Below are 72,089 nucleotides of genomic sequence, written 5' to 3' on the forward strand. Positions count from 1 at the left end.
TAAAAAATCTCATCAAAACAATTTCGACCTCCCGTCCTACAATTATGTTTTGTCCGTTTCTCTGCATTTTAGCTACGTTGCATGTGAGTGTATGTCTTTTACGTTGCGAATTTTTTCAAATTTTGGCTTCATTTAATAGCTGAATCTGGGTAATGCAGGTTTAGAGAGCTCTGACGCCACATTTCTGAGTTTTGTATATTGCAGTCTTCCCTAGACGTTGCTCTTGTCGACTAGGTCCAATCAGATGTAATAAAAAGTAATTAATATAAATCCAATATCACCGACTATATTGTCTGCTGAACAACATGAATCACAAAGCCCATCCTCTAATGGTTTGATTAGCTCAAACCTTACTGAAAAGCTTTCGAAACTAACATGTGATTACCGCTCTATGAACCTTAGATTGAAATGAGAACAGTCTTAACGTTTTTTGGATGTAAAAATACTACAGAAATGCTCGCCAACTACAACAGAAATAGTGATATGTGGAAGTACTTAATACGCAGGTGCACTGTATCATTCAGCAAGAGTAAGCCAAAGTAACGGATTTATTCACCTTCTTCCAGTGGCTGATCTTATTTGAGACTGCTTTTTGTGCTTTTCTGCTTAGGGTAGTATTTTACCTATCAATGGTTTCCTGCGTTATTAGTTAGGCCTAACTTCAAATGTCTGCTCTCTGTTTAGCATGTTATTATTTCCACTCGTGTTTGGGCACGGAAATAAGGTTGAGGCTCCTACTTAGAGAGCCCAAAATGATGTTTTATACATCAGTTTGATAGGTAAGTGTGTGTGTGTGTGTGTGTGTGTGTATGTCTGTGTGTGTAAAATAACACTATGACATTTGACCTAATCATCGCGTTTTTTGCATGTAGACGTATTTTTTCAGAGTTATAGGTGTGGAAAGTAGCATTGTGACGCCTCACAAGCTTCATAAAACATTTTAGATATGGAAAATATTTGATCTGAGGGCAATAATATTGTACGTTTGACATAAACACTGAATTATTTGTACTTCTGACGTATCTCTTCGAGATTTATAAATTTTGAGAGACCAATGTGACCCTATGTAAGCATGAAAGAAGCATTTAGTTGTGGAACGTAGCTTGAGGCTCTGTTGCCCATTGTACCATCTATAAATCATACTTAACGTTCGCTAAATTCATGGTGTAACATTGTGTGTGTGTGTGTGTGTGTGTGTGTGTGTGTGTGTGTGTGTGTGCGTGCGTGTGTGGTATGCATTGTTGCCACATTTTAGATGTGGGAATACTGCAAGATCCACCCTTCATAAAATTTTTGACTTAAAACCTTTCGAACATTCTGCAAAAATTGAGATCTGTCAGATGCTTCTAAGCGCGACCAAGATGCGTACTCTTGCGGTTTCATCTGAGTGCCTACTAAAAATCTATATTGTGATTGTTTCATTTTTATACTACATTCGTAATGGGGAGGAAGATAAAGCAGAAGACATAAAATCAAAAGCGGGATTGTTTAGCAATACAAGGTGTTACAAAAAGGTACGGCCAAACTTTCAGGAAACATTCCTCACACACAAATAAAGAAAACATGTTATGTGGACATGTGTCCGGAAACGATTAATTCCCATGTTAGAGATCATTTTAGTTTCGTCAGTATGTACTGTACTTCCTCGATTCACCGCCAGTTGGCCCAATTGAAGGAAGATAATGTTGACTTCAGTGCTTGTGTTGACATGCGACTCATTGCTCTACAGTACATCAGTACGTAGCATCAACAGGTTAGTGTTCATCACGAACGTGGTTTTGCAGTCAGTGCAATAATTACAAATGCGGAGTTGGCAGATGCCCATTTGATGTATGGATTAGCACGGGGCAATAGCCGTGGCGCGGTACGTTTGTATCGAGACAGATTTCCAGAACCAAGGTGTGGGTGGGTGGGGGTGGGTGGTTTTGGGGAAGGAGACCAGACAGCTAGGTCATCGGTCTCATCGGATTAGGGAAGGAAGGGGAAGGAAATCGGCCGTGCCCTTTGAAAGGAACGATCCCGGTATTTGCCTGGAGCGATTTAGGGAAATCACGGAAAACCTAAATCAGGATGGCCGGACGCGGGATTGAACCATCGTCCTCCCGAATGCGAGTCCAGTGTTTAACCACTGCGCCACCTCGCTCGGTCCGAACCAAGGTGTCCCGACAGGAAGACGTTCGAAGCAATTGATCGGCGTCTTAGGGAGCACGGAACATTCCAGCCTATGACTCGCGACTGGGGAAGACCTAGAACGACGAGGACACCTGCAATGGACGAGGCAATTCTTCGTGCAGTTGACGATAACCCTAATGTCAGTGCCAGAGAAGTTGCTGCTGTACAAGGTAACGTTGACCACGTCACTGTATGGAGAGTGCTACGGGAGAACCAGTTCTTTCCGTGCCATGTACAGCGTGTGCAGGCACTATCAGCAGCTGATTGGGCCGGCCGCGGTGGTCTAGCGGTTCTGGCGCTGCAGTCCGGAACCGCAGGACTGCTACGGTCGCAGGTTCGAATCCTGCCTCGGGCATGGGTGTGTGTGGTGTCCTTAGGTTAGTTAGGTTTAAGTAGTTCTAAGTTCTAGGGGACTTATGACCTAAGATGTTGAGTCCCATAGTGCTCAGAGCCATTTTTTGAAGCAGCTGATTGGCCTCCACGGGTACACTTCTGGGAATGGTTCATCCAACACTGTGTCAATCCTCATTTCAGTGCAAATGTTCTCTTTACGGATGAGGTTTCATTCTAACGTGATCAAATTGTAAATTTTCACAATCAACATATGTGGGCTGACGAGAATCCGCACGCTATTGTGCAACAACCTCATCAATACAGATTTTCTGTGAACGTTTGGGCAGGCATTGTTGGTGATGTCTTGATTGGGCCCCATGTTCTTCCACCTACGCTCAATGGAGCACGTTATCGTGATTTCATACGGGATACTCTACCTGTGCTGCTAGAACATGTGCCTTTACAAGTACGACACAAAATGTGGTTCATGCACGATGGAGCTCCTGCACATTTCAGTCGAAGTGTTCGTACGCTTCTCAACAACAGATTCGGTGACCGATGGATTGGTAGAGGCGGACCAATTCCATGGCCTGCACGCTCTCCTGACCTCAACCCTCTTTACTTTAATTTATGGGGGCATTTGAAAGCTCTTGTCTACACAACCTCGGTACCAAATGTAGAGACTCTTCGTGCTCGTATTGTGGACGGCTGTGATACAATACGCCATTCTTCAGGGCTGCATCAGCGCTTCAGGGATTCCATGCGACGGAGGCTGGATGCATGTATCCTCGCTAACGGAGGACATTTTGAACATTTCCTGTACCAAAGTGTTTGAAGTCACGCTGGTACGTTCTGTTGCTGTGTGTTTCCATTCCATGATTAATGTGATTTGAAGAGAAGTAATAAAATGAGCTCTAACATGGAAAGTGAGCGTTTTGTTTCTTTGTGTGAGAGGAATGTTTCCTGAAAGTTTGGCCGTACCTTTTTGTAACACCCTGTATATCATTTTTTAATTTTTACACAATCGCCATTTTCAGTTTTCATTTTCCTGACACCACTCATTGCACGTTGCAAGGCATCCCAGATACGCTAAGTAATGTTCACCTCCGGGGAGTTTGATGGCCAGTGGATGGCCAGAGTTGGATGGCCAGGAGTTTGATGGCCAGTTTAAACTTAGAAGAGTGTTCCTCGAGCCACTATATAGCTTTCCTAGACGTGCACGTTGTCGCATTGTCCTGCTGGAATTGCCAAAGTTCGTCGGAATGCACAATGGACTTGAAAGGCTGCAGGTGATCAGACAGGATGCTTATACATGTGCCACCTGTGTAAGTCGTGTCTAGACGTTTCAGCTGTCCCATACTACTCAAACCGCACACTCCTCACGCTATTGTAGAGTCTCCACCAGCTTGAACAGCCTCCTGCAGACATGCAGGGTCCATGGATTCATGAGGTTGTCTCCATACCCGTACACGTCCATTCGCTCTATACAATTTGAAACGAGACTCGTCCGACCACGCAGCGTGTTTCCAGTCATCAACAAGCCAATGTCGGTGTCGACGGGCTCAGGCGAGGCGTAAAACTTTGTGTCATGCAGTGATCAAGGGTGCACGAGTGGGTCTTCGGCTCCGACCGAAAGCGCATATCGATGAATGGTTCGCAAGCTGACACTTAATGATGGCCCAGCTCTTAATCTGTAACAGTTTGGGGAAGTGTTGCACTTCCGTCACGTTGACCGATTCTCTTCAGTTGTCGTTAATCCCGTTGTGCAGGGTATTTTTCCGGTCACAGCGATGTCGAAGATTTGATGCTTTGCCGGATACCTGACATTCACGGTACACTCGTGAAATGGTCCATCCGGAAAATTCCCACTTAATTGCTACATCGGAGATGCTGTGTCCCATCGCTCGTGCACCCACTATAACACCATGTTCAGACTCACTTATATCTTGGTAACCTGGCATTGTAGCAGCAGTAACTGAAATAACAACTGCGCCAGACACTCGTTGTCTTATATAGGCGCTGCCGCCCGCAGCGCCGTATTCTGCCTGTTTACATCTCTCTGTATTTAAATACGCACACCTACACCAGTTTCTTTGGCGATTCAGTGTAAGTACACATTTTTACTCATTTGCGTGACTTTGTTACTTATTTGTTGGAGTGTTATAGACCCTTCGTCTTCATAATATGTTATGTGATCCTGGGGCTTAGCTGTGTAATAGTGGCAGGAAGAGATTGTCTGATGTGTGTACTGCACCAGAAGCCGTTTCACGAACTCACAAACTCGGCTTCCACAGCAGCAGCTACTAGGCCTTTAGAAATCTGGCGAAGAGGCCTTTACAAAAACATATGTGTGACCAACTCGAGCGTCACGTTATTCTCTGTGTCAGCACACAGGACATCAAGTACCAGGTACAGAAGCTGTGGGCAGAGTTGCCACAGTTGAGTATTCAACGGCTTCATGACACATTTCCAAGAACAGTAGTGCCGTTATCCAGGAGAGAAGATGTGTAAAGTCAACTGAAAAGTGGTATAGTACCAGAAAGTTCTTTCTAAATTTAACTCGACTACGTAATCTCTGAAATAACACCAGAGACTCTCTGATCCAGTGAAGTTTCATTGCGTTTTCGGTCCATTTCTGAGGCTTCTCTGATCTGAGCATCAAAGTAACTGATGATGGCCGAAGTCGGGACAGTTTAAAATGTAGACTGACAGCAACAGGAATCTAATTTCTGAAAAAAGATGAATTTGAATGTCACGAAGTTTATTCCGAAGGTACTCGTCTGTGGTACAGCTGTGTACGGAAATGAAATCTTCGCGATGTTTTGGTTAGTCGAAATGAGAATTGAAGGTCTTGAGGTTTGTGCTACAGAACAATGTCGTAAATTAGTTGAGAAGATCAAGTAACGAAGAAGACGTACTGACACGAACTGGGTACAAATAAATTTGCAGCGTAACTTGAGTAAAAGTATTGTAGACTAAGACCAAGACTTGAATGCATATGGATGGAGAAGATGTTAATTATGTTGACATGAAAAGGTTCGCACAGGCTAGACTAGCATCCAGTCAGTCTTGGACTGAAGACAACAACAACCTCTTTTCCACGACTTCACGAGTCGTGTCCACACGGTAAGCAGACTTCACTGCTATAGGAACGCGTGTCAAATGACACTGGCCTGAAAGTGAGCTTAACCGTTTATAATAACATAAATATCGAGGTTTACGTGAATCTAGATGTGGGAAGTCAGTAAACCACCGATCGAAAATAACAGGATTTCCATTTCTTTGCACCTTATAAGAGTCAGGCGCCCTGCAAGACTACCTTTCCATCATGTTCTTTAGTTTCGTTAGACGTGTATTTTGAGTCTCTTTTCTTGTAATTCAAAATATTGGTTTTAGGGCTGACATTCATATCTCCTAATACGTAATAGAAAATTGTTGCCGATGCATCTGGCACCAGATACTATCTGGTTAAAATTTTATGGCACCAATAAGTAATTTGTGACTCAGTGAGTTTTACAAAATAAATCAGTCTGGCTTTCCATACGTCCTTATGTTATATAAAAACCCCAATTAAAACCAGGTCACTCTAGTTCAACTTTGAAATATTAGTTTTCGACTGTAGGCATGTCACCACGAAGTACTGACTTGCAATTCTCTTGTCTGAATAGTTTAGATTTCGAAAATTTTCTTCATCTACATTAAAATTGTATTGATCATCCTCAGAATAATTAGATGGAAATATGGTAATAGCGGTATTATCCAGAATAAATATTTTTTTGCAGAATACTGGTTCAAAATTATCGGGTCAGCTGAAAGATGGGATACAACGCGTCGGCTTTGACCAATGAAGTCATATTTTACTCATAGGTATTAATGTCTTATTTTCGAGCTGTAGATAATAAATCGGTTATCTTTTGTGGCGTAGCGTCATCATTGTAAACTGAAATAAATGAACGAGTTTTTAAAAGGCAGATTTTCATTCTTTTTGTGTTTGACATATTTTGATAGATTTTGTTTTGTTTCTGGACGATTTTCGTTGTTTGATTTCTGTTTGTAGGTTTGGATTTTTCTGTTTCTTTGAATATGAAAGACTTGAAGCAGGGATCGTCAACTGCAGTACGCAATAAAAATTTTACAGTCGCTTTTCTTTGTCTTCGCTATGACTATTATTTCTACGATATTTTTCAGTCGTGTATCCCGTACTTCAGTTGACCTATATAGGTCAACTGAATAGTGAATAATAGGATGTCATTAGTAGCGGAGGTGGAAAATCAACACCTGTAAAATTTATATCCCGTACTTCAGTCGACCTATAATTATGGATCAACTGAAGAATAGGATTAGCCGAGCGGTCTAGGCGCTGCAGTCATGGACTGTGCGGTTGGTCCCGGCGGAGGTTCGAGTCCTCCCTCGGGCATGGGTGTGTGTGTTTGTCCTTAGGATACTTTAGGTTAAGTAGTGTGTAAGCTCAGGGACTGATGACCTTAGCAGTTAAGTCCCATAAGACTTCACACACATTTTAACATTTCTGAAGGTGAAAAAGTCGACATACTTAAAAATATGTATGCCGTACTGCAGTCAACCTATAAAGATCAGCTAAAGTTCAGGATAGAACTAATATATGGCAACTGCGGTGCACCATGCTAACGTTACTTCTTTCTTTTTTCTTTTTGCCCTAGTATCCCATTCTTCAGTTGAGCTATATAGGTCAACTTAAGAATAGGATACTTGGACTCGAAGAAGCGATATACTTAACATTATGTTCGCAATATGAATGTACAAGATAGATGTCTACGATATTTCTCTGTCCTGCATTCTTTTGTTTCTCAACATTCTTCCCTGCTGTTAAATCTGTGTAATACATTATCAGTGGTAACTTCTGAAACCATTGTTCAAAGACGACGGGTAGTAACCCATTCTTCAGTATTGCCAAATTATCCGTTACCTGTTTCAAACCATTCAGCGTAAGTTAATATGTTAGAAGCTAGAACAGTTCCCATGAATAGTTCGTGTTCGTGTTGGTTTGTAACTACACATTTCTCAGGGGGCGGGGGTGGGGGAATTGGATGGTATGTGGTGCTACGATGTGTTGGTAGATAACTCCACTGAAAGAACTAGGTAGTTTACTTGAGTTCTGGTTCAAATTAACTTCTGTAAACTATCAAGAAGCACTATTCAGTATGGAAAACCATCGCTGCTGTTAGTATATTCATTTCGTATAATGTGCGTTCCTGTTCCACAATTTCTGCTACACGTACCCCTTGAATCTTATCGAATCTGATCATCAAGCAACATACATACCAGTTACAGCGATGTGTAACCAATGCCATACTCAGGTCTACTACAGAGTGGCTGCCTACATTACGCTTGTTCGTCTTCGTCTCGAGTGTTGCTGTGCGGTATGGGCTCCGTATCGGATGAGATTGAAGGAGAACGTACGGAACGTTCAAAGAAGTGTGGCGGTAGGGAGTGTCACGGATATCACACACGGATTAAAACATAGGCGTTATTCGGTGAGGCAGGATCTCTTCATGAAATTTCAATCACCAACTTCCTTCCGTGAATTCGAATACATTTTATTGGTACCCTGCTACACAGGGAGAAGTAATTTTTATGATAAAATTAGAGAAATTAGAGCTCGCACGAAAAGACTTAGCTATTCGTGTTTCCTGCATGCTATTCCAGAGCAGACTGGAGCAATGGAGAAATACCTTGATGGTGGTTCGATGAAACCCCTGCTAGGCACTTAACTGAGAACAGCAGAGTAATAATGTAGCTGAAGGTGTACCTGTATTATACTTCTGCAATAAATGTGAAACATTAATTTAATTATTTATTTACCCGTAGCGATTCTTCACGTTTGTTTTGACATGAAGTAAAGATATCTTGTATCGTTCCACAATTTTAGTGTGATGCCTTCTTCCTATACCTTTATATGGTTCGTGACAAATGTAAAACTCACCGACAGTTTTGACAATAAAGTAAACGGTTTTCGGATAGTGAACTCATACTGGTTCATGAATTTCTACATATCTTGTTTTAGGGGTTAAGCATCAGCAATTAACTAACTGGTCCTGTCTCTAAATATATTTTCAGCTATTACTTATAATGACCTATTAATGTTTCCTCCGTTTTCTTAGCTTTGGTAAATATCTTTAAAGTATTGTACACTAAGCAATTAATAACCAAGAAAGGGGTCTTATCGGTGAAAGGAGTCCATACTGTTTCCAAACGAGAGTTCTAATTTATATCTTTGAGGTGATTATCATTTGCCTATCTTCCTTCTTATGTCAGTTCCCTCGATATCTTTCCTCCACCTGGCACTGATGTGTTAGGATGTTACATATCTTTAAAAATGTATTGGTGTGAATAATTATCTGTACCGTATCAGGAATGACTGGTATTTTATCTGTCTTAAAATTAATCTCTCTGTTAAGTCATTAAGCGATTACCAAGTGATAAGTGGTTTGGTGCTGTTTTATAAATCGCAATAACCGGCTTGGACGAAATTTGTATAGGCACCATTGTGGCCATTTCACCGAGATAAATACGTATTTCAGTAATTGTTTAGAAGATTCTCTTCATTTAATTGGACGTAATGCCGACAGCCGATTGCAGATTAAACTATGACACTTGAAACATTCCAAATTCATATAGGCTCGAAAAGACGAAGCCAAGCCAGTTATTCCGAGAGAGTGATATTTTGTGTCTTAGCATCTTTAAATCCGTAGGCTTTTCGTCAGTTTAACTCACCTACTCCTTATGAAGGAGAGTTAAATACTAACTCACAGAATATTCAATAGCAACACATTGTCATAAACAACCAATGCTATAAGACTACTAATATTTTTACAAAAAACAAGAATAAACTTTGATGTTATATCACCATAAAAATTTTATTGAGTGTTTAGCAAATGGTTTGTTAATATAGAAAACACTGTCTTTAGTAACATCAATTTACATCACTCTCCCGAAAGCGGCAAAAAAACAAAAATACTTTGACTTATTTTCAGTAACACCGCACGCTCCACTACGCCAATTTCCTTCGTTCAACTGCTTGCTGCACACGCGATGTTGTTTGGATTTAATGTCTTCCATCAGTGGTTGCCAATAACCTCATCAAAGACAAACAACGAACCGGTGAGAAATAGTTCAGAAAATCACCCTTTGTTTCGTCAATATTTTTTCAATTTGCGCCATAAGTCGAATCTGAACAGCGAAAAAGTTCGTCTCTTCTTCGACAGCGCATGATCCTAACAGTTAGTCGTTTTTGACCTCGACATGCTGCTGCTGTTCCAGTCTTCCGGTCTCCCACTCATTCCTGTCTGTATTCTTCCCATTTTATTGCTCGTCTCCATTCCTTCGTGCGCGCGGCTGCCTGTTTAAAACCTTCCTCGGTGACAAATTTAGATTAATCTTCGGACGAACAGTATCAGTGAAAGTTGTTTTCTTGAAAGATTTTGCTTCAAGCACGCTATCTCCATTAGCCTCCACATTTCATTTCGTAATTTTTATTGTCACGTTACCTGCAGACGTCTTCTCATATAGATCTTTTCCAATGTTCTAATTATCTCCCTAACATTCCTCGTTTCATGCCACATCTCTTCTCCTTTCAGAACTATGTTCTCCACCACACTTTAAAAATTTCTTCCTTAGCGCCCTGCCGAACAAAATTATTCCATACTATCTCATGGAAAGATCTAGAAGCCCTCATCCCCGTTTTTGCTGTGAACCGTATCATTTTCACATGACCATAAATTTGCAGTTTCTGCAGGGTTTCAGTTCTCCTTCCCCATGACAAAGTTTTATCTCCTATGCAGGCGGTAGCCCTGGCGACCGTGTGGCAGAACGACCACCTTGGCGCCCAATCTTTCCGCCCAGCAGCGGCGGCAGCCGCGTCTGCGGCGAGCTGGAGGCGACCCCTCCTCTTCACTGGAAGCGCCATCGCCTGGGGCGGAGTGCACCACGGCGACGGTAGAGACGGTAGTCGCATCGCTCAACTGCACAGAAAACGAGTACTCACATTAAAATGCTTACAACTTCACTGTCCCTAAGTGAGAAATTTTATTTGGTTACAGCATTACAAACGTTCTGGAAAAACTTAATAGTGTTTGAACATTGACAGTAAGACACTGCCGAAGATCTACTTCAGAGTAGCAGTGAGAGTTCCTCCAAGAACTAAAGTTTGAATTTAGGATAAAATACGCAACTCTTGTGTTATTACTATCAGTTGAATACACACTATTCAAGTCTCCCGATGTTGCCAAATGTCTCGTAGTTCGCGACTGTTGTGTGGATTATCATACATTTCACTACACTCGTAGATGGTGGCCATTTAGTTCCCGAAAGGAAACAGTGATGAAATATTTCTGCATTTCCGTGCAAGACATTGCTTCGCGGCTCAGAACGGAATCGGAGGAGGAGGGGTAACAGGAGATTAGTGTTTTACCTCCCGTCGAGAACAAGCTCATTAGAGGCCGAGCACAAGCTCTGATTAGGGAAGGATGGAGGACGAATGCGGCAGTGCCCTTTCGAAGGAACCACTCCAGAATTTCCTTAAGCGATTTAGAGAAATCACAAAAAACCTAAGTCACGATGGCCGGAAACGTGTTTGAAGTGCCGTCCTCCCGAAACCCGAGTACGGTGTGCTAACCACTGCTCTACTCTGAACGGTACAACGGAATCGTAAACGGTCATCTGCTGCTGGCTCTGTGTGAGTAATCAGTGATCAACATTGAGCACAGTCTGTTACGACGGACGCGAAAAGCGTAAGGTCTGTTTCAAACTAGTGCAGTTTCTGAAAAAGGAGTGTAATATCGCTCGGCCTTTGATCTCCTTTAAACACTTGTAAGTAGTCGACCTCATTACTTTTTCTCTTTTATTTTAATTTGTTACCTTCCATGGCACACTGTCGTCGAAAACTACTTGAGGTACTTTCAAAATAGCTTAAAATAAAAGAAAAAAATACTGTAGAAGCTTTTGAAATATAATGTCATAGAAAAACTTTGAAGAGTAGATGTGTAGATCTCGTACCTAATCAGGAGGAACTGAATAGAATTGCGGAGAAAACCAATTCCGTACAATTGTAAAAAGAAGCATTGAGTAAGTGGAAGAATTCCCTCCGTTATGCATTGCCAGAATCCGTCACTGAATTAATTACTCCGTCCTATTAACCGTAAATTTCATGAGCGTGTAGATGTGCATTCTGATGGTATCTGCTCTTTACATGAACACGATATATGGAAAAATGTCATCCATAAAAGTCCGAGAACAGCAAGGGTAAATAAATGCGAGAGCTATCGCACATTCTACTCAACAGCTTGTGAATCCAAGCTGCTGACGAGAATAATATACAGAAAAGTGGAGAGGAATAACCGGCATTGTGTTGACAACGGAAGGAGGGCTGAAGTAATATCAAGATACGGTTGTAGAGTAAGTAAACGTGGAAAAATCCTCCAACTATGGGAGACTAGGAATAAACAATAAACCAAAATTGAAAGACAAAGTTCAAAGCTCTCGGATTAGAAAGAGTGTAAGAAAGGACGCAGTCTTTCAATCATACTTTTCAGTCATTACAGCAGAGAAGCAATAATGGAAATAAAAGAAAGTTTAAAAAGTTGGTCTAAAATTGAAGGTTAGAGGATATGAATAATAGTATTCACTGATGACAATGCTATCCTCAGTGAAAGTGAAGAAGAAGAACAGATTTGTTGCATGGAGTGAACAGTCTAATGAGCACAGAACGTGGATTGAGAGTAAAAGAGAGTAAACCGAAAAATGAGAAAAATAATGAGAAATGGAGGAATGAAAATACCAAGAAACTTGTCGTCAAAATTAGGGATCACGACCTAGCCGAATTTTAGGGGTTCTGATACCTTGGAAGGGAAATAACCCATGGTGGAAGACTCCTGGAGGATATAGAAACCAAAGTAGCACAGCCAAAGATGGCATATCTGGATAAGAGAAGTCTACTAGTATAAAACAAGAAGAATGTGTGTTTGGAGGACAGCATTGTCATGGTAGTGAATCATACACTGTACGAAAACCGGAACGGAAAAGAATCGAAGCGTTTTACATGGAATAACAAATAAGCTTGCACACAGAATACGCGAAGAAAGGAGCATATCGAAAACGGGAAAAAGAAGGGACAGGATGACAGGACATGGGTTAAGGGGCTCCGGAAAGGCTCAAAATCATGAAAAGTTCAAATTTTACTTTTTTGCGTTTTCTGAATCTGCAGACTATTACCTTTTAATAGATATATAATTTATTCAATTCCGAAGACTACAACTATTTTTAAATTTTTTTTGAAATGTGTTCTACATGGGCGTGACCCACTGTGGCGCTGTTAAACTGCTGTCAAATGGTGTTATTATTAACGTCCGTGTTCATCAGGTACATTTTAGTGATGTGAGATAAAGTATGTGTTGTGGCTAACCTATTTTCAGAGACTTAGCAGCACCAGAACTGTTGAAAAAGTGTATTCACGGAAAAACTCAAAACCCCAATGAAAGTGTAAATAGTGTTATATGGTCGAGAATCCCCAAGACTGTATTTGTTGGAATAGAAACACTTCACTTTGGTGTGTATGATGCTGTTGCGACTTTCAATGATGGCAACATTGTAAGGTGCAAGGTATTTAGAAATATGGGAATGAAGATAGGTTCTAACATGGTACGAGTGATGCTTGCTTTAGACAAGGAACGCCTTCGGGCTGCAGACAGGGCTGTAAAGAGTCTAGAAATACAAGCAAGAGTAAACAGGAGGAGGAACAAGAGGAAGCTGGAGGAGGAGTTTGCAGAGGATGAAGATAATCCATCCTATGGACCTGGAATGCACTAAAAAGTTAATCCAATCTTTGTCGCTCGATTCCCAAAACTTTTATTTTCTCATACTAATTACATGTTTTCTAAGGATCTTCCAAACATATTTGTTTCAAACTTTCAGTAAATGTTACACAGTACCTTCTGCATAATTTAACACAGCCTTTTTCCAAAAAACTGTATATTTTTGAATAAATAAATAAAAAATTGCAAAAAAATATTGTGAATTTTCATTACAATTGAAAAAAAATCATCTTTAATAACTGAACACAAATTTTGTAAAATCCCTGTGTTAAGTTGTAGCCCATATTCCAATAAATAATCTGTAAAAAGTTCAACTTCCTACCTCAAATACTTTGTGAGGAAAGATGTAATTTATAAGCATTATTTTAACATTGCAAGTATAGGGCGTTCCGGAGCCCCTTAAGATACCAGAGAATAGCCTCTGTGGTACTAGAGGGAAGTGTAGAGGGTAAAAACGTTTGGGGAATACAGAAAATAGGGCACATTCAGCAAAAAACTGAGGGTGTAGGGCGCATATCCTGCTCTTTCATGAAGAGGTTGTAGCAAGTTGAGGAATTCGTGGCGCGTGGCAGCACAGCAGTCAGAAGGCAGTTAAGTCAACGCATTAGAGCACGCTTGGGACGCTTGCAACGTGCAGTTATTCGTTTGGAGGCACTTTCATGAAACACTGTATGGCGTTTGGACTACCAGTGTTGAAGACTATCATCGGTTTGGGCAGGTATATTACGACTATCTTCTGCACAGCATACCTAGTGTTTTCCTAGCAAGTTAGAATAGACAGGGTTCAGCTAGGCAATGGAGACTTTTCTTCAGCAGCACATTTTGATTTCAGTGATGTTCACTTTCAAACATAGAAACTTGGCTTTGGTTCTCTTCTAGTTTTTATCTCACGTCAAATCAATACGTTTTAGATTTAGAAGAAACTGTATTCCTTTATGTTTTATGCCCTTATCGAGTAATTTCTATTCATCAGTTGTGAAACTGATATCTGTTAGGATCGTAGTTTGCAGTTCCACGCAAGAACTACAAACCAAACAGATATGTAATCCTTTAGCCCTCGTAATCCTTCAGCACAAGACTATACACATTCAGAAATAAAAAAAACTGTACGAAGTTACTCTCTTATATTTTTACCCTGTCCTAAAAGAAACTTCCATAATTGTCTCATGACTTTGCTACATTAAGCTGTTGGGTCGCCAAGATGGTCCTGACAGTGACATTGAACTGTATTTCCCAGAATGTCTTATAAAGTTATCATGTTTACGAGGGCTACCAACGCTCTTTTCGAATAATGTGGTCGTGACCCAAGCGAAAGACACTCATAGTAAATACGAGATAGAAGAACAGCTTACTCGCAAACGTGCACAAATTCAGAATTGGAATTTGACTGCCCTAACTTTCGGTGTACCTTCAATATTTTTGCCCTCCCTAGTAATCATAATGTCGTCTTACCAGTCTCATGGTGCGCTCCTCCTGCTGTGTGTCCTGTAGCAAACGACTGACGTCTCCAGCATCAGCTGACATCAGCGTTTTCTGCGGCTCTTCTGACCTCGAAGGAACACCTTCCTCTTGACCGGGGCCCAAACGGAACCGCATCCACACCACGTTGAAATCCTGTGAGAGTTTTTCTTCGTCGTCATTTTTTCATTTATTGTTTTTACTTTATTTCTTTCCCAATATTTAACCATAATCAAAATGGCTCTGAGCACTATGGGACTTAACAGCTATGGTCATCAGTCCCCTAGAACTTAGAACTACTTAAACCTAACTAACCTAAGGACATCACACAACACCCAGTCATCACGAGGCAGAGAAAATCCCTGACCCCGCCGGGAATCGAACCCGGGAACCCGGGCGCGGGAAGCGAGAACGCTACCGCACGACCACGAGCTGCGGACTAACCATAATCTAAGACACTCTTCGTTTCCAATAAAATATACTATGATTTTATCATTATGTAACAAGAGTCATGTAATTTTCTCAGTGGGTACCATAAAAGTGCGACTGCCTGATTGAGACATATTTCAAGTTAATACGGCATGCTTACGCATTTATATGGCAATGCGGACGAGAGCATCCTCTCGTTGACTCCGTGAAGTACTTAACGGCAACCTAGCCTACACGATGTATTACACGCAGGGTATGTTGACCTCCTAATATTAACTGTGGACTCAGTACTCATGTCACTCTCCGGTTAAGTACAATCGAGTCTACTTATACGTTGTTGCTTAGCGAGGAAACCGTAACACGAATCATCCATTTCTAGATATTCAGTTTAATTTGAACAGGGAGTCAATCGCCTGACACGCCGGAGGTCACACGACATGATGTGCTGCTGTGCAGAAGACACTAATCAGCAAGGGAACGTGCATTCATTTGTCCATGAAGCAACAAGAACCCTCATTCTCACGGAAATGGGTCCATTGCCTATAATTATCTCATTCAAAGATTACTACACTTGCCTGACGTATATTCTGTCCACAGAGCAAAGTGGTAACAAAAATAAATGGTAATTTTGTTTACCTATTTAACGTGCCTTACCCTATCCCCCCCACCCCCTCACCACAGGACGTACCAATTATCCGGCAACAAATTCTGATCATGTGGATGTAATAACTGCTCTGTTGCATCAGAATTGAGACAATGAATAGTCGACTTCAAGTTAGACCTGGGTGGTTAGCTGGCAATTAAGTGCGTAAACAGTTAGTCTTCATTCACGCATTCAATGTAGAGTCCATCTGGAGCTAAGATGAAACACACTCCTGGAAATTGAAATAAGAACACCGTGAATTCATTGTCCCAGGAAGGGGAAACTTTATTGACAGATTCCTGGGGTCAGATACATCACATGATCACACTGACAGAACCACAGGCACATAGACACAGGCAACAGAGCATGCACAATGTCGGCACTAGTACAGTGTATATCTACCTTTCGCAGCAATGCAGGCTGCTATTCTCCCATGGAGACGATCGAAGAGATGCTGGATGTAGTCCTGTGGAACGGCTTGCCATGCCATTTCCACCTGGCGCCTCAGTTGGACCAGCGTTCGTGCTGGACGTGCAGACCGCGTGAGACGACGCTTCATCCAGTCCCAAACATGCTCAATGGGGGACAGATCCGGAGATCTTGCTGGCCAGGGTAGTTGACATACACCTTCTAGAGCACGTTGGGTGGCACGGGATACATGCGGACGTGCATTGTCCTGTTGGAACAGCAAGTTCCCTTGCCGGTCTAGGAATGGTAGAACGATGGGTTCGATGACGGTTTGGATGTACTGTGCACTATTCAGTGTCCCCTCGACGATCACCAGTGGTGTACGGCCAGTGTAGGAGATCGCTCCCCACACCATGATGCCGGGTGTTGGCCCTGTGTGCCTCGGTCGTATGCAGTCCTGATTGTGGCGCTCACCTGCACGGCGCCAAACACGCATACGACCATCATTGGCACCAAGGCAGAAGCGACTCTCATCACTGAAGACGACACGTCTCCATTCGTCCCTCCATTCACGCCTGTCGCGACACCACTGGAGGCGGGCTGCACGATGTTGGGGCGTGAGCGGAAGACGGCCTAACGGTGTGCGGGACCGTAGCCCAGCTTCATGGAGACGGTTGCGAATGGTCCTCGCTGATACCCCAGGAGCAACAGTGTCCCTAATTTGCTGGGAAGTGGCGGTGCGGTCCCCTACGGCACTGCGTAGGATCCTACGGTCTTGGCGTGCATCCGTGCGTCGCTGCGGTCCGGTCCCAGGTCGACGGGCACGTGCACCTTCCGCCGACCACTGGCGACAACATCGATGTACTGTGGAGACCTCACGCCCCACGTGTTGAGCAATTTGATGGTACGTCCACCCGGCCTCCCGCATGCCCACTATACGCCCTCGCTCAAAGTCCGTCAACTGCACATACGGTTCACGTCCACGCTGTCGCGGCATGCTACCAGTGTTAAAGACTGCGATGGAGCTCCGTATGCCACGGCAAACTGGCTGACACTGACGGCGGCGGTGCACAAATGCTGCGCAGCTAGCGCCATTCGACGGCCAACACCGCGGTTCCTGGTGTGTCCGCTGCGCCGTGCGTGTGATCATTGCTTGTACAGCCCTCTCGCAGTGTCCGGAGCAAGTATGGTGGGTCTGACACACCGGTGTCAATGTGTTCTCTTTTCCATTTCCAGGAGTGTATAACAGGAGTGGGAGAATTTTGTAGGAATGCTAAAATCGAGGATGGGAGAGTAATACCAACCCAAGAGGTGATAAATGACTGTATAAAATAAAAAAATGTACGGATGGGTCATATAGTACACGGAGGTTCGCCAGAGTTCACCTGCGACGAGATGCACCTCCATCACGTCCGACACCCCTCCGAACCGACAGAGTGGGAATACAGCAAAAAAGCTGACTCCGCCCACAGAGCACTGATACCGTCCAATCGCCGAGCTATCCTCTCCCATTGGCGTTAGTGAATGCTGTATGTAGGGGTGTGGGAACAGCACGCCGTTTTCCAGGTCGTTGTCAGTTTTCATATCCTGGAGCCGCCACTTCTCAGTCTCAGTAGTTCCTCGACTCTTCTCAGGAGGCTGAGTAACCCGTTCCCGTCATCCCATCAAAGAAAATTCCCTAGAATTACCGGAAACTGAACCTAGGTTTTCCGTATGGTACTCAGATCTACTGACCAATAGCAGCGGTGACAGTAACCCCGCAAAACTAAGTTCTAGCCCGCTACAGAAGATAACCTTAGAGCTATCAGTAAGAGATGGCTCACTTTTAGCTACCAGTACCTGTGCCAACTTTAGAAAATACAGAAGTTCCCCTGGTAATCTGTAATGTGATGTGTTAATTAATGATCACTAAGATTATGTAGAATCTGTGTTCCCCTAATCCTCATATTTATATTCTTCACACTCCTCGACGCTCCTCACCTGTGGGTCCAATGGTACAGGGTCTGCGTCGTCGTCGCAGACCGCTACGACACGAAGATCTTCGGTGTCTGTCTCCCGCCCACAAGGGAGACAGAAAAAGGCGAGAGCTCTGCGGAACATCTGCGAAGACAAAAGAAGTGTATACATATATGAAGGTTTACCTCGATTCATAAATTAGCCCAGCAGAATGGCTGCAGCAAAGATGTGGATTGTGAGCCAACCTCAAAGTTTGGAGTGGGTGCTGCGACTGCGTTTTACGAGAAAATCCACGCCTCATCAACATGCTACCGAAAGCTCTGGAAATTAAGGGAATTTCTGGTATTCTGTGATGTTCGTCGACATTAAATATATTCTTACAAAAACCACGCCTTGAGCTCAGAGCAAATCAACAGCTCCCACTAGCAAAGTTACACGTATTTACTGAATATGGAAACCAGAGCTTCAAGCAGAGTGAGTTGTTGTAGCCCTATACTAATGAAATGGGAAAACAAACTATTTCCACGTAAAGAGAGATTGGTTCCATCCTCCGTTTAGAAATTTTGTATGAACGATATATTTACCGTGAAACACATCGGAGTGTAGAAGCCATCGCAATACCATATTTTTCAGAAAGTAGGTATTCTCCAATTTAAATTGTAGCTCAGGGCGATGGACACTGTAACGTATCGATTGTCGCGATTGTTGTAATTAACTACAAAGATAAAAAGGTCAGTTGTTAGATCGATAGGGAAACCATTTTTGGTTCTCTTTACCGGTTTCGACAGTTTTTTACTGTCGTCTAAGGGAGTGAAATAGGCTCAGATCAATGGTGCGTCAACGCAAAATTAGATTCACACGATAGTGTCGTTTGCAACAGAGTCAATAAAACAGAGTGACATCTCATGTCATACTTGTCATGAGTGGCAAACAAATAACTTGCAAATTTCACATCTTACATACAAAGTATGCGCGAGAAAATTCAAGCACCAAACTGACGTAATTTACTCGTACATTTTAAGCCAGCCCTGCGACTTGCCCGATTGGAGATGATGGTTGATAAAGGGACATTTGAGAGCGCAGCCAAGGTCAAAAATGTGGGAAGTTTTATGTTTAATGAATGCAAAATGTACGTTGCAGAACGCACAGTTTGTATCAGTAAGCACCGCTGTCAGTCTTAGGACCGGGAACTGCCCTCCATCCGCGGTCAGTCCACGGGCGAGCGAGAATGTGGCGAACGTTTAAGAGCAAATAATGGCGAATGCCGAGGATTGGACTTCACAATATGTTAGAAAAATAAAATTCAGTGCTGTGTTGCATTAGGTCATGTTCGAATCCGTACAGAACCAAACTATAAATATGGGTTTCTTCCTGAATGGCGCACTGAAATATAGTTGGGAATTTCAATTCCACGTTAATGTATTCATGGTCAGAAAATAAAGGAATGTTGATTTTTAATTCTGCTGGAAGTGATTAATAGCTTGGACCTATGTGATTTCTTCTGATGAATGATTACGAGCTTAACTAAAAATATTGCTCCTTGACTTTGGTAAATTTTGGGTAACATGTTACAAGACGTTCTGCAAATACACCACGCGCAGTATCGGCAACCGCAAATACAGATATCGCCTTTGTCACAAGGGAGAATATAAATGTCAATGCTCCTCGTTTCACTCCCAGCAATTTTGGTTGTTTTCTTCGGTTCCTGCCTAACCACGCACTCGGAAATCGCCAAATATTTACTTCGTCTTTCGTTCTACAATCAGATGGAAACGTTAATATAGCCGACTACTGCAGAACATACTTGTATAAAATATCAAAAAATGAGTTGACAACAGTAAGAGGAAAGAAATATATAGCATACATTTCCATGTAGTGGGATGCGTACCTACATCCTTCGACTCCATATACCATCACAGTTACGCTCGCAGTTTGTCATGGAGTATCAGTTTCCTTTCTTGGTTATCTTACTATGTCTTGAAGGCTTATATCGTTGATGCATTATTAACTGCCATTTAATAATAAAAGTGACATGTTTGTGATGAATTAAGAATGGACCGTTTCTTTAAATGAAATACTGCAATTTATAATAAAAGTTTGTCTCATTTGTAAATTATTAATAATAACAGCTTACTCCTGATAGAAAATTCTTGTATGAAGGACACAACCTTCGATAAACCATTGTAAGACGTTTATTTGCAATAGTAATTATAATAAATCGTACCAAGAACGGCGTGTTTTCATAAATCTCCAACACACGTACATCAAGTCTTGTGAGAGCCCCACATCGAACGCTAACGAAAGTACTATTTTCTACTGTTTTCAATATTGCGCGTGACGTCAAAACCAAGTCACGTTTACAGAAAGTCTTTTGAAATGAGTGTTAGCCGTGGATTTTTCCAAACCCTGTCATAGTTATGAAATTTGTCCCCCTACACTTCCTCTGCTTAGGCACATTTCAATAACTCAAGCCAGGGCTTATTAACAGTTAGTAATACCGTAGTAGTCTCGGGAATGTATACTAAATGTGGCTTATCCCTTGGAGATCCTCCACAACAGGTGATAACGTTGATTTTAGTTCACAACGAAAAAGGAAAGATTCATTTCAGTTAGATTTGCCAGTTAACAGCGATTATGACATGTAAATGCACAACGATCTGTCTGTCCAAAAATTGCCCAGTCTCGTTTGTGTATCAGGACCACGATGTGGCGGATTTACTGTGTTGTGACTGAGAAGGAACAGCGAGTAGTGTGATAAAGTGGTTGGGACGCATGTGTCTTATTAATTTAGAGTTCGGTTCAAAGTAGATATGTCCCATTTACTGCCACTTCGTTGCCCAGTCAGACCATGGGTGTGGTGCTCATCACATTTTCCCTTATTGTTGTCAAGAGGTCTCCGATTTGGCTGAAGTTCTAAGAAAGCTCTAGAACGTCTTTAATGCAAGTGGAAACATTTGAAATACCAATCAAGGTTGTTTACATTTATCCCTAACTAAAGTTTCCCAATTTCAGGTTCTTCTGCTTTTGTCTCGGACTTATCCCTTGTGTTTACTGGGTCGGCAAATTAATCTGAATACGGAAATGTTCGGAGCCCCCTGTGGTCTAGGGGTAATGTCTCTGATTAGTAATCAAAACGATGTCGGTCCAGCACCAGCTTAAATTTTGATTAATAATCAGCATTGGCGACCGAAGACTTCAGCATAAGAATTCACCGGCATTCTAACAACAGCCTTGTCAAAGTGGACGGAGGAGCGGACAGAGATTTGGGGCACTCTTTTGTCCTTCGGGTGGGAAATTTCCCCCAAAGGCAGAAGAATTAGCAACGATCAAAGGCATGAGGATTCAGAAAGCAATGCAAACCACTGCATGAAAGACATATAATAGGTATCGACAGGAAATGTGTTCCGTAATTCAAAAGGTGTCAAGATGATCTCTCCGTTGGCAAAAGATTCCGGAAAAGTCCGCCACCAGGATCTGCAGGTGGGACTGTCAAGTGGGAGGTGACCACGAGAAAAAGGCTGAATAACCAAAGGTAGGATACCGTTCTCCGAGTGGGGGCATGGAATATCAGAAGCTTGAATTTTGTAGGGAAGATAGAAAATCTGAAAAGGGTAATGCAAAGGCTCTATCTACATATAGTGAAATGGAAAGAAGACAAAGATTCCTGGTCACATGAGAATAGGGTAATAGCAACAGCAGCAGAAAATGGTGTAACAGGAATAGATTTCATTATGAATAGGAAGGCAGAGAGTGCGTTACTCTGAACAGATCAATGATAGGACAGTTTTTATCACAATCGACAGCAAAACAACACCAAAAACGATAGTTAAGGTATACATGTCGACGTCGCAAGCTGAAAAAAAGAGACTGAGAAGGTATATGATGGTACTGAACGGGTAATACAGTACCCAAGAGGAGACGAGAATTTCGTATCATGGGAGACGGGAGTGCAGATGTAGAGGAAGAGTAGAAGAAAAGATTAGAGGAGAGTATGGGCTTTGGACAAGAAATGAGAGAGGAGAAACTCTAATTGCGTTCTGTAATCAGTTTCAGCTCGAAATAGTGAATACTTTGTATAATAATCACAGGAGGAGGAGGTATACTTGGAAAAGACATGGTGATACGGGAAGATTTAAGTTGTAATCTATCATCGTCAACAGAGATTCCGAAATAAGATACTGGACTGAAGGCGCAGCCAGGATCAGACAATGTAGTGGTGAAGAAGAGTAGGCTGAAGTTTAAGTGTTCAGTCAGGAAGAGTCAATTTGCTGAGAAGTAAGACACAAAAATACTAAGGAATGACGAAATACGTTTGCAGTTCTCTAAGGCTGTAGATACAGCAATAAGAAATAGCTCGCTAAATAGTACTGTTGAAAACGAACGGACAAGTCTAAAAAGCGCAATCACAGAAGTTGGAAAGAAAAAGATGGATACAAAGCATATAACTTGGGTAACAGAAGAAATACTTCGATTGACCGATGAAAGAAGAAAGTACCAAAATGCCCAGGGAATTTCAGGAATACAGTAATAGAAGTCGGTGAGGAGTGAAATAAACAGGAAGTGCATGAAAGAAGACAGTACCAAAATGCCCAGGGAATTTCAGGAATACAGTAATACAAGTCGGTGAGGAGTGAAATAAACAGGAAGTGCATGGAGACTAAGACGAAATGGTTACACGAAAAATGGGTTGTAATCGAAAAAGAAATGGTTGTCGGAAGGACTGTCTCAGCTTACAGGAAAGCGACATCAAGCTTCCGTGAAATGAAAAGCAAGGATGATAAAATTAAAAGTGCAACGGGAACTCCACTGTTAAATGCAAGGGAGAGAGCGGATAGATGGAAAAAGCACATTGAATGCCTTTATGAGGCAGATGATTTGTGTAATTTGATAGAAGAGGAAAAAGAAATCGATTTAGAAGATATAGAGCATCCAGTATTAGAATGAAAATTTAAGAGAACTTTGGAGGACTTAAGATCAAAGAAGGCAGAAGGGATGGATAACATTCCATCATAAATGGTAACAAAACGACTATTGACGTTGGCGTGTAGAGTGTGTGAGTCTGACGACATACCATCTGAGTTTCGGGAAAATATCATCCGCACAATTCCGAAGACTGCAAGACCAAACAAGTGCGAGAATTATTGCACAACCTGCTTAATAGCTCATGCATCCAAGTTACTGACAAGAATAATACACAGAAGAATGGAAAAGTAAACTGAGGATGTGTTAGACGACGAACAGTTAGGCTTTAGGAAACATAATGGCACCGGACAGGTAATTCTGACATTGCGGTTGATAACGGAACGACGACTAAAGAAAAATCAAGACACGTTCTTAGAATCTGTCGACCTGGAAAAAGCGTTCGACAATGTAAAATGGGTGCAAGATGTTCGAAATTCTGAGAAAATTTGAAGTAGGCTATACGGAGAGACGGGTAGTTTACAATACGTACAAGAGCGAAGAGGAAATTATGAGTGTACAACCAAGACCGAAGCGGTCGGATTTAAAAGGGTGTAAGGCAGGGATGCAATCTTTCGCCCATTTTGTTCAGTTTGTACATACAAGAAGCAATAATGGAGGTAAAACGAAGGTTCGCTATTGAAATTAAAGTTCAAGATGAAATGATATCAATAATATGATTCGCTGAAGACATTGCTATCCTGAATAAAAGAGAAGAAGAATTACATAGTCTGCTGAATGGAATTGACAGTATTTAGAGTACAGAAAAAAGACTTAGAGGAAATCGAGGACAGACGAAAGTCATGAGAAATACCAGAAATGCGAACAATGAGATGCTTAACATCAGGATTGATAGTCGCGAAGTAGATGAAGTTAAGGAATTCTACTGCCAGGTAGCAAAATAACAAATGATGGACGGAGCAAAAAGGACATCGAAAGCAGACTGACATTGGCAAAAGGGCATTCCTGGTCGAGAGAAATCTACTAGTGTCAAACATAGCCTTTAATTTGAGGTATAAATTTCTGAGAATGTACGTTTGGAGCACAGCACTGTATGGTAGTGAAACATGGACTGTTGGAAAACTGGAACAGAAGAGAATCGAAGCATTTGAGATGTGGTGCTACACAAGAACGTTGAAAATTAGGTGGACTGATAAGGTAACGAATGAGGACAGACTGCGCAGAAGGGGAGAGGAAACCAATATGTGTAAAACACTGATAAGTGGAAGGGAAGGATTTCGATTGTTCTAGAGAAAGTTGTAGGGTTCAGAAACTGTAGAGGAAGACGGAGACTGGAATACACTCTGCAAGTAATTGAGGACGTAAGCTGCAATTGCTACTCAGAGAAGAAGAGTTTGGCACAGGAAAGGAGTTCGTAGTGGGCCACATCAAAGCAGTCATAAGACTGATGACTCAAAAAGTGTCAATGTTAGAGGTAGAGGGTGACTGGATATCCTTCTCCTCGCCAGCTCTCGCCTGCTCGTCCCCCTCCTTCCAGGTAACGGAATATATGTACTCTACCTACCTATGTCTAGCATTATCTCGCGTGAAAGTGTTTGAACGTTTACGAAATGTATGCATCACGTGTAACTGAGTCTAGGCTGCCTGTTTTGATGTGGCAAAAGCTTTCAAATGGCAGCGGTAATTTCATTTGGAATATTAATCGCAGTAATGCCTGTTATATACTACGTTTCTCCTCATACCTTACATACTGCCAGCAGTGTGTAATGGTCGGATATATAGAGGTCGCAATGCAGGAATGTGGTTATAAGGGGTCCCACAAGAATTAGAACTGAAGCCATTTCTGTTTGTATTATATGCAGATTATTTGACGACCGTTTTTTCCTATTGGAAATATCCTGTTTTCGGTGATAATATTGTGTTATACCTTCGTGAAAGCCAAAAAAATCTGCACACAGCCATCTAGAACGTGAAAGTTGATTTACTTGCTTTATCAGAAAGTGCGCAGAACATAGTTTTGAAACTTACCCATCAAAGATACAAGCACTCTTAGTCGCTCACCAAAGGCTTATCACTCCTAAGCTCAGAGAATCTTTTCTAGTCCTAACCCCAAAAAGCGCAAAATTGCCTTTTCTTCTTCTGCAGAGAATTTGGATATAATTATGGATCAACACCTAGACTGGGCTTAAAACACAACTGCAGTCTGTAAGAAGATGTTGGGATTGCTTTATTCATTACATAAATATAGAAAAGTATTTCCTCTCTAGCTTAAAAGAGAAACGCGGTAGAGGGCTCTAATACTCCCCATTTTTCCAAGGACTTTCGTATGAGAGCTCACATCTTTTGTAACTGGCAAGAATGCTTATACGTGATACATTCTGGGGTACGATGTTACAACCGTATCACTCCTGGCTATGAACATTTATCATGACTGCACGCCGTGTTAGCTGCAGCGTCTTGTCAATTACTGCGCAGCTTTATATTTGTCTTCATCCCTTAGACTAAAACAACACAACGGCAGTACTTGTTCTCAGCACAGTACAGTCCTCTCTGTAACAGTACACTACACTCCCATATTTTTTAAATAATTTTGTATATTAGGAACCCGGCTTTGGAACAATGTTCCTCAAAATATGAGAGAAATTAAAGTCCTTTCAATCTTCAAAAGACAGCTAACGGCCCATCTTCTGTCAGAATTGTTCTCTCTTCTCGCAGCTCACTCTCATCAACGCTCCCTCCTCCACCACTTCTCTCTTCCCTTGTTTGCAGAGTTCTCTACTGAAATTTTCCTCGTTCCTAGCATCCGCTGACACTTTCATTTCAATCTTCTCCTCTTTCACTATCCCTTCCACTTCCCCTAATACCAACCAAGGCTTGAAATGTGCTAAACACTCAATATCATTTTTATGGCTCCATCATTTTATTATTATTATTAGTACTACTATTACTATTAATGTTATGTCGAATTATTATTTTTTGTTAACAATGCAGCAATTGATTAATCTCATTCCTAATTCCTCCAGTTTTCGATTATCATTATTAGTTGTATTGGTACTATTATTAGCATTCCTGTTATAATTTTTTAGTAACGCATTACATTATTGTGTTTTTTATGAAACTTTTTTGTTAATATTTGCCTGTTCAGATGTAAGTGAGGACCTTAAGAGCCTGAGCTGGTCAGGCTAATAAGAAATAAATAATTAACTAAGTAATTAAATTGGGGTTGAATGGTCCATGTTTAGCGTCCATCCGTTGTGCTGTGTCAGGCACATATGAAAAATTCTTTGTCACTCACGTGCGAAAAACCGCTGTGGTATGATCGCAATTATGCGTGTAAGTTGTTAACTGTACGGATGTGAACATGTTCTAGATCCGCCATCCGTGTACCTTCTCCATAATGAAACCAAAAACGAAGCACAAATCACACAATGGACAGCCCAGACACCAGAGATGATACAACACTGCCGAGCGTTTGGCCCCTACACGAAATACCCGATGTCTGATTCTAATAATTAATGGAGTGTCAAAAGTCAAAGTGGCGCTACGCGTTTGACAGTTTTGATGGTTTCCCATTGAATTTAGCATGGAAGCTAGAGAGTTGTTCGCTACAGTTGCGGGAGAGAGGTGCTTAAAATAATTTCGTAGAATTGTGTGTGTCGCTATTCGTAGGGAGACGTTCAGCAGATATTGGGAGTTGACATCTGTTGGGGTCAGACGAGTTATGCTGCAGATACAGTGTGTGGTAAGTCGAAATGAAAATGACTAACGCGGATTTTAGTGACTTGGAATGATATCCCGTGAACACCTACGTTTAATTTTTGTTTGTCCAAGTTCAGCCCCTACGTAATACTTTAGTTGTGGCAAGGGCCATTTGTGAGATTTTGAGTTGGTGATAGGGTACATTAACTTTTGTAGTGACGGAGGGTTACGTGTATAGGATAGCAACTCTGTGTTAGTGTTTGTTATTGGAGTGGTATTTTGTGATATCGGAATCGTCCGATGTTCTGTGATGAGCTTTTAGGTCGCGTTTTCACACTGCGAAAGGTATCTGGGTGGTTGCAAATTTACGTTACTGGATTTTGTGGTGTATTGTTTTACCGAGTCACGTAATGTTTCCATTGCGGTTGGGGTTTAGGTGTGACACTAAGAGACATATTTACAGATTTTGCTTACTAGCGTTCAAGTTGTTACCCTAAAAGTAATTTAAATAGTACCTTAGCCACATTTAGTTGTTTGAAAGTTGATAGACCTCAGGGAACCATCAATACAAAATGCATAGCAATATTGAGACATGGAAATTTTAAAAAAGTAGAATTACTGGAATGTTTCATTGAGGATTATAAAGGGATGCGGATCGCTAACGGAAGAAGATGTTTAGAATCGCACTTTTTGAACAAATGTTAATGTAAGGATATGGTACAAAATGGCGGTGGCATTTAGGACTTTGTTTTGTTTTTGTGGTTTTGTTCTTAGCGTATAGTGGGATCGTAGTACTCGGAATTTAAAACCTACGAAAATCTGTAGTAATTTGAGGACTGCATTGCTGGCCAAAAGATAATTGTATCAGCCTTATACCATTGCAATATTAGTTGGTAGTGATCGGTATTATTAAGTTTGGTGTGAAAAAATAGAATGCTTTATTTTGACGCAGAAGTACAAAAATTTAACAAGAGAGTTTATCTTTGGAAGACAAAGATACTGATTTTATTGGATAGTTAACGAACGGTATTCAATCTGGTTAAACGATTTTACTGTGCTTTTATTTGAAAAGAGACTTTGTGAGAGTGTTTCGAGATAACTCTTTGAATTATTACAACGTCTACCAACGCTGATATGTTAATATTGCCACAGTTAGGAACTTAAAATCAAAAGCAACGATCCAAAGACAGCGACTGAATGTTTTTGGCGGATGGAAAAACTAATACTTTGACGAAATTAATTCCGACTGATAGAGGGAGAACGCTTTATCTCGAAAGGTAGTCCTTTATGTCTTATCTCGACTACGTCAGAAGTTTTTCTTACGACAAGGAACTCTAATATATGTGTACGCAGGTAATTCAGTCTCACTCACGAGCATATTACTAAAGACGTTATTATACATTCAGTATACTATATGCTTATGATCGCTGACCGCGATAAAGAGATTTTGTTGGCAGTCGAGAAGCTCGGGAAGTTAAACAACTGAAAGACTTGTCTATACCATTTATGGAATTCTTTTGCAAGTAGGGACTTTGTGCTCAAATTTTTTCAAACCTTAACAGTGGTTCGCTTTTGCCTGTTACTAAAGGGACAACAATACAGATCGATGCAAAATATCGTATGGGGTGAGGATAGCCTATGAGGATAGCCTACATATACTTGCGCTGACGTAGACTGGAAAACAAATGCGCACTACAGGTAGCCGCTCCGTTTGCTGGAGCAAACTCTGTGTCTGAAGTGAGTATCCACAAGCTACTTAATTAAATCTCTGGCCTCGCGTTCAACAAGTTATCATTCTTCTTTCATAGTGAGTTATTTTCCCTACAACCACTGGAATATTTTGTAAAGTTAGCAACACCGCAACAGTTAGTGTTACAATAACGGAGTAATGTTTAGTACAGTAGCACACGCGATTAGCATTAGAAAGCTCTTGTTTACAGATCGAAACAATACACCGTTTGCGTTGGAATTCTGTTCAGCACCTAAATTATGCAGCTCGTTGTCGTATGAATAAGGCTGTGATGTATTCGTTTTTAGACTAGGCATGATGTTTCAGTAAATATGAATGTGAGGGCGTTATCATCAACAAATAATCACATTTCGAAAAATAACATATAGTGGACTGATAATTACACTGACTGACAGTTTTTGTTACTGTTATGTTAGAGCACAGTCAACAGTGGTACCACAACCAAGACGTATGGTAGCTCTGGAACGCATTATGGGATGATTTATTTTTTTTTCTTTTTGTTACGGTAAGCTGTTAAAAGTTGTCCTGAAAATTAACACGAAATAAAAGTTGATAAAGTGTTCATTGGGTTCTCATTTCAAGTATCTATTCTGTAAATATTAGGAACGAAAGATAGGATCGAAGATTGGGTGCCTCCTTGACGATGAATTTATTAATTACTTAGTGAGATCTCAGACTAGATAAGCAAATCTCTCAGCGGCTGTCCAATTCACAGGAAGAAGTTGCGTATGTGTCGAAAGTATTTTATTAAACTTATAAAGCTAGTTACGAATAAAATTTTTCGAAATACGCTCTAAGACAAGGAAACGACGCTCCATGAAGGAATTAGGAAATTGGCACGTGTGAGGTACATGTACAGACGAAGAAATGACTAAAATTTCAGAAAATTTTTATCATTTATTGAACAGTAAGGGCTGCGAGACAGTAAAGCGTTGGTCCACCATTGGGCCGCGAACGAACAGTTATTTGGTTTGGCTTTGATTAATAGAATTGTTGAATGTCGCCCTGAAGGATATAGTGCCAAATTCTACATAACTGGCGCGTTATACCATCAAAATCCCGAGGTGATTAGAGGTCTCCGCCATTGAAGCTCCAAACGTTCTCAATTCGGAAATGATCCGGCGACCTTGCTGTCCAAATTGGTGGTTGGCAAGTACGAAGACAAGCAGTAGAAACTCTCGCCTTGAGCAAGAGAGCTTATCTTGCTGAGATGGTAACCCAGATTGGTCTGCCATGAAAGGCCACAAAATGGGGCCTACCAAAGTGTTGTAAGGGAGGCGTGGATGACAACCGAAGAAAAGCAATGGCCGATGAAAAGAAATGGCTCCGCATAGAACACGCCTTGTTGTCGGGGCGCATGGCGGGTGAGAGGTTGGCATGTCATCGCTGTCCGGTGCGTCTGCAGACACGTAGTCGCTGATCCTCAGTTCGTAGCGGGACCTGGCACTGAAGACATCTCTACTCCACTCAATCAGATTCCAGCCCGAAGTGATGGCGAAATACAGGATGAGTTTTACTTATTTCGTGATCTTTTGTTTCAGTTATCTGTTATGTACTATTCCTATTAAGCTGTTGCGAAAGGAGTTCGTGGTATAATGTGTCAACAATGAAACATGACCTTTTTACTTTAGAGATCTCTTCCGTGGTTTTTTTTATTTTAGTATTCGATTAACGTCCGTTGCAAAGCTACCTGTCCGTACAGTTACATTTCCTGGTTGGTCATCTACAAATGATTTAAAACAAACAGTGAAATTGGTTCATACTTTCAGAAGAAACACATTATTTATTTAAAACGTTAATTCCACTGACGTAGTTCTACTGTTACATGAGACCTAAACCGAGAAACTTTGTTTCTGCATTAGTCTGAAATGATTGTAGGGGATGCTATTATTACTAACACTAGGTAAAGTATCGTCAACAACTGTAGCATATACTGAAAACTGTATGTCTTGAGTGGTGACAGATCGAGACATTTAGTTGAAGTAATAAAAAATAAATATTTTGTTCCATGTAAATTCAAACTGGCAAGACAATTTTTTACACACGTCATACACAGTGTGATGGATGCAAACTAGCAGAGTTTCTGATTTGAGAATTTCATCTTCACTTAGCTTTGGGTCATATATTTACTCAGTTGGAGTGAAACATGCGTGCGCTGTGTCTGCTAACGTGTCTCTCCACTGTAAACAACTATAGCTCCGCGTAATTGATGAATGGTGTACTTCTTCGTGTACCTCGGCGTTGTTGTTTCTATTTTATGTATGAAAAGGACATAGTTCGGGAGAACTCCCAGAAGTAAACCATTAAAAAAATTGGTCCGTTCTTCGCAACCTCTGTTAAATAATACGTGATTCGCGGTTGAAACAACGAAATTTTTCTATTGGATGCGCCGCAATTTACAAGCACCCTTATGTGGTACTGGTGGTCAAGTCATATACACTGATGTATGTGCATAAAAAGCAATCGATAAAAGATGAGAAGAGACGTAGTCAGGCAGCGCAGTAAATGATTATCCTTATTTTCTCATAGGAATAAACGTAGTTATCTTCATATGGTGCCAGCCCAGTGCGAAGCGAGACGTCCGATTTTTTGCGCTCTCGGTAAGTGAGTTACTTGGAATGTAATAACAGTTATTTTAGTACAAATTAATTATTAAATAAGCATATTAGTGAATTTTTATGTTTACTAACAAAGGCATCACTTTCCTTTGCCTATTAGTCCGCAAAACGCGAAAAGACCGTAACATCCGCTAGCCATCACGCTTTTATCCACGTTTTGGCACGATTAATGTGGAAAATCCCGTTGAAATGTTCTGTTTTTATTTCCAACAATTTAATTTGATCGTGTCCATTCGTTATTATCTTCATATTTCAGAAAACTAGCGAGAATCTTAAGTTGTTTGATTTAGAAACTTTCGCACTATACGTTTGTTTATATACAGTTTGCCTACAGTAAAATTACATCCTACTGTAACTAATTAACAGATACTGCAGATAAGTGAATATCAAGTCCTTGCCGTAAGAGGAAATTGTGGATAATTCAATAGGATAGTCAGAGAGAGAGAGAGAGAGAGTGGCATTTGTAAACGGTGGTTGGAATTTGACTGGGGTCACTGAGGAGGAAAATTAATGGGTAACTCTAGGAAGCTCTCCCATAAAACTGTAGGCTCTCAAAAAAGAGAAGAAAATCACTGCACAATAGACGAAGATTTGTGGTCTCCAGGATCATGCAGATCGAGCGAAATTGGTACAAGATACATTAATGATCGAAAGATACATTAATGGGTTAAAGATACATTAATGCGTTGAAGATACATTAATGAGTTGAAATTAACAAGCAGTGATGATGATAGATAAACTCCAGTGGAAGACTCTACAGGAGAGACGCTCAGTAGCTCGGTACGGGCTTTTGTTAAAGTTTCGAGAACATACCTTCACCGAAGAGTCCAGCAGTATATTGCTCCCTCCTACGTATATCTCGCGAAGAGACCGTGAGGATATAATCAGAGAGATTAGAGCCCACACAGAGGCATACAGACAATCCTTCTTTCCACGAACAATACGAGACTGGAATAGAAGGGAGAACCGATAGAGGTACTCAGGGTACCCTCCGCCACACACCGTCAGGTGGCTTGCGGAGTATGGATGTAGATGTAGATGTAAATGTAGAAATGCCATGAGCTCTTCAACTTCATCTACTCAATGTAGGTCAGTATAAAGAATAGTAGGGAGAAAATATGCTTACTGCTAGGTAGTAGTAGTGAAATGGGTATGGGGAGGGGGGGGTACAGATCAAATTTTCAGATTAATTAGAGGGTACCAGGTCACAAATATTCTGCATATCAGGTGCTATCCTTAGGCAGGTGATACGGAACATAGTGCATTTGTGCAAAGGTTTTAGAAAAGTGGGTCATGTTTATAGCAGGCAGATGAGAGAAGAGCCTGGCTAAGAACAGTAATTAAAACATTAGGCGTGACTTGGATGAAACAGGAGTAGCAACTACTCATTCAAATGTAAGCAAAAGCTTTGTGGAGTCCTTCAGCGTCATATCCAGCTCTTATTTAACACTGCTGAGAGCTGTTTGAAAACAGAGGCGGGCAGTGCTGTTGACTGAAATGAAATCTCATATTAGTGCTAAGCCTGTTCCTATGGAAAGATAGATTGATCGAATTTCTTGACAATAGAATACGGGTAGGGGGACTGGGCTGGGCACCATCACACAAAGCAAAAGCAAGATCCCAGTGGTTACTGATGTCAGAGAGGCACGTCTATAGGTTATAATTAGAATTCAGGCACCCTGTTTTGAAATAAATCAGATAACAGAAGAGCCCCACAAAATACTTAAGAATGCACATAAAAGTAAGTGTGGTGTCACCGCCAGACACCACACTTGCTAGGTGGTAGCCTTTAAATCGGCCGCGGTCCGGTAGTATACGTCGGACCCGCGTGTCGCCACTGTCAGTGATTGCAGACCGAGCGCCGCCACACGGCAGGTCTAGAGAGACTTCCTAGCACTCGCCCCAGTTGTACAGCCAACTTTGTAGAGATGGTTCACTGACAAATTACGCTCTCATTTGCCGATACGATAGTTAGCATAGCCTTCAGCTACGTCATTTGCTACGACCTAGCAAGGCGCCATTATCATTTGCTATTTATCTTGTGATGCATGTACCGTCAGACCGATGTTCACCAATTATGGATTAAAGTTAAGTATTCCAGAAGCTACGTACTTTTCTTCCTACTATAAACTCCTATAACTGTTCCAGACCTCAGGCCAGCCTGCGTGAGCTTTAACGCGTGCTTTTCGGCTACCCATCATAGTGGCTTGGCTGTCTTGCCAAGTCACAACAGTAAGATTAGCTAATTTCATAAAAATATTAGAGGACTGAGTAACAAATTAGAAGCTTCTTGTGAGAGAGCTATGTAAAGATAGACATCCTGTGCTTGTATCAGCAAAATATAACCAAAGGGTTAGGTAAGTTATATACAAAAAACACTTACACTCTGTAGAACTAATACAGGAAAAAAGTGGTTCTTAGATATATTAAAACAGAACACAGGTTCAGAAACAGAAAACTAGTTCACTTTCATCTGTAACTGCATATAGGTCCATACTGGGAAATTTTGAACTGTTAATAGTCAGAATACCTTGTTGTGCTGTATGTCAGACAGCAGCAAGCAGTTAATAGTCTTTGGAGACCTGAGTGTAGATTTTCTAAAGAATACTGTTATAAAAATGACCTGGAAACCTTATCTGGATCCTAACTTTGGCTTCAATAATTAACCATCCAACATGGTTGGATAAAAGAAATAGGACACTAACTGCTTTATGTTTTCTTTAGTGAATCTCAATGGAAGGAAATAACTGATCACCCAGTAAGACAGGCTCTCTCTTATATGACGCACAGTTAGTTAGGATAAATAACATAGCACTTTAGATTATCAATACAGCTCAATGGATATTAGAATAATTAGTGACTTCAGGACAAATGTTCTTAAGAACAGTTGAGATAACATGGGATGAAATTTATAATAAGCAAAATCGTAACATTGAATTTAATCTATTCCATGATATAGTCATATGATTATTTGAAATTAACTTTATGCATAAGCTAATCAGAAATGTCACTAAATAGCCAGTTTAAAAACCATGGACCACTAGAAGGGTGAAAGTACCATCTAAAAAGAAAAATGAAATGCATCTTCTGGTAAGGACAAGTAGAGATCCTGCAACTGTTGCACACTGCAAAAACAACTGAGAATTGCTGAGAGAGGGTATTAGAATCAATGAACATGCATACAATTTGAGAAATCAGTAATTTCACCAACAGACTGAAGGTTATATGGCACATAGGAAAACATGTGGCACGACAACCAGCCACAGAACGGGATAACACGTAGCACATACAACTATCTGTTGAATTACAGTTAGAGAAGGAGATAAAATTTATGGAAATAATTCAGATATCACTAAAATTAAAAAAGAAATCACGTAGCACAGAATTAAACAAAGAAATAAAAGTTCGTGATCTGTGGCCTATTTTGGTACGAAGTGATATATATATATATATATATATATATATATATATATATATATATATATATATATGTATGTATGTATGTATGTGTATATGTATTAATCCTCTGCGTCGTTCATAGTAATTTCCGAGTAAAATGAGCCAAGACACTTCCTGCTGTGCTCTTGCTAACTGTATTAAATTTGAAAGACTTAGTACTCGAACGTGAATGGTTGTCTCGTTGTAAATGTGAGGACAAGATCAGTATAAAAATGCAAGTATATATTCTGAAAGTTTTCGTCCATAGGACTACAAACGGGACATGCAAAATGTTTTGCTGGGTTTACTCAAAAAAAAGTTACTGAAGTCACATGTAGTTCCATCTCAGAAAATATCCAACTGGAACGAAAATGAAACTGGGTGCTACAGGTTCTGCCGAGACAGAAGACGACGTAAAAGAAAGAGAACGTCGTACTAACAGAAGAGCAATGTGGAAGAGGCATCTCAATATAATGGAAGTTTTGTCTTCCCAGATAAGAAAACTGTACAAGTCAATTAACAAAGAAATTTCCTCTGATCCGATCATTGTAAGCAAAGAGCAAGTAATTAAGGACTGAGACAATGACATGGCTATTGCAACTTTGAAGAAACCTACGAAACAAGATGTACCTCTCAAACCATCGGTTTCTGCTAGCAAGAATACCGGAAGAGTAAATAAGGAGGTTAAGACTATACTATCTCGGTGTTTCATCCAAGGACAAATTCTGTGCCTGACGAAAATAAAAAAAATGGTGACGTGGAGTTCTGAAGCCACAGAAGGTGCAATTACTTTAGGACTTTGTCTTCAAATAATTTGCTTCATTAAAATTAAAGCCTCATCGTTTGCCCTATCGACCAACACCACAAAATTCGGCCAAGCAGTTTAAGTGGCAACTAGTCGCTTTAAACAATGTACTAGGTTTTATTAAGGCCACGTCATCTATGTTTACACAATCTGAGGTCACATCTGTATAAAGCGCTCATGTTACGAACACTGACAGTCGTGTGACATGGGATTAATCTGACGATGTCATACTTGAACCACAAAACAACGTACAGATACTCATGATTAGAATTTTTTTTTTCAAAGTGGGAGCGGCCAATATATTACGATTTTGATTTTACAGTGAGAAGCAACTTGTTACATACAATCTTTCAGGAACTGATGGAGTTATGATCGTGTGGTAGCAGTTAGATGAGATATGGGAGCGAAACAATTCATAAGTGGGGGAATAATTTGGTGTATCCACAACGAAGACGTGTTTTTCGAACCATGTGTAAATACAACGAAAATATGTTTTTTACGACATACTGCATGTTTAAAAATTATTAAGAAATCATATATTTGGCGATGGAATCACCTTGTCTGATGGTACCGTATTTACAAAAACTGTAATAGAAGATCTTGTGCACTGCCAGAGAAGTGATGTTTCGATCACCTATAACACATCGGAAGCGCACATGTATGTGAGTGTGTAACCTCCTCCTCACTTACCGACCTTAATGACAGTGAAAAATGAAACCGCGTGTACCTAATGGGAGTTTTGGAAAAGCAATCGTCATTGAAGTTAACCTGTCGGTAAAGAGCGAGGAAAGGGTTACATCTAAATGAAAGGAAATGTGCTAATGAAACTGGTGGAAATTAATTTTGAAAAGGGGTAAAGTTAATAAAGAAAGTAAATGTGCAGCCGTTACGTTAACAATTAACTAGCGATAATTAGGTATTTGAGATTTGGGGGAAATCACGGTCGCCAGTCCTAAGGACAATTACTATAGTAACTGAAAAAGAAAGGTTATTACACATATAATTAGCACTAGAAGCGTGGCAACTGAAGGTTGACACGAGTAGTGTGAAAACTGAGAGTTTGTCAGAAGTAATAAATTTCGCTACACCCTGACTTAATTTAGCAAAAGAATTAATAAAACCGGAAAATCGAAAGTTAATTTAGTGACTGAAGTTAATAGTGAGCTTTCTTTCTGAAGCACATCGAAATTCAGTAAAATACGGTTAGTCTTGGACTACCTCAACAATCATTTCAAAAGCTACTTGAATTTACGCAATTTAGAAATAAGAGATTTAACTTTGAACTTGAATTAAATGATTCTGAACAATTAACAATAGTAAAATTTAGTACGTACCAAGCTGAGCTGCAGTCACAGGTAAGCTAAAATGCGGTAACAAAACTCGCACTCTTAATTTGTGCTTGTGTAATCTAACTTTGAAATTAAAGCATTGAAATGATCTTACTTTAATGCTGGCGTCTGAATTTCAACGACACTCGGGTTCATTCCGGAAAAGGAAGGGACCCTGCTTGGCAATGCAATTGGGACAATGAGCAACAAAGGTTCATGCTAAGTTGCTGTAATTATAGTTACGAAAATGGTACAGTTTGAAAAACTGAGGTCTGCCATACAGTTCTAAAACTTTACTTGCTTCCAGTCTTCCTTGTTGGTTGATTGAAGGTTTGAAGCCGTCGATCGAGGAGGTGGCGACAGTCACTCATTGTCGGCCGTCGCTGTTGCAGAAGCTGGATGTTGGCGCGCCATCTTCTCGACACGGTCACCAGGCGAAACGGGCTCTTGATGTGCGCCAGCTAATGCTTCCCGTCCGCGACACCATGTCAGAAACTATCATCACAAGTCGAGCGCAATTACATGCTGCCAAACCCCGAAAGCGCGGCAACTCGCGGGAGCGTCACACAACACACCTGCTCCACTCGCTACTCCCGCCACACCCCTTCTGCTCAGCCCGCGCTCCACGCGGCAGGGTTAACACTACCAAAGATCCTACACACTTTGATTCTTCACACGACCTATCGATGTAATCGTTCGATAGCAGTTTTCCCTAGGCAAGACCCAGCGTAAAAATACAAATAATATTTACAAAACAACCAATTATACATCGACATAAATGTATAAATATATATATACAAACAGTAAAACAATTACAATATACAAAGAGACAGAAATGTCATTCTTGAGGTAACAAAGCAAGGTAAAAAAAATAGTACAATAGATGGAAATAGGAGGATATGTATTTCCGGCGTTACACGTGCCCCACATTGTCTGAGGATGTTCGTGCAACGTAAACAGACTCAGAAAATGTCCCAAAAAAGAAACAGCGGAAATGCATATGCTCAAAAAATCAAAAAAATTTAGCATTTATCTAATTAACGATAAACCAAATTTTAGACAATAATAATTGAGTGGAGACACTCCTAATCTTATTCCACTCTGTCATCTTGCACAAAATAAAACAGGTTGACAACATATCAAAATTCATAGAAAACATAGAAAATGGTTTAGCTATTCCAAAATCATTAAAATTCGTAACACTATAAGAAATGGAATACTATTTGCAAAATTAACCAGACTACATGGTCATAAAAACAGGTAGATCAAAATACGCAAATTAATTATTAATTACATACTATACACATTTTTATGTAACCTTTTCATAATTAATACTCTCGCCATGAGAGTCCACTTAATGCTAACAAGAAAATAATAATCAGCAGATCGAAAAAACCATAAATATTGACAGTAGAATTTTTTTTTCAGCTGTCCAGGAAGAAAAACAATTCCGCCTTCCGTACCCGCAAGTACAAAGAATGCCGACAGCGGAACAAGAGCCGACAGCGACACAGGAGCCGACAGCGGCTCTGTCTTTCCATTATTGTTGCGCCCGCCTGTGCGGCACGCTTGATCTCACTCCCCCTTGTAACGGCGTTTCCAGAACGTCCGTTTGACTGAATTCTTTCGGAAAAACTCACTCCCGAGTAATCTCAAGGAGTCCCTTAACACTATCACAGTGGATAACTCAACACTGTCCATCATCACACGCATGTACTAGCCTGAAACTTAAAACAGTGTCTAAGTAAATCGGCAATGACTAATAAAACACACATTCATGAAATCTGACAGCTAGTTACAAAAGCATATTTACATTCCTTAATCTACTGTGACTCAGCTGAAAACTTAAACTAGCAGCTTGGATTTTTCAGATGATTACTAATCAGTTACTCTTAAATCATTTAGTCAAAATTAATTACTTATTAATTACAACTTCTTTAATGACCTCTAGGTCAGGCAAAAGCATCGTAACATGGCACATCCTTAAATTTTACACTCTATATTTACAAACTGTACAAATTACCCATTGTGTGGTATTAATCGATCCTAGGTTGGTACAATTTCAAGTCTACAATATTCCGTATACCTAATAGCTTTCCATAGCTTGGATACTCTAAGCAATAAGCATTTGTGTGAGGTATACCAATGACTTTATATGGTCCATTATAAACAAACTTAAATTTAGAGATTTCATGGTCTATCTCGCTCGATTTCTCGTGAGCTTTTACAAGTACTAAGTCTCAGATTGCAAACTTAGCAAAACGCGCTTTAGCGTCATGACGATGTATGCGATCATCGGTTCTTAGCTTCATTATTTCTGGCAAACGATCTTTTTTCACACCAATACTCGGTTTGTCTGGAAACACACTCTTATTCCTCATTATTACTTCATACAGACCTCGTCTTTGTTCGTGTGTTACGTTTGGCACACCGTCTACAATACTTTCCAATTCACTTTCTACACTTTTGTCAATACCGAGATTCCTCACATTACAGTAGTTCGAATTCATACCTACGTCAATAGCATCCGGCCAGTTAACAATGTGTATAGGCTGGTATTGCCTATGCACACCGTCTCCTGCCTCGTCAAAACTAACTACTATTGTTTTATCTTGTGACGTACATGTCAAAGTTTTGCTTTCGCAGTTAATCACTGCACGGTACTTTAATAGGCAATCTAACCCAATAATTACTTCCGTAGTTAAGTATGGCACGACGACAAACTCTTGTTCAAATCGTGCCCCACATATCTCGAAGTTGACAAAAATCTGTTTTGTGACCGGTTTACTGGCCTTCCCAGTAGCACCGATAATTTTCACTCCTGTTACTGGCATAACTACGATGCCAGGTCTGTCTTTCAGTAACTCAAATATTTTCCCAGATACAGCACTCAATTCTGCACCGGTGTCAATCAACACGATTAGTTGTAGGTCGTGCATATTAGCAGACACTACTATCTGTCTACACTTGTCCTCGACTGTTTCTTTATTTTCCCACAGTAAATCCTCGTCTATATCCAGGTCATTCCAGAAAAAACCATCCGGCTTTGATCCCAAATCCGGCTTATCTGGCGGCTTTTTCAGCCTCTGTTCACATACAGTTTTAATTTCAACACGTTTGTCCTGAGGCTTAGTCTGTAGCTTCGCCTCCAATACCGAAACCTTTTCCTTTAACTCGTCACCTAGTGAGTGTTGCCCTGCTATCATTTCACTAATTGTCACCTTCGTTGATTCCTCTTTGACCAGATTGATCTCATCCGCCAATCTACTTGGAGGAATGTGCCCAGTAGTTTCTGCAATTACTTCCGCTAGATCTGCGCAACTCACACTGCTATCGTCTGACCGTATAATGTCAGCTCTAACCTCATACACGCTGTAATCTATGTGCTTTTCTACCAATCGTGTCCGGCTATCACTAAAATTTTCGCAATCTTTCTCCTTAATACTCTCGCAATGTTTAAACTGGAGGTTTGCGTCGGATGGGTCGGTTACTTCTACCACTGAAACTTTCGGTAAAGTCTGCCGGTTAGGGCCAGAGCTTTCCGTTACTACTTCAACATCTAACTCCTGCGGGACGAAACACGACGAATATTGCTCGTGCTCCCCCTTAACATCAACTATTTCTAGTAAAGTCTGCCGGTTAGGGCCAGAACTTTCCGTTACTACTTCAACATCCAACCCTTGCGGGACGAAACACGACGAATCTTGCTCGTGCTCCCCATTAACATCAACTATTTCTGGTAAAGTCCGCCGGTTAGGGCCAGAACTTTCTATCACTTCACAAACACTATCTTCCTGCGGGACGAGACGTGGAAAATCCTGCACGCGCTCCCCATAAACGCTTCTCCCATACAGACCCCTATAATCTCTTAGTTCGTCGTACAAGCGACCGAACTGCCTTAACCAGACCTCATCCCTCTCTGCATCCCCTCGCTCGATGACGGACGTGTTATCCGACATCTGATCTTCTCTCAACACTTGTGAATCATTATTAAACTCAATCTCCAGTTCCGCTGTGGGTATTACAGCTTCCACTTTATGATCGATTTCAGGAACACTACTTAAATTGTTCTCACTGACAGTGAATGTACTACCTACTGCCGTGTATACAGCTGATCTACTACTTGTGGGCGCACTCCTTTCTCCTAACACTGGCACACACTCCCGCCGTTGATTATTCCACACGGAATTTTCATAATGACGATACCTGGGTTTTCTCCTGTTATTGGGCCGCCAAAATTTCTCCACGCCCGCTCGGCCCCTCACCGGCGCGGCTAATGGTTTCCCTTTCTCGTCCCAGCAGATACGCTCCCCGGATGCTGCTGAGGCGGCTGATCACACCCTCTGGCGTTATTACTATTCTGTGAAGCCCGTATCACGTTAGTATGATACTGGTTTCTGTCATTCCTGTTATTATTTGCATTGTACCGATTGTTATTACGGTCCGAACCATTATTGTTATTGCTGCGGTATGCATTATTCCCTTGGTTATCGTTGTTATGGTTGGGGTGGTACCCGTTGTTGTTACCACGGCCTCTACCACTGTCGCGATTATTGCGCCAATTGTCCTCGTCCTCAACTCTTTCCAGGAAATCATTGATTGTCCTGTAGTTGCTTCCTACGTAGCGTTTTGTATCATCTGGAAGCTTCTTGTAGAGTTCCCAGACTATTTCGGATTCCGTGCGGCGATCACGCAAATATTCCAACTTGCGGATCCAGCCCTCACAAAACTCCCTCGTCGAACCGCGCGAATTCGCATCGAAAGGCCTCGATACGACAAATTCGCGCCAGACACTTTGCTGTTTTTGCTCTGACCAGTATTCAGCCAGAAACAAATTTTTAAACTCGTCAAAAGTCAGGTTCGTAATGTTGAGGTTTAAGCCCCAACGCTTGGCATCACCAGCCAGCACATCAATAACCGCATTAATTTTTCTCTCATTAGTCCATGATCTGGGTAAAACTCTTTCACAATTCTTAATGAAATCCGTCGCGTGTATACCGCCTTTTTTCAAGGGGTCGAACCGCTCCTCTTTCGTCCACAATTCCGAACTATGTGCATAGATTGGCACATAGCTCTGTTTTTCGTCAAGTTTCTTTTCTAATTCCGACACTCTCGTAATTACTTGGAAAGTGGTTGTCGCAAGCGTTTCCACTTCCCTCCTTTTCTCTTCGCAGGTATTAGCCTGCTCCCTCACTTTAGTATCTACTTCGGACACTAAAGCCTTTAAGGTTTCCACTTTCTTTTGATCCTCTTTTTTCACTAATTGAATTTGTTCCGTCACCTTATTCTCGATGATCGGAGCAACTGACTCTCCTACACTTTTCTCGATTCTGCTAATTTCGGAACAAAAACGAGTATTTATGCTCGCAATTTCCGCCTGAACGCCTATCATTTCCTGTTTAAGATTACCGATTTCGGTATTAATTACAACAATATCTTCTTTGATTTTATCAACTTTTGTGTTAACAACTCCAACATTGTTGTTAACAACGTTAATAGCTTTGTTCTGATTGTCTAGCTTTCGTTCAATTTTTTCAGACTGAGCCTCTTGCTTGGCAGCCTGAGCTTCTTGCTTGGCAGACAGAGCTTTAATTTCTGCCGATTGACTCTTGATTTCATTAATCAAAACATTCAATAAATCAGTTAAATTCCCGGAAACTACCGGTTTTACTTCCGTAGCTGGTTCCTCTATATATGTTCCCCCGTACTCATCATCAAGGGGTACAGATTTGATTTTCGCTTCCGATTCCGAAACATTTTCTGAAGTTTGGAATTCCATTTCTGCTCTTTGTTGCGTTTCGGCGGTCGCGTCTTTCATGCTAGCCGCCTGCCCCTGAACAATGGGAACCGCCGTGCGCGTTTCCCACTGTTCGACCGATTGTTCCGTATCCAAGTCTACCAAATTTTGGTAATTGTTGCCTTCACTCATTTGAATAATTTTCAATATAAATGACAAATCTCAAATATAATTAGGATTACTTCCACTACTTATTCTCGCTGACGTAACGGCCTGTACGTAACCAGTACTTTGTTACGAGATTTGCACAATGCAAAATTCGTGTCCAGAACAACCTCAAATCCGAAGATTGTCCTGTCACCAGGTCGCCACGTATAACCTCCTCCTCACTTACCGACCTTAATGACAGTGAAAAATGAAACCGCGTGTACCTAATGGGAGTTTTGGAAAAGCAATCGTCACCGAAGTTAACCTGTCGGTAAAGAGGGAGGAAAGGGTTACATCTAAATGAAAGGAAATGTGCTAATGAAACTGGTGGAAATTAATTTTGAAAAGGGGTAAAGTTAATAAAGAAAGTAAATGTGCAGCCGTTACGTTAACAATTAACTAGCGATAATTAGGTATTTGAGATTTGGGGGAAATCACGGTCGCCAGTCCTAAGGACAATTACTATAGTAACTGAAAAAGAAAGGTTATTACACATATAATTAGCACTAGAAGCGTGGCAACTGAAGGTTGACACGAGTAGTGTGAAAACTGAGAGGTTGTCAGAAGTAATAAATTTCGCTACACCCTGACTTAATTTAGCAAAAGAATTAATAAAACCGGAAAATCGAAAGTTAATTTAGTGACTGAAGTTAATAGTGAGCTTTCTTTCTGAAGCACATCGAAATTCAGTAAAATACGGTTAGTCTTGGACTACCTCAACAATCATTTCAAAAGCTACTTGAATCTACGCAATTTAGAAATAAGAGATTTAACTTTGAACTTGAATTAAATGATTCTGAACAATTAACAATAGTAAAATTTAGTACGTACCAAGCTGAGCTGCAGTCACAGGTAAGCTAAAATGCGGTAACAAAACTCGCACTCTTAATTTGTGCTTGTGTAATCTAACTTTGAAATTAAAGCATTGAAATGATCTTACTTTAATGCTGGCGTCTGAATTTCAACGACACTCGGGTTCATTCCGGAAAAGGAAGGGACCCTGCTTGGCAATGCAATTGGGACAATGAGCAACAAAGGTTCATGCTAAGTTGCTGTAATTATAGTTACGAAAATGGTACAGTTTGAAAAACTGAGGTCTGCCATACAGTTCTAAAACTTTACTTGCTTCCAGTCTTCCTTGTTGGTTGATTGAAGGTTTGAAGCCGTCGATCGAGGAGGTGGCGACAGTCACTCATTGTCGGCCGTCGCTGTTGCAGAAGCTGGATGTTGGCGCGCCATCTTCTCGACACGGTCACCAGGCGAAACGGGCTCTTGATGTGCGCCAGCTAATGCTTCCCGTCCGCGACACCATGTCAGAAACTATCATCACAAGTCGAGCGCAATTACATGCTGCCAAACCCCGAAAGCGCGGCAACTCGCGGGAGCGTCACACAACACACCTGCTCCACTCGCTACTCCCGCCACACCCCTTCTGCTCAGCCCGCGCTCCACGCGGCAGGGTTAACACTACCAAAGATCCTACACACTTTGATTCTTCACACGACCTATCGATGTAATCGTTCGATAGCAGTTTTCCCTAGGCAAGACCCAGCGTAAAAATACAAATAATATTTACAAAACAACCAATTATACATCGACATAAATGTATAAATATATATATACAAACAGTAAAACAATTACAATATACAAAGAGACAGAAATGTCATTCTTGAGGTAACAAAGCAAGGTAAAAAAAATAGTACAATAGATGGAAATAGGAGGATATGTATTTCCGGCGTTACAAGTGGAAGTGCACGTCAACAGCAGAAATGTTGCACGGCTATTTTCACGTCGCACTGCCCAAGTTGTGGGACAGGTCCTTCATAAAGATCGTGAAGCAAGCTTCATCGAATTCATAAACGTTTGCGATTTGTTGAACTCGAGGTACCCCCCAAGATCAGAACGCTCCTCTTAGAAGAGGTTGTTGTTTCAACCTCAGAAGTCAAGGAAACTCCCTGAATAAGATTTAAGAGGTTCCCGCGTACTAGAAGGAGATAGGCAGACAGTGGGGTAGCATCGGGGGAGTCGCTCCATTGCCATCGGACGTGAAAGGTCATGACAGATGTCACGGTGAAAATTATGTGTAAAATGAAGGATTCGGTACATTAATGAACTAACGTTTGAGACTTCTCGCAGATATGAAAACTGCGGGGGAAACCTACATTCTGACTGCCAGACTGAATTAACATTGTGTCGGAAATATCTTTTCTAGAATTCGCGATCTTGATACCTTTTCTATCATCCATGATCTTGGTCCATTTTATAGTAGCTCCACGCCCTTTGAGGTGATAATAGAGTACGCCTACTAATACTGAGTGGCAGTGCGGCGAACAATATACCTTTGTACTTTGGGGCTTCCATTGCAGAGGACAAAGACAAAAATTCTGCAGAAGAATTAATGCGCGTATTCGAGAATTTTATTTCTAGTGAGTTGTGAAACCAAATAGGTCAGGTGTAACATCACGATATTACAGATGAAGAATATTTTTTTGGAGATTACGATCTTAGTGATTCAGCGAGCTACAGTGAAGACGGTACTCAGAATCCCTTAAAATACTTGGTAGGATACATCGCATTTATGTACTAAAACATTGACATTTCATTAGGAATTACAACAGCACACTGCCACATCGATGCAAAATTAATAGCGAGACAAGCATAGCTAAGTGTACTTTCGAAAGGTGGGCTTACTTCAACATGACATGAGTGGTTTGCAACAATATCATATTTAGAAATTATATTTTTGCATGTTTTCATGGAGCAAACATGTCGCGTCGAAAACGCGTGAGGTAGTCATTAGCAGCACTAGTACATCAATATTTACCGAAACCTAAAAGAAAATCATTGATGGTTATGCAAATAGGAGAACTTTCATCTGCATTTGATTTTTGAAACAAAAGAGCCAAATGGAATGCAATGAAGCGGGCTTCTGCTAAGACATATGTTCTCTGGACTGCGTCCTCTTCAGCAAATTTAGTAAAATTAACCAGGCCACCAAAGGTAAATTTCGTCACCTCTGTCATAATATTTTCAAAATATGTCTGAACTAAAGTAGCACAAAAAACTGTCAAATATTCGGTGTAGTTATGTTCTTAAGCTGGAAGTATTTGTGATGAGCATCTACCGTTATCTTTGGAGACTGAAAAGTGTTGTCAGCATTGGTTTTTACCGTCTTACCTTTGCTTTCGAATGTTTCGATTCCTAATTCTTTCGAATCATATTGAGCTCCATCAATGAGATGCTCAAAATCAAATAAAAGGGAAGTCAGAACCTCATAGCAAGTGTGCTGCTATTGTGTCAACGCTGGGTACCTAAGTGACGTAACACGTCGCCGACCAATGAGAGAGTACTCGCAGGAATGGCCCACTTTTTAGCCTGTGTATCTACATCTGATACAGTTTTACAACAGCACGACGACCGCCAAATACACCTAACAACAAAACAGTCTGTCTGTACGTGGAGAAAGAAAAGACTGTGATACATGCTAGTGATCAAATGATTCCGCTGTACATAACGTAACAGTTGATGAAGGACGGAATCAGATGGTTCTGTAAAACTGTTCTCGTAGCTTCATCTTTGATCAGTACAAGTAATCGGTTCAGTCAGTAAAATGGAGTTGAAAGATGTGAATCTCTGAAAAGACGAAAAAGGTTTATACCTTTGACTGAACACCTACCATTACAGCATTCTCCAATAGTAGCGTATAGGGCATGCCAACTTGTGAACATCACTGTGTGCGTACGCGAAGTCTGAGAAGAGATGATGACTGCTTACTTACCTGTTCCTCAACAGAATCCCGTCTGATACTGGCTTTCTGTCTTCTTATTAGAACTCGAGGAAGTTCACACACCCTTAGAAAGCAAGTATCAATGTAAGATGTTAGTTAAACAGCGCACAACACTTAATACCGCACAAGTAGCAACTCAGAAGGAGTACACTCGTCGCGAATAAGTATCGCAATGATGCCAGGCAACTGCTCGTGACGTATCATGCAGTATTTCATTGTTGAGAGTGGTGCCTGTGACCGATGATAAGAAGTGACAATCGGTTTGTTGGTGCTACAGCTTTTTGTCGATAACATGTAAAATGTAGCGGATGTACCACAATCGTGATTCTTCAAAATATAGATAACGGAAGGTTACGAAACCGTTAATATCGGAAATTGTCACTTGAATCACTAAACAAGCTATTATTGAATGTAAACTTTGTCCTAAATCCTGTCACTTCCGTATTCTATACTTGACTGTAACGGGTCACTGCACAAGTTTCTTGAAATGAACGTAATGCTCAGAAAGAGGAATTTACTTACGTCACTACAACGATGTTAGAATCGAGATCTGTTGCCTTAATTCTATTTTCAGAATTTACAGGATATCGCTTTGTCTAGCAACGTACGTTTACATCATAGTCAAAAGTATCCGACAGACCCGAATTGTGTTCCACCTGATTTCTATGCAACCCACACAACGTAACTTTCTAGCAAATCGTCTAATCTCTTTTTGTACAGTCGTTTGACTGTACAAAACGGTTATTACAAGAGACCGGTAGATTTTCGACTATCAGTCATGAGATACGCCCCAAAGCGCAGTAAATTTATTCTTGGGAAAAGTAGATGATTTCCTCTGTAGAAGACGCTCATCAGTGACCATTACCCAGCAGGTATTGGTGGCGCAACCAATAGCATATTCGACTGCTAATAAAGAGGTCACTAATTTGAATCCTGTAAGAGTCACATATTTTTAAAAGTTTTACACGAAAATGAAAATAGCGTTAAAAAATTACTGTACCATTTGCTTCGATTGCGGTTTGTATTACATTTAGCTTCACATTAGTCTTAGTCTGAGAAATGAACAACAGAGGATAAATGCATTTATTCGGCAATCAGGCAATTCACTTTTTTTGGAAAGCACTGGTAATAGTGAAGATATCACCATACGCTCACAGTACAACGACGAGTTGGACAATGAGGTTATACGGAGGGATATAAAGGGTGTGTGAACAGCGATTGCAAATGTAAGCGCATGTATACAGCAAGGAAAATACAATAATATTCTGTTTCTTATGGGCGTGGTGAAGTTTTATAGTTGTGATTTGGTTTTCATATGAGAGGACTATCGAGTCATTTTACAAATAAGGTAAAATGTTCTTTGGGGGTTAGATACGAACGAGCGATCTACGGATATCATATTGTAAAATTCGACAGGCTACTGCTCTTAGGACTGAGCTACCGAATAATTTACGTGTAGTTAGGTAAGCCGATTGCTTTCAAAATGGTTCAAATGGCTCTGAGCACTATGGGACTTAACTGAGGTCATCAGTCCCCTAGAACTTAGAACCACTTAGACCTAACTAACCTAAGGACAGGATACACATCCTTGCCCGAGGCAGAATTCGAACCTGCGACCGTAGCGTTCGCACGGTTCCAGACTGTAGCGCCTAGAACCGCTCGCCCACCCTGGTCGGCCGGACAGCTTTCACTGGGAGTTTAATTTCGTTGAGTGAGGCTATCCTACGTTGTAACAGTGGGAAAGCATATCTCGGAGTTAAGTAACTGCAGCTTCATAGTGCAACACATTTTTAATTAAGTTGGTGAACTTGTGCGTTGAAGTGCTGGCAATTTATTAGTACAGTGCAATCATAGAGAACTTCTCAGACTTATCTTGTATAACGAATTCTTTCATACAAGAGATTATACCAACTCACAACACTTACGTCTGAACCACGGGTTCAATTAAAAGATCCAAACTTGTAACGAGATTTTAAATTACGTATAATTTTGGCCGAATCACGTTTGCTGTGAGTACGGCAGTAACCCAACATTATTTGGGGCACAATATTCACTTCAGCGCACGCTGCGTGTAACACACAATATTCACTAATCACAGCCCCACGCGCAATATCCACAGCAAACCGTAACTCAACGCTCGAACTCTCTAATAAAGTGGACTACAGTTAGCTTCACTTAATGCACCCATGCATGTAACACTGTGACTCAACAGGAACACCAGAGCACCTGCATGCCAAGTCTGACTTCAGAAGCACTCTGACTCCGCTTCCTGCGACCTGCTGGAGCTGCTCCTCACCTTTCATGAATGCTGTGTGTGAGACCGCGAAAAACAGCACCTGCTCGAAAGACTGTTTGCCACACGTCAGAGCTGCCCATGCTGAGCATGTTCATCTAGAGTCGATACACACGAAAATGTGGGAGGGTCTTAGACTAGCTTCGAGCAGAACTTCTTTCTTTGGTGTCTCTCCAGCAACACCCATCACTGATCGGTCATCTCCGAGAGGAAGTGAGCCTCAAACATCGGCCACCACCATTACCCTGCTGGTCCCATGCTGAAAGTTGATGGAGAGCCGCCTGACCCCGGAAATTTCAGAGCCATTTTTAAATTTGTGCTATCCAAAAGCGAAGATCTGAAAGCACACTGGAAGAAAATGGGCTATAACTGGGGATTTCTGTGCAGAGCGAACTGTTTGAATGTATAAATGAGGAGATTTGTGAATCTTTATATATTCAGATTCGGATGGAACCTTATTTTACGTCTGCATTGAGGACTAGCAACGGACGCTTCAGACAAGACACAACGCATTATTGTTGTGAGAGTACTGGGCTCCAACGACGACATTCAGAACGTTTTCCTGGTTTTCATGATGTTAGCGAAGATAGAACCGGTTTTGCTTTGTTTGCTGTGCTGAAGGGCGTGTTTCGGAATTATGATATGAAGTAGTACCTCTTGGCTCATAGATATGGTAGTGCTTTAGTTCTGGTAGGAGTATTAAATGGCCACGAAGCTCAGGTCCTTGTAATTTTCCCACAAGCTGCTTTTACTCACTGTTTTGCACATCGTTGACAGTTAGCTTTGCGGTAGAGCTGTTCTTGTACACATTCAGTAAGAATTTTTCTCAACACTTTTGAGTATTCCCCCTATCTTCCACTGGTCTTCCAAATCCACAGCAATTGTTGACAATGTTGTTTGTAAACGCATTCCTTTGCATATTTGTACGGTATGAGACTGCAACGGCAAAATATCTGCCATTCACGAAAACCGTATGTTGCTAATTTAGACTTTTACTGAAATTACTGAGCAGTCGAGACCGTACAGTCCAACGACATCAAGAGGAGCCAGTGGTTTTAAAAGTAGCCTCCCAGACTTTCACTTCATTTTCCTCGTCTCCGTAATGAAACCATAATTTTAAAGTCTGAAATGCTTTTACAGAAAAATGACAATGATGCACAGTTTTGCAAGAATGCTGTCTCAGAATGCTTAGCTTACACGAAAAACTCAAGAAATGAACATACATTGACCGACTTTTTGAATTCCACGATGCACTCGACTCTTCTTAAGCTGAAGCTTGCGTGAATATGTCCTGGCGTAACCACAAGCGCCGGAACGAAGATGTGCAACGCACGAGCAGAGAAGGTGGTGAATAAACGGCGGCCAATGGTGCGCGGAATTGGGCCACGCCGCGCCAAGAGCGACACCTGGTAGAAGCGAATATAAGCGACGCTCCTGGCAGCCTCGGCAGCGCAGGTCGACACCGGATGGCGGACGTTAGTTATCAGTGACGTGTGTCAACTTGCCTCAACAGTTCACGTATCAAGGACTATAAATTATATTGCAAGTCGCCCCTCGTTTGCTACTACTATATGTAAATCTCCAAAGTTATGTATTGTCAATTGCTTCCTAGAAAGAAAACTACTAATGTTATTTTTTTAAATTATTGTATAGCATTCCGAGAACGCTGCATCCCGTAGGCACATTATTAGCGACGAGTGGGCAAGACAGAGAATAGATCTCAAATGATGGATGAATACATTGGGAAACCACTGATGTAAAAATACAACTGGAGCACTTTTATGGACTGGATAATATTGTATCACAACTGGAAACAAGTTTTTCATATTGTGATAAGCTGATTTTTCTTAAATTGAGGGGTTCCACACACTTTGCCAATCTTATCAGTATTTCCCTCTAAATGGTGTGAATTCATTATGGCAAACATATGGACGTACTTCAGTCGCTGACAGTTGCGGTTACTACTGGAGACTGTATTTTATTCCCAGAATATACAAGTATTTGACTCCGTAAGTTTAGGAGAAGTTTTCAATAGAATGATTGAGAAGGAAACGGACCAAATCCCGTCGCTGCATAACTTTATATTAGTAATCAGCTCTGGCGGCCAAAGACTTCCGTCATAACAGGTCATCCCTCATTCTGCCTTGTCAAAGAAGGCGGAGGAGCGGGCAAAGGTTCAGGACACTCTCTTGTCCTAGGGGTGGGAAACTGCCCCCAAAGGCAGAATAATCAGCCATGATCAACGGCATGAGGATGCAGAAGGCAATGGAAACCACTGCATTAAATACACGTAACCTGTATTCCGAGGACATGTGGCCGCAACTGAAGAAGTGTCATGATGATCTCTCCATTGGAAAAATACTCCAGAATAGTCCCCCATTCGGATCGCCGGGAGGGTACTGCCAAGGATGAGGTTATTATGAGAAAAAGATTGAATAATCAACCGAAGGATAACGTTCTTCGAGTCGGGGAGTGGAATATCAGAAGCTTGAACGTTGTAGGAAAACTAGAATATCTGAAAAGACAAACGCAAAGGCTCAGTCTAGATATAGTAAGGGTCAGTGAAGTGAATTGGAAAGAACACAAGGATTTCTGGTCAGATGAGTATAGGGTAATATCAACAGCAGCGGAAAATGGTATAACGGGAGTAGGATTCTATATGTGTAGGAAGATAGGGCAGAGAGTGTATTACTGTGAACAGTAAAGTGATAGAGTTGTTCTCACCAGTATCGACAGCAAACAAAAACCGACAATGATTGTTGAGATATACATACGGACGTCGCAAGCTGAAGATGAAGAGATAGAGAAAGTGTCTGAGGATATTGAAAGGGTAATACAGTGTGTAAAGGGATATGAAAATCTAATAGTCATGTGAGACTGGACTGCAGTTGTAGGGGAAGGAGTAGAAGTAAAGGTTAAAGGAGAATATGGGCATGGGACAAGGAATGAAAGAGGAGAAAGACTAATTGAGTTCTGTAACAAGTATCAGCTTGTAAAACAGAATACTATGTTCAAGAATCAAAAGAGGAGGAGGTTTACTTGGAAAAGGCCGGGTGACACGGGAAGATTTCAGTTAGATTACATTATGATCGGAAAGAGATTCCGAAATCAGTTAGTGGATTGTAGGGCGTACCCGGGAGCAGATACAGACTGGGATCATAATATAGTAGTGATGAAGAGCAGACTGAAGTTTAAGACATTAGTCAGGAAGAATCAATACGCAAAGAAGTAAGTTACGGAAGTACTAAAGAACGACGAGATACGGTTGAAGTTCTCTAACGATATAGATACAGCAATAAGGAATATCTCAGTAAGCAGTACAGTTGAAGAAGAATGGACATCTCTAAAAAGGGCCATCACAGAAGTTGGGAAGGAAAAGATAGGTACAAAGAAGGTAACTACGAAGAAACCATGGGTAACAGAAGAAATACTTCACTTGATGTATGAAAGGAGGAAGTACAAAAATGTTCTGGGAAACTCAGGAATAGAGAAATACAAGACGCTGAGGAATGAACTCAATAGGAAGTGCAGGGAAGCTAAGATGAAACGGCTGCAGGAAAAATGTGAACACATCGAAAAGGAAATGATTGTCTGAAAGACAAACTCAGCTTACAGGAAAGTCAAAACAACCTTCGGTAACATTCAAAGCAAAGGTGATAACAATAAGAGTGCAATGGGAATTTCATTGTTAAATGCAGAGGAGACAGCAGATAGGTCTAAAGAATACATAGGGGAAGATTTGTCTGCTGTAATAGAATTAGTGGTAAGGTACTATGGGACCAAACTGCTGAGGTCATCGGTCGCTAGGTTTACACACTACTTAATCCAACTTACGCTAAGGACATTACACACACCCATGCCAGACGGAGTACTCGAACCTCCCACGGGGGAGCCGCGCGAACCGTGGCAAGGTGAAAAAGACCGTGAGGCTGATGTGATAGAAGGAGAAAAGGAACAGGAGTCGATTTAGAAGAGAGAGGGGATCCACTACTATAATTGGAATTTAAAAGAGCTTTTGAGTGCTTATGAACAAATAAGGCCAAAGGGAAAGGTAACATTCCATCAGAATTTCTAGAATCGTTGGGAGAAGTGGCAATAAAACGACTATGCACGTTGGTATGGAGAATGTATGAGTCTAGCGACATACCATCTGACTTTTGGAGAAGCATCATCCACACAATTCCGAAGACGGCGAGAGCGGACAACTGCGAGAATTACCGCACAATCAGCTTAACAGCTCATGCATCCATGTTGCTTACAAGAATAATATACGGAAGAATTGATAAGAAAATTGATGATGTGGTAGATGACGATCAGTTTGGCTTTAGAAAAGGTAAATGCACGAGAGAAGGAGTTCTGACGATGCGGTTAATAATGGAAGCAAGACTAAAGAAAAATCAAGACACGTTCATAGAATTTGTCGATCTGGAAAAATCGTTCGACAATGTAAAATGGTGCAAGATGTTCGAAATTCAGAGAAAAGTAGGGGTAAGCTATAGGGAGAGCCTGGTCATATACAATATGTACAAGAGCTAAGAGGGAATAATGAAAGAGTGGACGACCAAGAACGAAGTGCTCGTATTAAAAAGGGCGTAACACAACAATGTAGCCATTCGCCCCTACTGTTCAATCTGTACATCGAGGAAGTAATGATAAAAAAACGAAAGGTTCAGGAGTGGAATTAAAATTCAAGGTGAAAGGATATCGATGATACGATTCACTGATAACATTGCTATCTTGAGTGAAAGTGAAGAAGAATTACATGATCTGCTGAACGGAATGAACAGTCTAATGAGTACAGAGTATGGGTTGAGAGTAAATAAAAAAAGACGAAGGTAATGGGAAGTAGTAGAAATAAGAACAGCGAGAAACTTAGCTTCAGGATTGATGGTCAAGAAGTAGATGATGTTAAGGAATTCTGCCACTAGGCAGTAAAATAACGAGTGACGGACGGAACAAGGAGGGCATCAAAAGCATACTAGCAATGGCAAAAAGGGCATTCCTGGCCAAGAGAAGTCCACTGATATCAAATATCAGCCTCAATTTTATTAAGAAATTTCTCAGAATGTATGTCTGGAGTACAGCATTGTATACTAGTCAAACATGGACTGTGGGAAAACCGGAACAGAAGAGAATCGACGCATTTGAGATGTGTGCTACCAACGAATGTAGAAAATTTGGTGGACTGATAAGGTACGGAATGAGGAGGTACCGCACAGAATCGGTGAGGAAAGTAATATGTGGAAAACACTGATAAGGATAAGGGACAGGACAAAGGACATCAGTTAAGACATGAGGGAGTGACTTCCATGGTACTAGGTGGAGCTGTAGAGGGCAAAACCTGTAGGGGAAGACAGAGATTGTAATACATCCAGTAAATATCTGAGGACGTAGGTTGCAAGTGCTACTCTGAGATGAAGGGTTAGCACAGGAGTAAGAAGACTGATAACAACTTAAAAAAAAAAAAAAATCTCCTTGGTTTGGGCACAAAATTTTCGAACACCCTGTATAATTTATCTATTTCGCAGGCAATTGAGACTTCTCTGTCCTTTTTCAGGAGTGATTCGTAATTTGGATGATACTTAGTTTCCTTTTTACCATGTCTTGCAAGGGAAAACATATCACCTTCCTGCTGCCGTTAATCGCCATGGTAAAAATTTATATTGATCACAGAAACAGAAGAACGCCTCTAGCAGTGAAAACGTAAGTGATACTGGGCTGTCACAGCTGCATTCACTATGCCGAAGTTGGTATGTACCTGTGGGCAATTGAATTTAAATCAGACAATAGAGCAGCTAGCATTTTATAAAAAACCTAGAAACAGTGCATTACGCTACGACTTCTATCCACTCAGTATACTTTATCAAGAGCGAAGCAGGAGTGGAAAGGAAGTAGTATGCAACGAGATGAATTGATGACGAGATGTCCTCATTATATGAAAAATCTGCTCACATGTTGGTGCGGCGTCCTCAATGGCGGCAGAGAACGAATTGACAACTGTCTTTTTACCAATATGACGCAGATGGCTTCGTAGTTTCGCCGTTCAAACTTGTCCGTTTAACGAGTCTCGCACTCCTTGTCTCCAAATACCAACCCGGGGGAGAGGATCTGAAAGAAGAATCCCCGACCCATGGCTTGCCCAAGCCGAGGGCAAACATCTCACACAGTAGACAGACCGCGGCCACATAAAGCAGAAAACTATGGACTTCCATTGTGTGCTGATCTTTGCTGTCTGGCTGTGCGCTCCTGGCATTCCTCCGTCCAACAGCCGCAACTGGAGCGCCTTTTACCTCAAGAAGGCTTTTGAAGCAGCCCTGCTCTGCCATTATCTGCAGCGATACTGTTAATTTAAGGACAATAATTACTATAAAGTCATCGCACCTTGTGGTGGTACCCTGGACAGTACATATGGAAGGATGTTGTTCTCGATAAGTTACAACTTGCTCCAATTCTGGCCATAAGGTTTTAAATTCTTATGGTTGGGCGGCCCATTCCATCACCAGAGCAGATGACAATTTCTGGATGGACGTTGGTGTATGTGGCCATGCTGTAGTCTGTCAATCGAATCCCACAGGAGATCGATGGGATTTAAAACTAGGACGTTAACAACACGTAATATAGTGATACGCTACAATTTATAGTTCCATAACCGTCTTAGTCTGGATACCAAGCGATGTGGGACAGTGGTTAGCACGATGGACTTGTATTCGGGAGGATGGCGGTTCAAACCCACGTCCAGACAACCTGACTTAGGTTTTCCATGATTTCCCTAAATCGCTTCAAGGAAATGCCCAGATGGTTCCTTTGAAAGTGCACGGTCGACTTCCTTCCCCATGCTTCACTAGTCCAATGGGACCGCTGACCTCGCTGTTTGGTCCCCTCCCTCAAATCACCCAATCTACGTCTGGACCGCACTAAATGCTCCAAGCATTCAAGTACATTAAGGAAGTAGAATCAAATGGGATCGGACGTATCCAGTCATGCTGTCAACAACGGTGTCGAAAAGCAAGTTCACAACATCAAATTTACATATGGATAGAGAGTTTAAAAGTACGTCTACATAAAGAATACGTACCATTAGCGTCAACGGTTGTTAGAGACCACAGTATGTGCATTTAGTTGTTGGAATTCCATCACCGATTTACAGGTCCCTGGTTCATCAGTCGACAATCTGTGTCATATTCGAGCAAGGAGCTAAAAACTGCAACGAAAAGAGAATTACAAACGAATGAGACAAAGTGGGAAGCTAACGAAGAAGTACTGTTCTTTCGGCCACTGCTCTAAGAATTACGTGACAATAGTTTACTGCTCTGCTTGTATCAAGCCAATATGTCGGCGAATATCACAAAAAAGATGTGCTTCGATTGTCCATAATCTGACGCATCTAATTTCATCTTTACAGATATATGTGGTAATTCCCATTACTATGCCATTTCATATGTAAATGACGATTTGCACACAACAAGTTCTTCGTTCATGGTTACCACAAAAGTTTTCCCAATGCCACCAGATCAAAAGTTTTTTCACTAATGCAAAACATAATGAAATAATGGTTCGTATTATGTGGACTTGGTTTCAGCGTAATATGCACATGTGATATGAGTTACATTGCCATATTTTTTTGAAGGGACGAGGCTGGTGTATTTTGCAAGCGAGCTCGTTACTTTGCACCACTCCATAGCTAATGTCGTCTGTCACGAGGGAGGCGTGGTAAAGCGTCATTAAATATTCCGCATTGCCCCCAAAGTGGGGTAGTTTTCATTCGTCAGGTTCATTGTGCATCGTGGATTCTGATTACAGTACTGGTGATCATAAATAATATTTAAGTTTTCATTACATAGTTTATACCCTTTATGATTAGTACAGATCTGACTTGTTTCCAACTCCAATAAAAAACAAATACTTGGAGTCGTTTTCCCCCATATAGTACAGGAACAGTGTTTTTAGTATTATGCTTATGTTTTCACTTCTAGTTAATTCCTAGAATTATTATAATGCGGCAATGATAAGTTAACCACCGTTTCTTTAATGAACCAAGCTTCCATTAATAAAACAGTTGCGTTTTCAGGATTTTTATTGCTTTTGACGTAATAACTGCTCAACTAAGTGTCGTAACGTGATATAAAACTACTAGTTCATTCTGTGGCATATGTGTTACAAATAGTGTTGGCGGTAACGAAGCAGTAATTTGTCAGCTCATAGCTGAATCTGAAGCTTCGGCACCTGTGCAACGAATATATGGTAAGCGATAAACTTGTTTGATTTCATTATTTTACGCTGTTTCAGCACAAAGAAAAAGAAAAAAAGTGGTTCAGCGAAGTTTGAAACTACATGTAGTGTAAGTGGGATGTAACGAACTGTTTTCATTCTCATATACTGGACGAATACACTGGGTAATTTCCGCTCAGTGATTTATGCTGCATCAAGACATGAACACAGTTTGTCTCTCAAACACTTGACTTACTGTGTTAAAATATCAACGTAAGAATAAGTATTTTCATTAGTTGACTATCAAAGCGTTTTAAAATTATTAAATTCGTTACCAAATTATGCAAAAATCAAATTTTTAAAGCCTCTGGAAGCCGTTGGACATGCAACCTGCTACAGTGACTATGTACCATGCTAGCAGTTCAGTCATGTAGATATAATACGAGAAGTGAATATTCGGACACAATGTTACCCTAAAATGAAACAAGGAGGCCTTTTATGAATGTAAACGGCTTCTTAACTACTTATAATGGGATCAATTGCAACATAATCTTAATTGTTTTGCGGCTTTGCAGTGATATACCATCCAAACGATTTATTACTTGGTGCAGACATCGATAGGCAACGTGTATGACTAGCACTTCTTAAATTTTAGAAAAATAGATGGAATGCTAAAATCATATGCTTTTGTATGTTCTTTCAACCGGAAGGAACTTCTATATATATTTTTCACGTTTGCAGACCTCGTCAGGTTGTAATATCCAATTTTATCGTCTGGGCCACATGAGGTCTTCTTCAAAAATGCCAGTAGTAATAGTGACAGAAATGTTTGTCCAAAATCATGGAGTATCTCTAGAGATACAGTTCACAAAACGTTAAGTATATTGTGTGTAAAATTAGTATAAATTTTCTTTAGTAAACGTTCCAAATTTTGGTGAAGCAATTCACGGTATTGTTAATGATTTTATTAATTTTTCCAGTTGCAGTAAAAAAAATTTTTTTCTTAGCCTCTTAAGCAGTTGGTTAAATCATTGCCAACTGCCACGTAGCACATTCTTTGTAGCGGTAACCGTACCGTCAAAACTGAACGATCTTGAAACCCACAATCACGAGCTGCTACAGCGAAGCACCCAGACGAGTGCTAATTAGCACTCTCCGGTGTGTGCCTGGAGAGCATACTGTCCACCTGTGACACACCACATGAATTCCGGACCTCTCACAACCAGTCACACTCTCAAGCCCGTGCAATGATTTCATATGAAATAATTTCATTTAGAGGTGTCCAAATTTTCTGCTATACGAACTTAATGAAAGACGTACGCAAAAATGGTTGACACCTTGTAACTTCTTACGACATGAGGTGGCTACGTGTTCCGAAGACTCTGAATTATCAACTGATACCGGCCAGTGTTCATTACAGCTTTATAGGAGTGTTCTATGTGAGCTCATAACCCTAAATGTATGCATTTTTAGGGGCCACGTTTACTGCACATGTTTTTCTTGATTTGGTTCGCATTACCTCCTCCCAAAATATGGAAACCAAAGAGCTTTTAGTAGAAAAGTACAACTGTCAGTAGTGTCAGAAAAGTTTTCAATTACAGCTTTCAATTCTGTCGTTTCTGGACCAGGGTTCCTTACCTCAAATTGACACATTTACCCTTCGCCATCATCCCTGATAGTATGTAACAATATCAAGGAATCACCCTACGCATTGTTGTAATGTTGTTGCTTCGTTAATGTAAGCGTTACACAGAGAGAGAGGAAGGGAGGGGAAGAAATGTTACTGTGGTCTGTAGGTCAGATAGATAAATTTGAGTGATAATGACGAACAGATGTGATAAATATAGTACATAATATGCATTGGTAGAGCGACTAATCTTCTTCGTAGCTTCGATAGTGGTAAGCAGTAATTTACATGATAGTAGCATAATAGCTATTGAACGAGAACTTTGAGAAGCTCAATTATTGATGGAAGTTTACAGTCGCTACAGAAAAAGTGAAAGACTCAATTGCACACTAGTAAACAGTGCACAAGAACATTAAGGCTTTCCTGGAGAAAAGTGCTTATGTGGGTAATGAACTTAATCCATCGTATCAGATCTTCACCAAGTTACTGGTTGAACCAGAATTGGGCAATATGATAATTTTATGACATTTGCTGCAACTAAAATTGTTAGTTTCTCCATATCTGCATGATAACGTTGTTAATGCTACAGCTGATGTTGAGTTAACGAAAAGCCACACGAGTTGCTTCTCTTAAGAACTTTATTAAGTTCACACGACTGATTTTTCTCTTTATATTACGCCATTAACATGTGAATCCGAAAGTTATGCTATAGAGAAATTATGTGAAATGATGTTGTTTCGCTACAGCTTAATTTTCAGGTGCACTTGTTAATGTTCTAATATAAAGGTCGAAACCAATTATGTGAACTTCATAAAGTTTTAAAAAAGGCAACTGGAGTGACTTTTCATTAATTTTTCAAATTTCCCCAAAACCGTTTCCCCATGCCTCAGAAGTGTTTCATCTTTCCCAAAAACTGTTTCAGTTAGCTGCGAAACTAAATCTACTGGCACACCTTGAAAAGTATAATCCTGGTAGGAAACAGTAGGAATTTGACGTGAATCTCTATCTACTTGTCCCAAAACTCCACCAGCATGCCCACAAAGCTGTAGCAGCTTGCATCCAAGTCTGTACCAACATGCTCCACAAAGTGTATCAACAACCCTGTATGTGTATCAACATGTCCCAAAACTCTTTTCACTTATCCCTAACAGTTATGAATTTGCCTCAAAACTGTATCAGTTTGTCCTCAAACTATTTCAACTCGTCCCAAAACAGTATTGCCTTCACGCAATTCAACTATCAATGTGCCCTGGAACTGAGTCCAGCTGGCTCATAGCTGTAACAATTTGCCCTCTGAAACCGTATCAACTTGCCCAGAAACTGCAACTACTTTCCCCAAAACTGCCAATATGTTTCACTTGAGATGAGTTGTTACTGTTCCACAGCAAGATGAGTTTGCTGCAGAGGAAGATACTGCAGTTTTGTAGGCAAGTTGTTACAGTTGTGGGGCAAGCTGTTACTGATGTTGTGAAGTCTATAAGATTTTGGGGAAGCTGTTGAATTTGTGGGGCAAGCTGTTACAGTTTCATGAGGACGTTGTTGCAGCAGCAGGTGAAACTGTTACATTTATCGACCAAGTTGTTACAGTTTCAGGGTTCAAGTTATCACAGCTCCAGAGCAAGTTGTTCCCAACATGGGCAAGTTATCACAGTCGTGGGGTGGCAAATTTATAGTTTTGAGGCAAACAGTCACAGTTTCACTACAACATTGGCAACTGTTGGAACAAGTCACAACTTGCCAAAAATGTCGCAACTACCTTTATTGAGTTCATGGTTAGACTTGCTGATGCCTGTGTCTGTGGGTTTTGTGGCTAATAACATTCCTTAAATATATTGCTTTGTACTGAGTCTGAAACTGAATCAATAAATAGATTTCAGATAAATTAGAAAGTTTACTTCACTCCGAACCCAAGCAGGAAACATCACTACCTTCTCTGGTTTCTGTCCTTAAGGAAAAATGGGGTGCCATTTCTCTGTACACATTCAAGTGCCTCATAGAAGATTTGAAGCTATATAAAATGTTACATGTGTGAAGGAAGACAGTGCCTGTCCGTAACTGAATCTAAAATGATGAGGTATGGGCCATTTATTATAGTTTGTTGCAAGCTGATTTTCCTTGTGACAGTAAAATCAGGATTTACAAAAAAGGAGACAGACAGAGGCATAACACTAACAGAAACATATTCAGAAGAGGTAATAGTTGGTTCTTCACTGTGGAAGACGTTAAAAAATATGGTAACAATTTAATGATACAACTATTCTTTCAAGAAATAAAAACAGTTTCTACTGGTAATCGCATTGATGGTTACACTTAACTAAAAAATTTAATTAACTATGGGAACATTGTGTAATATAAATCATATAGAGAATAATTTAATAAGTCTCAACGTTTAAATTTATTGATATCATCTGCAACAAGCACAATGAATCAGTACGCAAAAAAACGTTAAACACAATATTTTTGTAGTATATTGTAACCATTTGTTGGAGATAGTGTGTTATTCCTTATTTCAGAATCTGATCCAGCTATTCACAATGTTGACTGCAAAAAATATGACCATGCTTTTTCAGATCTCGACGTAACCTTCATTGTTGTGAAAACGACAAGATGAAGCAGAGTCTGTGCAGGAAAAATGATTTAAACCCATTTCTGAAATGACTTCAGAGAATGGGGCAGCTGTTCCAAAAAATGAAGAAGAAGAAAAGTAAAAAGAAGGTAGACTAACAAAAGGAAAACAAGTGTGTTAAATGTGATGAACGCATTGTATTTATGATAGCAGGTTATGGAGTAGTTGGAGGAGAAGAAGAAGAAGTAGATGATTATTACGATGAAGAATGCGATGGTGACGTACAGGATGAAAGGGATGAATACAGTGAGGGAGATGCTTTTGATGAAAAACAAGAAGAAGAGGATGATTACTAAGAGGGTAATGAGCTTCATAATTAAAAGACGGTCTTCAGTGATTTGCCAGCAGTTGTCGACTGTGTCCACTGGAATATCCATATACATTCTTAGAGCGATTATTTTTCTAGGTAGCACCGATAGCGGTAGGCAGTAACTTACGCGATAGCAGCATAAAAGCTACTGAAAAGGAAATTTGAGAAGCATCAGTCATTGGCGTAAGTATACAATGGCTGCAGAAAAAGTGAAATACTCAAGTACAGACTGGTAAGCAGCGTATAAGAACATTACGTTTTTCCTATTTTAATGAAATTAAATTAAGAAAAAAATTAAATGGTTCCTTTTTTTATAATGTTTTTTTGTCATTTTCTCTTTCTTTCAGTCAGTACGAACTTTGTTGTAGAACCTCTTATTTACGTGTGGTAATAAAAATTCATTTAGACAGAATTAACTACATTTAAAATTACGTGAACTTAGTCAACCCTCTCATGCTGATAAATTCATATTAACTGATTAAGAATATTTAGTTGAGAATTAAATCCTTTACATAATTCGGCCTTGGCACACATTTTTTAAATGAAGTGGCTTTTTTTTAAATATTTACTGAATTCTATCCCGGCGTTAGCTATAGAACACAAGACTGTCTCAATTAGCAGAAAATGGTTAAATATTGCCAAGCCGACGTTTAAATATCATTGATAAAACACACTTCACTATACATTTAAGTTATTTGAAAGAACCAACAAATTGTTAAATTTCAACGTTAACTATCCGCCTATGAATGCACAAATGTGAAACTAGTAATAAATTCCGTCAGTCTCAGGATCGCTGTAAAAGAAAAACATTTTCTTAATTCACTGCTAATTTTTATCTCCTCCCGATTTACGGGTTTGGTTAATTTTTCTTAGCGGAACTATATTTTAAATGTGCCGCCGCTGCAAATCGTTCGGTCGCGGCACAGCCCAGCAACACCAGCGATCATTGCTAAAAATGCTGAAAATTCTTTAAAGAAATATTACAGATGACATGGGCAAGCTTAATTTACATTAGTAATATACACTTTTGATAAATTATGATGTATTTAGACCACAACAATAATTCAACTTACATTAGTTTGTAATCTCTCCTCTAATGGCGGCTAAATCTAGATACAGACAAATGAAGTCTACCCATTCATAAAATGCTACGTCACAGGTTCCTCTCTCTCTCAGCTCTCGAGGAAGACGACAACGAACGCACACCATGCAGTGTTATTTATATTATTGCTGACCATTAACATCTCTTTGTAATCTTACAACATTATTTTCCTCTGTGGCTGAATTTTACATTTTTGTTATCGCAGATATTGACATATTTTGCAATTACATTATGAGTATAGAAATATTACAATCATAAATACATCGAGAATATTACTACAGAAAATATTACAATAATAACGAATGTCCTTTACACAAAATTAAATAATATTTTTTGTTAAATAATTACAGTATATACAAATTACTTCATAGCGGCGTATATAGTACAATTAAATTTTAGTTTATTAATAGTGGGAGTGTTGCCAGGGAACGTTACACTATAGAAGTGTACTTAGCTAAGTAATGGTTTACTTACTCCATCATCCCAAATCTTCACAAAATTATCCATTGTACTAAGACTGCACAAGATGAAGAAACTTGACGATACACTTTCCAACAATTCTAATTTTTAGAGTTTTTTTAGACAATCGCCTTTATATACACTCCTGGAAATTGAAATAAGAACACCGTGAATTCATTGTCCCAGGAAGGGGAAACTTTATTGACACATTCCTGGGGTCAGATACATCACATGATCACACTGACAGAACCACAGGCACATAGACACAGGCAACAGAGCATGCACAATGTCGGCACTAGTACAATGTATATCCACCTTTCGCAGCAATGCAGGCTGCTATTCTCCCATGGAGACGATCGTAGAGATGCTGGATGTAGTCCTGTGGAACGGCTTGCCATGCCATTTCCACCTGGCGCCTCAGTTGGACCAGCGTTCGTGCTGGACGTGCAGACTGCGTGAGACGACGCTTCATCCAGTCCCAAACATGCTCAATGGGGGACAGATCCGGAGATCTTGCTGGCCAGGGTAGTTGACTTACACCTTCTAGAGCACGTTGGGTGGCACGGGATACATGCGGACGTGCATTGTCCTGTTGGAACAGCAAGTTCCCTTGCCGGTCTAGGAATGGTAGAACGATGGGTTCAATGACGTTTTGGATGTTCCGTGCACTATTCAGTGTCCCCTGACGATCACCAGTGGTGTACGGCCAGTGTAGGAGATCGCTCCCCACACCATGATGCCGGGTGTTGGCTCTGTGTGCCTCGGTCGTATGCAGTCCTGATTGTGGCGCTCACCTGCACGGCGCCAAACACGCATACGACCATCATTGGCACCAAGGCAGAAGCGACTCTCATCGCTGAAGACGACACGTCTCCATTCGTCCCTCCATTCACGCCTGTCGCGACACCACTGGAGGCGGGCTGCACGATGTTGGGGCGTGAGCGGAAGACGGCCTAACGGTGTGCGGGACCGTAGCCCAGCTTCATGGAGACGGTTGCGAATGGTCCTCGCCGATACCCCAGGAGCAACAGTGTACCTAATTTGCTGGGAAGTGGCGGTGCGGTCCCCTACGGCACTGCGTAGGATCCTACGGTCTTGGCGTGCATCCGTGCGTCGCTGCGGTCCGGTCCCAGGTCGACGGGCACGTGCACCTTCCGCCGACCACTGGCGACAACATCGATGTACTGTGGAGACCTCACGCCCCACGTGTTGAGCAATTCGGCGGTACGTCCACCCGGCCTCCCGCATGCCCACTATATGCCCTCGCTCAAAGTCCGTCAACTGCACATACGGTTCACGTCCATGCTGTCGCGGCATGCTACCAGTGTTAAAGACTGCGATGGAGCTCCGTATGCCACGGCAAACTGGCTGACACTGACGGCGGCGGTGCACAAATGCTGCGCAGCTAGCGCCATTCAACGGCCAACACCGCGGTTCCTGGTGTGTCCGCTGTGCCGTACGTGTGATCATTGCTTGTACAGCCCTCTCGCAGTGTCCGGAGCAAGTATGGTGGGTCTGACACACCGGTGTCAATGTGTTCTTTTTTCCATTTCCAGGAGTGTATATCAAAAACAAGGGAACAAAATGGCGATGTGCGAGTAGGAGTTTGATGATGATTCTGTACAGATTCAGTTATGCGTGTCATCAGGTCTTGTCGAATTTCATACCTTCTACGACAACGGGACGTACACTATTGGGTATAATGAGTGAGTATGTGAGTATCAATTTGTGGTACTTGAATCGATCTTTTGATTACATTGACTTAGAAGTTTAACTTTTCTACACCACGAATTTACCACAGATGTCGGTACGTAACATAAATTTCATCTTGATACTTCTACCTATTCCCGACAGACATATAGACAGACAGAAAGTCTGATAAGAAAGAACAAAAAAATTTGTTGTGTGATATAACTACAGATTTTCGGAATTTTCGTTTACCTGCATACTGAAATCTTGCTTCTTGCCAAATTTCTTTATCCTAGACCAATGGGAAGTAGCCTGTAAGTTTTAATAAGTGTTTTTGGGAGTATCGATATATGTGACATAGATGGTTATATCTTCTGGTTTCGCTGATTTAGAGGCTTACATTTATTACACCGTTAAAGCACCATTGAAAAAGGACTTTAACTGACAAGTGGACATACAGTCTGATAACAAATGACCAAAAGGTTGTTTACGTGTGCCATAATTACAAATTAACATTTTCAGATATTTTTTCTGGTTGTACTACGAAACTTGCCTTCTTGCCAAATTTCATGGTTCTACATCAATAGGAATACCCTACAGGTTCTGATGAAGGACTTTGCGAGTGTCAAAATATGTGACGTAATTGGTCATATCTTGTGATTGCGTTAGCATAGACGCATAAATTTTTTCACTGCCAAGAAACCGTAGACCTTAGTAAGTGTCGTAAATTTTAACCTCATACTGTAGCACTTTCTGAGAAAAAGGGTTTTTAACATTCGGACAGACAGACAGACAGATGGACTACAAAGTGATCCTATGATGGTCTGTTTTAACCGACTGAGTTACAAAATCCTGAAAGAGTAATTGCTTATCTTTTACATTGTAATCATTTTGCAATTGTAAATGCATTATATATATGAATGAAAGGTGAACAAGTTGCAACTGCTTTTCGCGAGCATAAGATATTGTCAATCTCAGAGCCGTGGAAATAACGTTGTATACTTTGTTAGCTCTCGCCGACAAATGCACTTGAAGCTTTATGTTAGATCAGCAGTAGTGCCTATTTGTTTTTCAATGTTACGGAAACCGAATTTTATACATTTAAATAAATTTGATTTGTCGGAGAGAAATCGATTACTAGTCGTCCACTAATCTATCACATGTTTTAGCAGTGCTAATAAGCGAGCTTTGTGAAGTGTAATAAGTAATATTGGTAATTTAGATGTGGAAACATTTAATTTGAATGGTCACTGTGGTTGAAAAGTGTGGTATAACAGTTGCACTTAGGTCGATAAGAAGAGCTGCTTAAACGGTAAGTTTTTACCACTAGTGGCAGCAAGGAAGATTTGCGTATTTTTTTATAGGATAATTAAATTACAGCCGTAGTACCCTGTGCGGTTTGTCTTCGAAGTCTTCCATATTTTGAGAAACAACATAATAATTTAATCAGCTACAAACTTGCAATTTTCGTTTGTGATCTGTAACTATACTTGCATAGTACGATAAGTAACATTTGTGTGTGTTTGTGTGTGTGTGTGTGTGTGTGTTTCTACTCGATAAATAACACATTATTTTTTCTTGGTGCCAATTGTTATTTTCGAGTTATTGATTCTCGATCTATGTTTCGTTGCACCATCATCTGTGGCTATGTTTCATTTCTACCTTGTTCCAACATTATCTTTGACCGTGTTCTGATGAATGTAAAGATAGCAGAAGTCCTCATTGTACATCATGAAAGTATTATCAGGTTAAATGATGTACCACATTAAAAAATCTCATCAAAACAATTTCAACCTACAGTCCTAAATTTATGTTTTGTCAGTTTCTCTGTATTTTAGCTACGTTGCATGTGAGTGTGTGTCTTTTATATTGCGCATTTTGATCAAATTTTGGTTTTATTTAATAGCTGACTGTGGGTAATGCAGGTTTAGAGAGCTCTGACGCCACATTTCTGAATTTTGTATATTGCAGCCTTCCTGAGACGTTGCTTTTGTCGACTAGGTCCAATCAGTTGTAGAAAAAAGTAATTAATATAAATCAATATCGTCGACTATATTGTCTACTCAAGAACAAGAACCACAAAACCCCATCCTCTAATGGTTTGATTAGCTCAAACCTTACTGAAAAGCTTTTGAAACTAACATGTGATTACCGCTCTATGAACCTTAGACTGAAATGAGAACAGTCTTAACGTATTTTGGATGTAAAAATACTACAGTAAAGCTCGCCAACTACAACAGAACTAGAGATATGTGGAAGTGCTTAATTTGCAGGTGCACTGTATCTTTCAGCAAGAGTAAGCCAAAGTAGCGGATTATTTACCTACTTACAGTGACTGATCTTATTTGAGACTGCATATTTGTCTTTGTGCTTTTCTGTTTAGGGTAGTATTTTACCTATCAAGGGTTTCCTGCGTCATTAGTTAGGCCTAACTTCAAATGACAGCTGTCTGTTTAGCATGTTATTATTTCCACTCGTGTTTGGGCACGGAAATAAGGTTGAGGCTACTACTTAGAGAGTCCAAAATGATGTTTTATACGTCAGTTTGACAGGTAAGTGTGTGTGTGTGTGTGTCTGTGTGTGTGTTTGTAAAATAACACTATTACACTTGACGTAATAATCGCGCTTTTTGGGTATAAACGTAATTTTGCAGAGTTTTAGGTGTGGAAAATCGCATTGTGACGCTTCACAAGCTTCATAAAACATTTTAGATGTGGAAAATATTTAATCTGAGGGCAATAACATTGTACGTTTTACATAAACACTGAATTATTTGTCTTGCTGAGGTATTTCTTCGAGATTTAGAAATTTAGAAAGATCAGTGTGACCCTATGTAAGCATGATAGAAGCATTTATGTGTGGAAAGTAGCTTGAGGTTCTGTTGACCATTATACCATCTATAAATCACACTTAATCTTCGCTATTACTGCTTAACACCTAAATTCATGGTGTAATATTGTGTGTGTGTGCGTGTGTGATATGCATTGTTGCCACATTTTAGATGTGGGAATACTGCAAGATCCACCCCTCACTAAATTTTCGACTTAAAACCTTTTGAACCTTCTGCAAAAATTGAGATCTGTCAGTTGCTTCTAAGCGCGTCCAAGATGCGTACTCTTGGGGTTTCATCTCAATGTTTACCAAAATTCTATATTGTGTTTGTTTCATTTTTATACTACATTCGCAATGAGGAGGAAGACAGCGCAGAAGGTATAAAATCAAAAGCGGGATTGTTTAGCAATATATTACTTTTTAAGTTTTACACAATCGCCATCTTCAGTTTTTATTTTCCTAATACTACTCATTGCACATTGGAAAGCATCCCAGATACGGTCAGTAATGTTCATCTCCAGGAAGTTTGGTGGCCAGTGGAAGTGTTTAAAATCTGAAGAGTGTTCCTGGAGCCACTCTATAGCTTTCCTGGACGTGCGGGTTGTTGCATTGTCCTGCTGGAATTGCCAAAATTCGTCGGAACGCAGGGTACTTATATATGTGCCTCCTGTCTGAGTCGTATCTAGACGTTTCAAGGGTGCCATGCTACTCAAACCGCACACTCCCCACGCCATTGTAGAGCCTCCACCAGCTTGAACAATCCCCTGCTGACATGCAGGGTGCATGTATTCATTAGGTTGTCTCCATACCCGTACACGACCATTCGCTCTATACAATTTGAAACGAGACTCGTCCAACCACGTAGCATGTTTCCAGTCATCAAGCGTCCAATGTCGGTGTTGACGGGCTCGGGTGTGGCGTGTATCTTTGTGTCATGCAGTGATTAAGGTGCACGAGTGGACCGTCGGCTCCGAAAGAGCATATCGGTGAATGGTTCACAAGCTGCCACTTGTTGGTGGCCCAGCTTTTAATCTGTAACAGTTTGGGGAAGTGTTGCACTTTCGTCAAATTGAATGATTCTCTTCAGTCGTAGTTGGTCCCGTTTTGCAGGATCTTTTTCCGGCCACAGCATTGTCGGAGATTTGAGGCTTTACTGGATTCCTGATATTAAAGGTACACTCGTGAGATGGTCGTACGGGTAAATCCCCACTTAATCGCTATCGCGGAGATACTGTGTCCCATCGCTCGTGCACCGACTATAACACCACATTCAGACTCACTTGTATCTTGATAACCTGGCATTGTAGCAGCAGTAACTGGTCTAACAACTGCGCCAGACACTCGTTGTCTTATATAGGTGCTGCCGCCCGCAGCGCCGTATTCTGTCTGTTTACGTATCTCTGTATTTAAATACGCATGCCTACACCAGTTTCTGTGGCACTTCAGTGTAAGTTAACTCATTTGTGCGACTTTGTTACTGATGTGTTGGAGTGCTGTAGATCCTTCTTCTTCCTAACATGTTACCTGACCCTGGGGCGTAGCTGTGTAATAGTGGCAGGAAGAAATTGTTTTAGTGGTGTACTGCACCAGAAGCCGTTTCACGAACTCACAAACTCGGCTTCCACAGCAGGAACCACTAGGTCTTTACAAATCTGGCGGCGAGGCCATTACAAAAACATGTGTGTGACCAACTCTGGCATCAAGTAATTCCCTGTGTCAGCACGTAGGACATCAAGGACCAGGTGCAGCAGATGTGGTCCGCGTTGCCTCAGTTGAGGATTCAGCGGCTTCATGACACATTTCCAAGAACAGTAGTGCCTATATCCGAAAGGTAAGATGTGCAAAATCAACTGAAAAGTGATATAGCATCGAAAAATTCCTTGTAAATTTAACTCGATTACGTAATCTTTGAAATAACACCAGAGACCCTCTCCACCAGTGAAGTTTGATTGCGTTTTCGGCTGCATTTCTGGGTGCTTCTCTGATCTTAGCATCAAGGTAACTGATGATGGCCGTGCCGAAGTCGAGACAGTATAAAATGTAGACTGACAGCAGCAAGAATCTAATTTCTGAAAATAAGATGAATTTTACTATCACGAAGTTTATTCCGAAGGTACTCGTCAGTAGTCCAGCTATGTACGGAAGTGAAATCTTCGCGATATATTGGTAAGTCGAAATGAGAATTGAAGGTCTTCAAGTATGTGCTAAAGAAGAATGTTGTAAATTAGTTGAGAAGATAGAGTAACGAAAGAAGACCTACTGACCCGAACTGGGTACAAAGAAATTTCCAGCATAACTTGACTAAAAGTATTGTAGACTAAGGCAAAGACTTGAATGCATATGGATGGAGAGGGTGTTGATTATGTTGACATGAAAAGGTTCGTACGGGGTAGACTAGCATCCAATCAATCTCGGACGGAAGACAACAACTACCTCTTTTCCACGATTTCACGAGTCGTGTCCACTTGATAAGCAGACTCTCTTAGATTTTACTGCTATAGCAACACATGTCAAATAACACTAACCTGAAAGTGAGATTAATCGTTTATACTTACTATTGAGGTTTACGTGAATCTAGATGTGGGAAGCCAGTGAACCACCGATCGAAAATAATAGGATTTCCATTTCTTTGCGCCATCTAAGAGTCAGGCACCCTGCAACACTACCTTTCCATCATGTTCTTTAGTTTCGTTAGACGTGTATTTTGAGTCTCTTTTCTTGTAATTCAGAATATTCTTTTCAGGGGTGACATTCATGTCTCCTCATACGTACAAGGAAATGGTAGCCAATGCTTTTGGCACCAGATACTACGTGGTTAGAATGTAATGGCACCAATAAGTAATTTGTGAATCAATGAGTTTTACAAAATAAATCAGTTTGACTTCCCATACGTTCTTATGTTACTTAAAAAAAAAATAAAAAAATAGAAAAAAATTAAAAACCTGGTCACTCTACTTCAATTTAGTTCTCGACTGTAGGCATGTTACCACGAAATACTGGCTTGCCATTCTCTTCTCTCTGTATAGTTAAGACTTCGAAAATTTGGTTGATCTGTATTATAAATGTATCGATCACTCTTAGAATAATCTGATGGAAATATGGTAAAAGCGGTACTATCGAATATAATTTTTTTTTGGAGAATACTGGACCAAAAGTATCGGGGTAACTGAAGGATGGGATACAACCAGTCCGCTTTGACAATGATGTCATAGTCTACTCAGATATTTATGTCCTTATTTTCGAGCCGCAGATAGTAAATCGGTTATCTCATGTGGCGTAGCAGCATCATTGTAAATTGAAATAAATTAATGTGTTTTTAAAAGGCAGATTTTCATTCTTAGTCAGTTTGGGATATTTTGGAAGAATTGGTTCTATTTGTGGACAACTTTTGTTGTTTGATTTCTGTTTGTAGGTTTGGATTTATCTATCCCTATTAATATGAAAGACTTGAAGCAGGGTCGTCAACTGCAGTACGGAATACAAATTTTAGAGTTGTCGCTTTTTCTGCTTCGTTACCACTACTATTGGTACGATATTTTTCAGTCGTATGTATTCCGTGCCTTCGCTAGCACTGCTATCAGTACGATACTTTTCAGTCGTGTATTCCATACTTCCTTTGACCTATATAGGTCAACTGAATAGCTGAATAATAGGATGTCAGTAGTAGCACCTGTACACCTGTAAAATTTGTATCCCGTACTTCAGTCGACCTGTAATTATAGATCAACTGAAGAATAGGATACTAGTGCTAGCGAAGGCGAAAAAGTCGACATACGTTAAATTTGTATCCCGTACTGCAGTTAATCTATAAAGATAAAGTGAAGTTTGGGATAAAGCTCATATATATCAACTGCGGCGCACCATGATAACATTACTTCTTTCTTTTTTCTTTTTTCACTAGTAACCCACTCTTCAGTTGAGCTATATGGGTCAACTGAAGAATAGCATACCAGGACTCAAAGAAGCAATATACTTAACATTATGTTCGAAATATGAATGTACCTGATACATGTCTATCATGTGTTTTCTCTGTCCTGCATTCTTTTGTTTTTCAACATTTGTCCTGGCTGTTAGATGTATGCGATACATAATCTGTGGTAACTTCTGAAATTATTGGTCAAAGCCGACTGGTTGTAACCCATTCTTCAGTAATCCCAAATTATCGGATACCTATCTTAATCCGTTGTTGTTGTTTTGGTCTTCAGTCGAGAGACTGGTTTGATGCAGCTCTCCATGCTACTCCATCCTGTGCAAGCTTCTTCATCTCCTAGTAACTACTGCAACCTACATCCTTCTGAATCTGCTTAGTGTATTCATCTCTTGATCTCCCTCTATGATTTTTACCCTCCACGCTGCCCTCCAATACTAAATTGGTGATCCCTTGATGTCTCAGAACATGTCCTACCAA

Source organism: Schistocerca cancellata, chromosome 5 (assembly GCF_023864275.1).
Source record: "Schistocerca cancellata isolate TAMUIC-IGC-003103 chromosome 5, iqSchCanc2.1, whole genome shotgun sequence".
Classification (NCBI taxonomy): domain Eukaryota; kingdom Metazoa; phylum Arthropoda; class Insecta; order Orthoptera; family Acrididae; genus Schistocerca; species Schistocerca cancellata.